Source organism: Haliaeetus leucocephalus, unplaced genomic scaffold, assembly GCF_000737465.1.
Source record: "Haliaeetus leucocephalus isolate CR32 unplaced genomic scaffold, Haliaeetus_leucocephalus-4.0 Scaffold473, whole genome shotgun sequence".
NCBI classification, from domain to species: domain Eukaryota; kingdom Metazoa; phylum Chordata; class Aves; order Accipitriformes; family Accipitridae; genus Haliaeetus; species Haliaeetus leucocephalus.
This window is the reverse complement of record NW_010972909.1, coordinates 6,559,153-6,621,041: the sequence shown is the minus strand read 5'-3', so window position 1 is coordinate 6,621,041 and position 61,889 is coordinate 6,559,153. Positions and strand designations below refer to the sequence as shown.

The 61,889-nt window shown below is 47.5% G+C and overlaps 5 protein-coding genes across 13 annotated transcripts in view; 1 reads left to right on the top strand and 4 right to left on the bottom strand.

Moving 5' to 3' along the window:
* Nucleotides 1–2,223: 2,223 nt before the first annotated feature.
* LOC104836682 (C-type lectin domain family 4 member E-like) lies at nucleotides 2,224–10,011 on the bottom strand. Of its 2 annotated transcripts, XM_010575389.1 has the most exons (7): nucleotides 9,958–10,011; nucleotides 6,978–7,085; nucleotides 5,977–6,072; nucleotides 5,080–5,172; nucleotides 3,846–3,997; nucleotides 3,500–3,630; nucleotides 2,224–3,221 (listed from the first exon to the last, which is right to left on the bottom strand). In XM_010575389.1, exons 2-7 carry the CDS (start codon nucleotides 7,012–7,014, stop codon nucleotides 3,062–3,064), a joined length of 669 nt encoding a protein of 222 aa, XP_010573691.1. In that variant the 5' UTR covers nucleotides 7,015–7,085; nucleotides 9,958–10,011; the 3' UTR covers nucleotides 2,224–3,061. The 2 variants fall into 2 exon arrangements, with proteins under 2 accessions (XP_010573691.1, XP_010573690.1); XM_010575388.1 differs by lacking the exons at nucleotides 6,978–7,085; nucleotides 9,958–10,011 and having other exon boundaries at nucleotides 5,977–6,944.
* A 2,899-nt stretch (nucleotides 10,012–12,910) lies between these two features.
* On the bottom strand, nucleotides 12,911–37,739 carry LOC104836683 (C-type lectin domain family 4 member E-like). Of its 6 annotated transcripts, none has more exons than XM_010575394.1 (7): nucleotides 37,575–37,635; nucleotides 25,099–25,232; nucleotides 21,447–21,563; nucleotides 18,569–18,661; nucleotides 17,799–17,950; nucleotides 17,455–17,576; nucleotides 12,911–12,986 (listed from the first exon to the last, which is right to left on the bottom strand). In XM_010575394.1, exons 2-7 carry the CDS (start codon nucleotides 25,163–25,165, stop codon nucleotides 12,959–12,961), a joined length of 579 nt encoding a protein of 192 aa, XP_010573696.1. In that variant the 5' UTR covers nucleotides 25,166–25,232; nucleotides 37,575–37,635; the 3' UTR covers nucleotides 12,911–12,958. The 6 variants fall into 6 exon arrangements, 5 of the variants coding, with proteins under 5 accessions (XP_010573696.1, XP_010573697.1, XP_010573694.1 ...); XM_010575395.1 differs by lacking the exon at nucleotides 12,911–12,986 and adding an exon at nucleotides 13,003–13,152; XM_010575392.1 differs by lacking the exons at nucleotides 12,911–12,986; nucleotides 37,575–37,635 and adding exons at nucleotides 15,935–16,733; nucleotides 37,656–37,739.
* NECAP1 (NECAP endocytosis associated 1) lies at nucleotides 25,174–43,790 on the bottom strand. 2 transcript variants are annotated; one of them, XM_010575397.1, is made up of 9 exons: nucleotides 43,411–43,790; nucleotides 42,041–42,141; nucleotides 41,786–41,890; nucleotides 41,295–41,376; nucleotides 40,775–40,883; nucleotides 40,507–40,693; nucleotides 38,099–38,192; nucleotides 37,596–37,618; nucleotides 25,174–25,428 (listed from the first exon to the last, which is right to left on the bottom strand). In XM_010575397.1, exons 1-8 carry the CDS (start codon nucleotides 43,506–43,508, stop codon nucleotides 37,615–37,617), a joined length of 780 nt encoding a protein of 259 aa, XP_010573699.1. In that variant the 5' UTR covers nucleotides 43,509–43,790; the 3' UTR covers nucleotides 25,174–25,428; nucleotides 37,596–37,614. The 2 variants fall into 2 exon arrangements, with proteins under 2 accessions (XP_010573699.1, XP_010573698.1); XM_010575396.1 differs by lacking the exon at nucleotides 25,174–25,428 and having other exon boundaries at nucleotides 35,393–37,978; nucleotides 43,411–43,785.
* An 8,285-nt stretch (nucleotides 43,791–52,075) lies between these two features.
* On the top strand, nucleotides 52,076–53,194 carry C3AR1 (complement component 3a receptor 1). Its single transcript, XM_010575456.1, has one exon. The coding sequence runs from the start codon at nucleotides 52,076–52,078 to the stop codon at nucleotides 53,192–53,194; it is 1,119 nt and encodes a 372-aa protein (XP_010573758.1).
* A 1,429-nt stretch (nucleotides 53,195–54,623) lies between these two features.
* FOXJ2 (forkhead box J2) overlaps nucleotides 54,624–61,889 on the bottom strand; it is a 27,632-nt gene continuing 20,366 nt past the window's right edge. For both annotated transcript variants that reach the window (XM_010575386.1, XM_010575387.1), the window contains exons 7-11: nucleotides 59,757–60,083; nucleotides 59,277–59,378; nucleotides 58,629–58,829; nucleotides 57,781–57,879; nucleotides 54,624–57,208 (exon numbers count right to left, since the gene is read on the bottom strand). In XM_010575386.1, the coding sequence (XP_010573688.1) occupies nucleotides 57,120–57,208; nucleotides 57,781–57,879; nucleotides 58,629–58,829; nucleotides 59,277–59,378; nucleotides 59,757–60,083 (818 nt within the window). In that variant the 3' untranslated portion in view covers nucleotides 54,624–57,119. The remainder of the gene's footprint in view (nucleotides 57,209–57,780; nucleotides 57,880–58,628; nucleotides 58,830–59,276; nucleotides 59,379–59,756; nucleotides 60,084–61,889) is intronic.

The following is a 61,889-nucleotide window of genomic DNA, read 5'->3' as shown; positions in this document are numbered from 1 at the left end:
TTTAGTAAAGCCTTTGACACCATTTCTCACAGCATTCTCCTGGAGAAACCGGCTGCTCATGGCTTGGACAGGGGTACTCTTCGCTGGGTAAAAAACTGGCTGGATGGCCGGGCCCGAAGAGTTGTGGTGAATGGAGTTAAATTCAGTTGGCGGCCGGTCACAAGTGGTCTTCCCCAGGGCTCAGTATTGGGGCCAGTTCTGTTTGATATCTTTATCAACGATCTGGATGGGGGAATCGAGTGCACCCTCAGTAAGTTTGCAGATGACACCAAGTTGGGCAGGAGGGTTGATCTGCTTGAGGGCAGGAAGGCTCTACAGAGGGATCTGGACAGGCTGGGTTGATGGGCCCAGGCCAAGTGTATAAGGTTCAACAAGGCTCAGTGTCAGGTCCTGCACTTGGGTCACAACAAGCCTGTAGCATTGCATGGGGTTGGGGAAGAGTGGCTGGAAAGCTGCCTGGCAGAAAAGGACCTGGGGGTGTTGGTCGACAGATGGCTGAATATGAGCCAGCAGTGTGCCCAGGTGGCCAAGGCCACCAGCATCCTGGCTTGTATCAGCAATAGTGTGGCCAGCAGGAGCAGGGAAGTAATCGTTCGCCTGTACTCGGCACTGGTCAGGCTGCACCTCGAGTCCTGTGTTCAGTTTTGGGCCCCTCACTACAAGAAAGACACTGAGGTGTTGGAGTGTGTCCAGAGAAGAGCAACAAAGATGGTGAAGGGTCTGGGGCACAAGTTTTATGAGGAGCATCTGAGGCAACTGGGGTTGTTTAGCCTGGAGAAAAGGAGGCTGAGGGGAGACCTGATCGCTCTCTACAACTACCTGAAAGGGGGTTGTAGCAAGGTGGGGGTCAGTCTCTCCTCCCAAGTAAGAAGCAATGGGACAAGAGGAAATGGCCTCAAGTTGCACCGGGGAGGTTTAGGTTGGATATTGGGAAAAATTTCTTCACCGAAAGGGTTGTCAAGCATTGGAACAGGCTGTCCAGGGAAGGGGTTGAGTCACCATGCCTGGAGGTGTTTAAAAGACGTGTAGATGTGGCGCTTAGGGACATGTTTTAGCGGTGGACTTGGCAATGTTAGGTTAACGGTTGGACTCGATGATCTTAAAGGTCTTTTCCAACCTAAATGATTCTGTGATTATTCTACACCTCTATAAGCACCTACTGTGTACAGAGTCCATCTCTGCCTAAACTCTGAGTGCTACTATTGGGGTGGACTAGTCAAGGGCACTGGCTTTACTCAGAAACGTGGCTGAAACTCTTGCTTAGAGTTTCACTACTTATCCTTCAACAATGGCTTTACAAAGCAGGGACAGGGACCGATTCCTCTGTCTACCTTCATCTGCTGTACTGTACAACTAATATAAAAGGAGTTTGTACTTGTGTATGCATGTATATGTGTATGTTTGCAGGGAGATGGGATCAGGAACTTCCCTTCATCGATTCTGCAGGCAAACCCAGTATCATCTCCCAAGATCCCACTTTTGTCAGGACATCTCAAGAAAATTTGGGGCATGGAGACTGTTTCTAGCAAGTTACATTTTCTTGCAAACCAGTCTTCTGGTGTGAGTTTTGCTCTGCCTCATACCACCTCACAGGAGCCAGAACTGCAGCTGCCTCTAAAATCTCATGTAAAACATTGGTCACTCTCTGTGTGTCTTATTTGCTCCTTTTTCTTCCTCAAAACCCTGCTGCTGTGGTTTCCAGAACTGAGTTGGGGGAAATCAAAAAGAGAAGTCCATTGCAATGACTTTGTTTGCTGTCATGTTGGACAGGGCAACAAAGTTTTCTCTGTTGTGAAAAGATCCCAGCAACTTTAGAAAATAGGAGGCCAAGACCTTGCAACAGCCACGCTTTTGGTCCAATGGCTAAAACAGAAACATTGCTTCAGGAGGAAATGACACAAATTTGTGCTCAGATTTTTGATGAATTAAAAAAAAAAATCATCCAGAACTGATTTTTCAGGATGTATTCTTAGTCGCAAACTGGAAACTCCCAGCTCTTCAAGGAGTATGGGTATCATTGATGAAAAGGGAGGCATATACAGACAGAGGTTTGGGCAATTTGAGGGAAGCAGAGCACTTGCTCAAGACTTCTGTGTCTCTGATTTGCAGCGATGCCTCTGATAGGGCTCTTCTACCCTTTTCTCACATTAGAAATCCCTCCTGGGGAGACTCTGGCCTTTTTCCTTCACGTGATATTTGTTTGCTTTCTCTTCCCTTCATTGCCATGCTTAATTCTGCCACATGTCTCAGCAGGATTTCCAAAATCCATCTCCTTTCTGCTACATCTTGGGCAAACAGTTGTTGGCATTGACTACTACACAGCCTGCGCTGTTGCTTCCCTCGCACGTGATTCTCCAAAAGTGTTTACAGCCTTTCTTACATGCTCTGCAGACTAACACTAGGTCGTTCTTGCTCCTGGCCAGTCCAGCACACTCACAGTAATATTATCACCTGCAGATGCCAAACACACTGAAAAGTTAACACCTCCATGCAGGGAGGCTGGGTTGGCGGGGGGCTGGGACTTGTCACTCAGAAGACAGCCTCATCCAAAAAGCAGAATTAACATTTATTGATATGGTTGTTTTAACTTATCAACAGAGAATATGCTGAAGGAAAAAGGAAACGTTAAAGATAAGCCATAAATAATTGTTCCCGTCAGGGACTGGCCAAGCACACTCCACTGAATGCTCTTCTTTCAAATTCTACTCCCGTGATTTGTAGGACCAGTATCCTTTTATGAAACAGAGAGGGCCTTTCCTGCATCACTGAGATATCAACTGGACAAGGAGTCAAGGAACATACTGGAGGATCAGGGCACCCATCTGTGAAGGAGGAGAGTGAAAAGTGGCTCAGTAGGTGCTTTACTGCAGCCTTAGCAATTTCATCCAGGACTGATCTCCATCTTGGAAAGAGATGCAGGGATGCAGGCTGGGAACTCATCCTACATTGCAAGATAAAGCATTTGTGTGAGCTCAGGCCAGCTTTTCATCAGCTCTTTCATGAGCAGCCCTTTCTCAAGGATACTTCTTCAGGTCCTTCATCCAAAATGGAGTTTCCTTCCTTAGACAAATTTGACTGCCAGTTCACAAATTCGATAGCAACTTGTGAAGCAAAGGATGTTATTCCAGTTACTGTAAGTGCTGGAGTCTCTGTTTCCCTTGACGTGAATTGCAGCACATTTTTCTGCAAAGAGTAAATTGGGTTCCCCAGGTTTCCAGAACCTGTAAAAGAAAGTTCCTCTACTGGAAATGCATTGGCATGCATGACAGTGGGGGTGAAGTCACCTAAAACAGTTGTGGAAGGGAAAGGGGAATGTTACTGTGACAGAGATCAGGAGTCATAGTTTTGACTAGAAAACTAGTCAAGTTTTCTGACTTATAGGGCAGTTGGAGACAGGAATCCCCCTCTAACACATACCTGCCATACGCAGTGTATTGGTCGCTTGGACCGAGGGGTGGGAATTACAGGACCTTCCTTGCTCCCCCCCGGGAATACTCACGTGGCTGCCTTCTTATATGGAGTCTGATCCACCCACTGCCATTGCCCATTTTTGTAAGCAGTTAAGCCTATGTAGTATTTCGTTTCATAGGCTTTAGTAAATACTCCTTTCGCCAAGTTGAAGAGGAACTCCTGGAAAAAACACAATGTCCATGAGGTGCAGACTGAGCAGAGCAGGCGGCAGGAGTCCCCATGGGCTGGGGCTGGTGCCAGAGGGGAGCCAGCGCTGAAGGGACCCAGAAAGGACATCCCCCCTCCCCTGCAGGACACGGAGGGGCTCTCAGTCCCTGCCAGGGCCTGGCACCGTGTCTCTGGCTGCTGTGCCCCTCTCTCAGCCCTGCACATACCTGCTCTTCTTCACTGTTGATCACCACCAGGTGGGAGCCCATCCCAGTGCAGTTCTGCTCACTCGCAAGCCAGGACATCCTATCAGTGGACAGATAATAGCACTTTTCTTGAAAGTGTTTCCAGCCCTTCGGGCAGCACATCCAGCCCTCCTCTGTGGGGGAAAAAAATCCTGCTTTTGAACAAGATGTGCTGTCCTTCATCTCTGTGAGCTCAGTGTAGGGTCCCAGGTGCTAGGGGAGGGGTCTGGAGCCATACTTTTAATCTGAACAGAGGTAAAAACTCACTTCCATATTCCACAAGTAAAGCTGTCAAGAGCCTGACAGGCTCTTGTCATGAGGCCCCTGCCTGAAGTGCCTTTCCCATTCTCTATCTGTTCTGCCATGCAACCTCTGTTTGGTGAAAGACACAGTTTCTGTCTTACCCTTCCTGAGGAAGCAGGATGGGAAGTAGTTGGCTTGCACTCTTCTGGGAACACTTCCATCAGAGAAGTGTTGTCCAAGTGTTTAGCTTTCAACTCATGCAGACTGACAGACACATAGAGTAAACTGCTCTGACAGCCTTGCTGCCACCACAGGCAGTTCCTTACACTAGCCAGGTTTTCCTAGAGATCTGCCTTATAGCCATAAAGTCACATGACAGATTAAAAAAACACAGATGTATTCTCTCAGAGCATGAGGCTACATGAGAACAGATCTCTGAACTGAGTTTGAGAATTTGCACTGCAGGAATTCTAGCACTTGCCATCGCCATCACTTCATGTGTGATTGCAGCTCAGCTCTCCAGCTACTCCAGACTGCATAACAACATCCTCCTGTCACTCCTACCTCTGTGCCTCGCACTGACCACGATGCTTCTGTGAACAGGCAGCACAGGGAGTGGAGCTGGATTGAACCAGCCCTTCCAAAAGGATGAAGCATTGTCAGTGAGATTAGTGAACTGGACTAGCAGTCGAGGGGTTGTGCGAAAGCCAGGGAAAGAGGAAGAGTAGGAAGGGCGGTCAAAGGTAGGTCTGGAACAACCCACCCTCTTCCACTGGCCCAGAACATGTTTTCATAGCATCCTAAGTAAAATTGTGCAATACAGCATTTTCTTTCCTCAATTCTCCAGCTTCCTTCATTAAAACAATCCAGCTCTGGCTGACAATCACATTCCCAACCTCAAAGGTTGACTGACACCAGAGTAAATTTTGGTGAGGTTCTTAGTGCTGCTTACGAGGCTCCTAGCATCACTCGCCTTTGCCTGCAGATACGCTGGGGACGCAGTGCCACTCTGTAGCATTCTGGAGCAGAGTCTTGTACTGGCCGTAGCTTCCATGAAGGAAAAGAACTGGGAAGAGAGGAAAGAGAAGGAAAGTGCTACTGTCATTCTTTTCTCCTCATTCATGAGAAACCTGTTCTATCCTCCACCTTCCGGCTTAGAGCTCCTACAGAGACTCTGTTACATTAACAAGCTCTGAAATCTGTATTGAACAAGGAGATGAAAACAGCAGGCCGTTTCTCCCACCACTGGTCACTCCCTCCTTTGAACAGGCATTAATCAGATGAGCTCCTCTCACCTCTGCTGGCTGAGAGACTCATTTTCCCAGCCGACAAAACCAGCTTAAACATCCTGTGAGGATGGGGTCAGGAAAGGGTCAAAAAAGTCATGGGATAAGCTTGATAAAGGTGGAATATTAATATACATTCCCTCCTAATCTTCCTGGGCACTGCAGCTTTAGAGCACCACTTTCACCCTTATCGAGAAGGCATAGAACTGTTGAGTGTTGAGCCTCGCCCAAGGGAGTTAAGAAGAAGGACAGAGAAGTCATCACAGCACTATGATACTCCAGTGCCCTCTGACACTAAAGACACTTCTCAGCTCTTGGTGGGAGGAGAGAAATGGACTGGTTTCATCCAGGACTGGCTTTGTTCAGGTAGGTGGGAAAGAGGAGCAGTGGGAAGGCCCTGCCAGGGAATGATCCTTAACTGTGGAAGGGACCCCACTCCCTTACTAAGAGGGCAGCAGAACCGACTGTTTTGGTGAAGGGCATATGCCTGCTGGCAGAGAGACTAGGATGTTGCTTTTCCATCTGGCAAAAGGCAGTCAGCTGCTCCCTTCATCCCCAGGGAATTAAGAGACCCTGGAACCCACCGAGGCAGGCCGTTAAAAAGGCAGTTTTGATGACAAGGACAGAAGCAAGGAACACCCAGGGGTTCAGCCAGGAGCAGCTTCTCTCTTCTTCTGGGCCTGAAAAACACAAGGCAAGAGTGGGAAGCCCCCAGCCCAGAGTTGGGGGCAGGATAACCCACGTGGCTCCATACCCCAACAACTCGCTGATACCCTTGTTCCACGGACTGGGTAACCAGGTCCTGCTGCCCAACATTAGCAGTGGGTCAGACCCATAGAGTACAGCGACACAGGGGCTGCCCTGAAGCTGCTCTTTTATATCACTTTTTATCACAAGCCCTGCCTGTACTCTTCCCATATTGCACTCCTTTCTTTGTCCTGTCACACCTCCTTTCTTCTCAACACATCTTCCTTGTTGCCCTCCATTACCCCTGTCTTTCACTGAACGCTCTTTCCATACCTCCCTCCTCTTTATCTTTCTTTAGAGCTTCTTCCTTTCAGCTACCTTTATTTTGTCTCTATCCCCCAAATCCTTTTATGCAATAGCATATAGTCAAAGGAGTGACTGGCCAGCTCAGTGTTTGCAGAGGCAGGCACAAGAAGAGATTGTTTCCACTGGGAGAATAGGCACCACGAAGCTCTTGGGAAGGCCCTTGCTTGGTTCTCCCTAGAGATACCAGAGATGGGAGCAGTGGCTTGTGCTTAGCTTGATGCAGGTAGTTTTACTTGGATAATGATAGTAGAATAGCATTCTTCAGTCCTATTGTTTACAGAAAAAGCACTGAAGGGAATGGCAGACCACAGTCTGCCTGGACTTTTATTCCCCTTGGCTCTGGAAAAATGAGCCATTCTCCCAGCCCAGGCACTCCCCAGTTCCCTCATCTGTTGCTTTGCTCTTGTCCTAAGCCCCTTCTCCCGGTATGAGGCCAGCCACTGTACCATGCCCATGATCTATCCCAGCCCTGTATTTTCCCCCACCACCTTCTTCTTCTACAGGAGGACAGAAAAGAAGGCTTTGTGGTTACCTGCGGTTCCAGGACTGACTCTCCCTCGCTGATTCATTATCTCTACCACGGTATCATTCTTCTCCAAGAGTCCACATTACCAATATGGCCACGAATACAGCCTTCCTCCTGCACAGAAGACCGCACTAGGACAGCTCCCACACTGGTGAGGAGCCTTCACAGTCTTTAATCTGGTGTGCAGAAAAAGCCGTCTCCTGGGTGTTCCCCACAGCACGTCGAGATGGGGGAATTTTTATAATTCCTCTGCCAGAACATTTCACAACATGCTCATTGCAACACAGAATGTCACAGAGGCAAATGAAAACAGATGAGGAGTAGTATCATTCCAGCTCAAACAACCTCCTTTTGCATGTATTCAAGCAGTTTCACAGGCAATACTACTGGCCTTACTTTTGTGCTTGTTCTTTCCTGGTGAGTGAGTATGTGTGTGAAAATACCTACAGTGTTAGTATTTGCTAGCAAAGGGCTAAACCCACTCACAACATCCTGCAAAAAGGAGTCAAAAAATGGCAGGAAAGCGTATCGGTGACTCACTCGGTCTGGGCAAGTCCCCGTGTGAAGCCTGAGCCCAGTAACCCAGAGCACAGCAAGGAAGTTGGCAACACTTTTTAATCAGTTGCTCAGGAAAAGAGGAGGGAGCTTTGAGTGGAGGGATTGCATATAACCTGTCATTACGGAGCTGGAGGTTAGAAGGGATCACTAGACTGTGCCAGAATCCCTGTGCATTACAGGTCATGAGAATCCCTGTGCATTACAGGTCATGAAGTTTTACTCGGTCACGACAAAAGGCACAGCATATGCGGTAGTTCTAGCACTGCTCAAGGCAACTTGATTCAAAACCCTGCAGGATAAAGTGTCCCTAAGATACTCCTAAGGATGAAGAATCCCTGCTGGCTCTCATGGTACTCTGAATGGACTGGGGTGGGTATGCAGCCTTTGCTCTTCCATGTTCCATCAGCTAGTTTCTCCCCGTGAAGAGGCGTGCACGGATGCACTAAGGAAGGAATGGGATAGCTAATGCAATAGCACAAGCACATCAGTTGAAGTCTCAAAAGAGCAGGGCACAAAACTGGTTACAAATGAAGATAAACCTAAATCGTATGTAAAGAATGTCCTATGAGTATGTTTTTTCTTGCACAACAGGCTGCAGGCAGGGTTGAACCATCCAACAGCTCTGTTGCATTGGAAAGATGGTCCATATATGTACTTGCTGGTATTGTCATAGAAGGTATGAACTACTAGAAGGCACTAGCTACTGGATTCACAGCACAATGAGAGATTCTCAAGTGACATTTTAAAAAGTTCCCAGCCATCATGCTGGAGAACAGAACTGAATTACACCACAGATTCCCCAAAATGAGAATACATTGTATTTGTTATTGCTCTAAAATATACTTGCTTTTGCGCATATGGGCGGGGAGCTGACTTTGGCTGATCAGTATGAAGAATTCAGAGGGTGCAAAACTGTCAGAAGGAAAATGTGCTTGGTTCATGTGGTTTAAATTTAGTCAGGATGGATCTAAGCAGTTTACTGATTTATTCGTGACATGTAATTAACTGACAAACCATGACCTGTGTATTCAGGATCAGTATCAGCAATCCAACAGATAAAGCACAATACCAGACACAAAATATTAATAAAAACCTACAAATTTCTCAACATCTGTACGTAACTAATCCCCACATTCACATGTTTACTTGTGCAATCTCCCATCTCCCACCCCTGCCCCAGGAAGCGCAGACTACAAGAACACATCCCTTTTCTGGGGTTCCCCTATTCTCACACACTTCCCTCTGGAGATGCAGGGGTCCTGTGTATTCACGCCACTTCCTACAACCCGCTAACCCACAGGCCAGTGAGAAAGCACAAGGTCACATAGGCACACTCAAGTTGTGGGTAGGTACATACTGCATCCCTTACTGCCAGGAGCGCAGGCTACCCACGGCATCCAACAGGGAGGATGCTCTGTTACAGACAGAGGTTGCAAAGTTGCAGGACAACTGTCAAACCAGGTCTTGACTGCCCCTTCCTTCCCACTTCTCTCTCTTCTCTTTGTTAAAAATATTCTTGCTTCTTCTAAGCTTTGTTTTCACACTGGCTCTTCTCTGTCTCAAAAGCCTTTCACTAATTCCCTGGTTACTGTTAAGCAGGTAGTCGTGTTCTTCTTTAACAAAAGTGGGCTTGGGGCAAATGCACTGTCAGATAGTTTCAGGTATTCAACTCACACATCTGTCTACAGTCACATTCCTATTTTATCAGTTGTTGCTATCCAGGCCATTTGACCAAGATGAAGGTCTGTGCAGGCACCCTCATGCGAATTCACTTCAGTGTGTGCACAGGGTCTAAAGCAGAAAGACAGCAAACAACTTCTTTTCAACATCACAAATCAAGCTACTGTCCCAGCAAATAAACAGCTGACCTCACAACACTCAGGTGACTAACAAACAGCTCTGTCCCACTCCAGGGTAAGAAGTCTCAAAGTGGCAAACTCTGCACTGGCCTGCACAGAAACTCCTTAGTAGCCCTGGTGCCAGGCAGCTGGGACCAGTGATGGGAGAGGTTACCTCCTCAGTGGAAGGCTCTGGAACCATTGCAAATATCTTATGTTTCCAAAATGGCAGGAACTTATTTCTCTTTCCTGCTCCATGAACACCAGCAGCATGCTTGGGGATGGCATGTATCAATGACCTGAGTCTTCCTGTACATCTTTACACAGTTCTGCAAGTAAAAATTCTCAGCTGTTTTCTACCTGCTCCAGCCATGAAGAGCTTCATAAGTGACCCTTAGTTATTTCACTTCACAAATATGTGTCAGATCAGTGTGCTGGGACAATAGGGTGGCACCTGGCAGTGCAGAATTGCCAGGGACTCCTGCCCTTCAACCACTGAAGATAGTGGTTATATGAAGTGGCACAGGCAGGATGGAGGGACAACCACAATACCACAGATGAAATGCAAAGACTAAATTTATTTTCATTACCTCACCAACCGGGGGATGTCCAAAGCAGCACCCGGGCAGAGGCACACAAGTGGGGACACAAGCACTGCGGAGCTCGCTCCGTGCTGGAAGATCACCAAGCCTGCCGTTTTTGCCTGGTTATCAGGGATACACACAGGCGTAGTTTACCACCGTGCTTTGACCTTTCCCACAGCAGGGCAGGAATTTCAAGCATGTTTGATAGGGTGCCTCTGAGCACACAAGACTAAACAACGATTAGTATGATACGTATGTTTTTCTGCATCCCAGCTGCAAGTCACTTGAGTGTGTTTACAATCCTCCTCACCATTCTTCCATTGTTTTCCCACAGTGGTACTTGGTTATAATAGGTGCACTTGTAGAAGAGGCACTGGAAAACCTTGAATCTACTTTCACAGACCCTTGCAGTACAGACAAGAGTCAACAAGCACAGCATGGTTGCAGACAAGATCAATGGGACATGAACTAAGGAAAATATTGCAGTTACAAGGTGTCTTGCAGGACTCAAGGTTGCAGGAGAAGACATAGAACGCAACTTCCCTCAGAGGTACTCAGGATCTGAGAAGCTGAAAGCCAGAAGCTGGAAGATAAAACTTCATCAGCTTTTCTGCAAAATTATACCACACAAGAAATTAGTTGCACCTCCTATTTAAGAGGTGGAAACACAGTGAACCCCGTGTTGGGAGCACCGAAAATGCCTGATTTTAGAAGCCACCAACCACCTGAAGCAGGTTGGAGAATGTATGAGAGGTTCCAAACATCAAGAACAGCAAGTGTGCTCATGTTCAGAAATGAACTTGTTGGATCTAGTTATCTTTTACTCAGGGTTGATGGCAGTTTCTCCATCAATCTGAATCCCCTGGGGAATCCTGCTTTCCAGTTTTCTTGAATTCAGAACGATCTGAAGGGAAAGACTTCTCTGCACCAGTCAAATAAAGGCAAGCAGTCTAGAAGGAAATACTAACAAAGTGAAAGGCAGAAAACACAGAGGAAGTGCTACCAGCTGTGACAATAGAGGAAGTGAGAATTAATCCTGCAGGAAATTGTTCCCAGTGTGCCTGGTGCTTTGCACTCTCGCGGACTGAACACCAGCTCCACAGTCCTGAGCCCCAGCAGTAGGTATGAGAGTGCAGCTAACAGAGGCAGCCAGCACGCTTAGCAGTTTGTGCAGCAGTTTCCAAGCTTTGTTTTCAGCAGCAAAGTACAAGCAATCCAGGAGGTTTCTGGAGTGCCTTGATGATAACTTCCTGACACAGGTTATGGAGGACCTGATGAGGAGACGTGCTCTGCTGGATCTCACACTTACAAACGAGGAAGAGCTGGTTTGGGATGTAAAGACTGGGGGCAGGCTTGGCTGCAGTGACTATGAGATGTTGGAGTTCAGGATCTCATGAGGGGGCAGCAGGGCAAAACCCAGGATCACAGCCAGGGAATTCAGGAGAGCAGACACTGGCCAATTTGAGGAGAAGACTCCCATGGGAAGACTCCCACCTACCTGATTTGCTTCTGTATCGATCACCACCATGTGGGAGCCCAACCCTGTGCTGGTGTCCTTGCTTTCATTCCAGGACATCTGTTCAGCCAATATGTAGTAGCAGCATTTCTGAAAGCATCTCCAGCCCATCGTGCAGCACATCCAGCCTTGCACTGGGTAGTGATAGCAGGCCACAGAGTGAATGCTACCAAGAAGACAGAGGGAATATGGCCTGTGTTCTGGAGAGTCACCAAAGGCATGAGGACAATGCTGGATCGTTCTCTGCAGGTTGTTACCCAGGCAGCTGGCCATACCACTAACCATGAGTCCAAATGAGCTACAGGAAAAAGCCAATCTCATTGCAAAGCCAGCGTCTTTGACAGGCTGCAGTAATTGAGAGAAGTGCCTTTCCTACACCTTGAAAAGGTAAATGGAGCATCTTCTGGAGCATCGTTCATATGAGGAGAGGATGAGAGAGTTAGAACTGTTCAGCCTTGAGAAGGTTGATGCTCACCAACTGCCTGACTGTCTCTTCCACTCAATATTCCCACTCAGCAGAGTGAAGATGCAGGCTCCAGCATTCACATCCATTCCAAAAATCCTGTGTTCTTGTCAGGTCACTGCTGGTCTCTCACTTTTACTCAGGATGAGGTTTCCTCCATCAGACAGTTGATGCTGCAGTTTCAGAAATTTGAAGACAATGTCTCTTATTCATGTGGAAGATTGATCCAGCTCTGGTGTACTTCTGCCTTCCGGTGGATTACAATACATGCTTCATCGTTCATGTCAGTTAGTTCCCGAGGCTCCAGAACTGGAGACATGTTACCCTCCAGCATGGCCTTGTCAAGCATTGCAGGGAAAGGTCAGGTCTAGGACCTGGGGGTCCAGGGCTCAGAGGGACATGGAGATGGACTCTTCCAGATGCTGATTCATCCAGAAACCCCTGGACGAATCACCCTGCCCTCCTCCTCCACTAATCTCACTAGCATCAGTCCTACATGGAAACCTGCTTTCTTCCTACAGCCAAGAGAAGAGGGCCATGTTCGGACCTGGCAGGCAGTGCTGCGCACCACAGCTCACCCTGGGCAAGGGAACTGCCGGTCCGTTCTGTCGTTCAAGGGCTGCACACCTTCAGCTAGCTTTACCACTGCAGGCTTAACCTTCCCTCTGTTGGTTCCGCTCTTCTCTGGAGGAGGGAAGAAAGGAAATCTGCTCCTTATTCTCGCATGCTAAGGATTATCACAGAGTGAGGGCTAAAGGGGAGTCCTGCATGGCAAAAGTCAGAAACTAGTGGGACCATCGCTAAAGACCCCAGACAAGGAGGTCCCCTCCAGGCAGACCCGAGGCCAGGACCCCAGGATGGGTTTGGGAGGAGCTGTGCCACTACAGAGGATGCTTTCTAGCTTGCAGATGAAGAGGCCCTCACTTGCAGGGCCAGGAGGAGGTACTGTCACACATCACCCTTCTTGAAATGACAGCGCATAAGGCCAGGCAGGACCTGGGTCTGTGAGAGCTCATCTTCTGCATGTTTCAGGAAGAAAGCCTCACCCCAGGGCTCCTGTGAAGGAAGGAGAAAAGCCATTCTGTGAAGTGACAGGATGCAGTCCGATCACCAAGGTGGACCACCACTGCGTTTCTTTTGCTCCCTACCTAGTTTTTCAGAGTCTGTTCAAAAGGAGGCAAAGCATGGGCTATTTCATTCCACTAAAGCAAAAACAAAAGCCCTGTGATGCGGCAAAGACAATACCCAGTCAAAGAACAGGAATAGCCATGAAAACTTGAGAAGGGACAAGCCAAGAGGCCAAGAAACATGCTGGGAGGACAAGTGATCTGGAAACCAGAGAAATTAACTAAAACCAGAGAAAGTAAAATCCTTGGAAGGCAGACAGACAATTACACCATGAAGGAGGAATCCAACATGGTAATAAACCCTGGGAGAAGTAACTAAAATGCTCCTTTGCATGAGTGATCTTGGCCCTCATAAAACTACCTAAATGGAGGAGGAAATTCCTTGTCCAGCAGCAGCTCTCCAGGGGACACATCTTAACTCTGGGGCTAGAGGTACAACATGGTGGGGGGAAGAGGTAAATTGTGCTGTTCTGCTCACAGCTAGAGCATTGGGATCAGCTAGAGCCTGAGGGGAATGGGAGGAGGCAAAGTCAGAGAAATAGTGAAAAGAAGTCTCTTAAGTAGGACCTGTGAGGAAAGACGAGGCTTGGCACTGGGAAAAAGCAGTTGGAAGAGGCAAGAAGCATCTTAGCCACAAAAAGGCTGTGAAGAGCACAGTGGTCGTGTTCCCACCAGAGCTCACTGGAGGACATTAACTCAAGTGACAGCAGAGAGGGATTTTGTTCTACGTAAGATACACCTCTGCACTGTGAAGCTGGAGGGGACTGGAACACCAGGAAGGGGAAGGGAGGCTATTTCCAGCACTGCACTTCTCCAGTTCCCTGATACCACCACAAGTCTCTGCTGACCACCGCTTTCTGACAGCTGTCTGTGACACTGCTTCGTGTTGGCTTGTGTTATTGATGGTAGCCTGTGGAATTAAGTCAAGTCCCTGCAAGTGTCAATACTACACCTGTGGACGTACCCCCGTCAACCAGTGGGGGCAGCTGGTTTCCAGAAAAGGACTCCAGACTCTTCCCACCTGTCAGATTACGTGGTTGAATGACATCAGACGGTTATGAGCCCCAGGAACCCCATCACTGAAAATGGAGCAGGGGCCCAGGTATCCAAGCCAACTCCCAGGCAAACCAGGGTTTCTGAGAGGCACCTACTAGGAAGACCAGAAGTCTTGACCAGCTACTGGAGAGACCTTTTCTCTTTGTGTCTGTCATGAGACCAAGTATAGGGAAGACCAGAGGATGCAGGGGCCAGCTATGGATAGACTGAATGACTAAGCCTTACTGCTGAACAGGTCCATATTGTGTATGTGTAAACATTAATTTTTTCTGCTAGCAGGCTTTCACCCTGCTAGCAGCCAGGGAGGGGAACAAGATCAAGCTGCTCGTGCTGTTTGTGTCAGTGCTTTCTGTCTGTGTTGACCTGTGTGGTTGCTTATATGTATACATCCTTTTTCTTCCATGTGTATCTATATATGTACATATTGTACATACATGCTCAGTCTCACTAGCATCTGGAGCTGGGGATATGGAGCTGCAGCAGCCTTGCCTCTGCTGGGCTGTGGGATTCAGCAGCTCCTGCCACCACCCACTGCCGTTCACAGAACTACTCCTGTTGATTGGCTTATGAAGCCAAACCTCCTGGTCACCTTGTCTCCAGTACAAATTCTCCCCTCTCTTTGGGATACAGAGAGAGGATTCACTTTCATAGGTAGGACAGAGTCACACAGCCAGGAGATGCACACCAATGCCCTGTGGGAAGCTGTCACTGTTTGGTCAGGAAAGCTTAGGCCGATGATGTTTCCTGAGACAAACAGAAGTGGGGGCACAGGGGTCAGGAAGTTGGAATGGGTGGAGAAAAAGCGGGATCCATGGTGGCAGATGGTCTGCAGCAGGACATGAAGGCAGTTCAATAGGCAATGCACTTCTGGAAGGGACCTCATGTGCAGCAGCAGCCCTGCCCCCTCCTGCCTCTTCTGCAGCATGGTCTGGCCTGGGCAGGTATGCCCTTACAGGGACCGCTGAGGTGTTGGCCCCCCGGGAAGGCTGCTGCATCAGGTGAGTCTGGGATCAGATCTTAGTTGGGAAGAGGACTTCTGCCTCGAGGTGACACTGAAGGACCCAGTCATTTTGCCACTGGGGACAGCTCCTCATACTTGGTCAAGCATGGCCGTACCTTGGTCAGACTCCTCACACAAGCTCCTGTTACTCTCTGGGGCAAAACTTTCAGCCATGGAAACAAATACTCATAATACCCCTAGAACTGGTTTCCTGTGCCCAGTCCCCTGCAGAACTTTGGCTGTCTGCAATGGAACTGTGTAGCCAGGTTGTCTCTGAGCCATTTACTCTTACTGGGTGGATGCATCTTCTACTGCAGTAGTTGCATAAGGCTGTATCCTGGCACAGCAACATCTTTTATCCTGGTCCTGCCCAAACAAAACCCCTACATACTGTGGGAGGAGATAAAGGCCCCTGTAGTGCATACAGGGAAGTGGCTGGGGAAGGCAATGTGGATTCCTCCTCCCATGGGAGCGAGTCCAAAGGAGGGCCATGAAGATGATCAGAGGACTGAAACACCTCTCCTATGAAGACAGGCTGAGAGAGTTGGGGTTTTTCAGCCTGGAGAAGAGAAGGCTCCAGGGGGACCTTATAGCAGCCTGCCAGTACCTAAAGGGGGCCTACAGGAAAGCTGGAGAGGAGCTTTTTACAAGGGCATGTAGTGATAGGACAAGGGGTAATGGCTTTAAACTGAAAGAGGGTAGATTTAGGTTAGATATTAGGAAGAAATATTTTACTGTGAGGGTGGTAAGGCCCTGGAACAGGTTGTCCAGAAAAGTTGTGGCTACCCCATCCCTGGAAGTGTTCAAGGCCGGGTTGGATGGGGCTTTGAGCAGCCTGGTCTAGTGGAAGGTGTCTCTGCCCATGGCAGGGGGGGTTGGTCTAGATGATCCTTAAGATCTCTTCCAACCCAAACCATTCTATGATTCTGTGATCCTATGATTCTATGATTCTACAAAACACAGCTTAGAGAGGGAAAAACAGAGAGAGCTACACACAGAGCACAGAGCCTTCTTCATTGGTCTAATATTGTATTTTCTCTTGTATAAGAATTCAGCTTTTGTTCAGCAAAACCAGTGCAACTAGAGGACATTCTCTTTGTGACTCAACAAAAAGCAGACACCTCTGCTCAAGTAGACAAAGAAGACTGCAGCTCTGAATATCTGTCTTCCATTCTTGTGTCTTATTCCTGGAGAACTCAACCTCTTTTCAGCCAATGGCTGCTGGACCCAGTCAGAGAGAAGAGAACACAAGAGCCCAGGACCTCCTTGGATGACCCTGAGCCTTCATGTGTTCCCTGAGCCATTATGTGGACTGGGGATGCTGGACTTGGGGTACTATCACTTCTACTGACATCGTCCCACCCAGCACAGTGAAGATGCAGGCTTCAGGGTCCCCCCCCCCTCCCAGCACAGCCCTGCACTGTTCCCAGATCACTGATCATCTCTCAGTTTTACTCAGGATGAGGGTATCTCCATCACATAGTTACTGCTGCAGCTTCACAAATTCGATATTGATTCTCGCATTTGACATCATTCCAGTTGTTTTGTGGTTTTGAATCCCTATGGATTACAACACACTTCTGATCATCCGTATTACTTGGTTCATTTGTCCGCCAGAACCTGAGATAGAGACAGACATGTTACTCCCCAGTGTACCCTGTAGAGTACTGCTGGAAAAGGCCACAGCAGGATGCAAGGCTTGGAGGGGAGAGAGAAAAATTCCAGATACTGGTTCATGGACAGAAGCAGTACCCTTCCTCCTACTCTGATATCCCACTGGCACCAATCTTATGTGGAAACCTGCCTTCTTCCTACAGCCAACACTACAGTCCTGGTGGGGGGAGCTGCTCACCATTGCTCACCCCATGCACTTCACACCCAGCAGAGGCATGTGTCTGCCTCCAGGGCAAGTTTGTCCTGCAGAAGAAGACACAGCAAGGACAGCCCTGGTGATCTCTCCCTGTGCCCCATCTCTTCCACAGCATCACAGCGCTGGCCATGCCCATGAACATATGTACACATAGGCATGGTGGGGGCACTAAGGAGGTCAGGCAAGGCTGGTCATCTCTGAAGGGTTCTTCCTGCTGGCGAGATGCAGCTTCTTCTGTGCCTGCAGCATTGATGGCCATGTCACAGGTAGTTAATTTATAACCAATAACCAGCATGGATAAGGCCATGTGAACATGGTGTCCTGCACAGCCCTCTCCTGCTCCATCATTGACCTCTCATCTTGGGTTGTGTCTCACCTACCTTTCATGCACCAACAGACACCCTCACATCTCCCCTACTTTCATGCACTACCAGGAGCCACACCAAACTCTCTCCCTCCGGGGATACTCACGCTGCTGTCGCAATAAATGGAGTATTGTCCACCCAGTGCCACTGGCCCACTTCCTGTGCACTCAGACCGATGTAGTAATTCTCTCCTCTAAAAGGTAGTTGAACCTCCTTAGAGAGGAAAGCCTGGAAGTCAGGGAGAGCACAATGTCCATGAGGTGCAGACTGAGCAGAGCAGGCGGCAGGAGTCCCCATGGGCTGGGGCTGGTGCCAGAGGGGAGCCAGCGCTGAAGGGACCCAGAAAGGACATCCCCCCTCCCCTGCAGGACACGGAGGGGCTCTCAGTCCCTGCCAGGGCCTGGCACCATGTCTCTGGCTGCTGTGCCCCTCTCTCAGCCCTGCACATACCTGCTCTTCTTCACTGTTGATCACCACCAGGTGGGAGCCCATCCCAGTGCAGTTCTGCTCACTCGCAATGCCGTGCATTGTATCATTTGAGAAAAAATAGCAGCTTTTTTGAAAGCGTTTCCAGTCCTTCGGGCAGCATGTCCAGCCTTGCTCTGTGCAGGGAGAGACCACAGAGATGAATGCTAATAACAAGAAAGATGGTGATTGCAAGGATCCCTGCTCTCCAGGGACAATGCTCATGTTCTACTTAGATCACATTTCCTGACAGAAAGTGCTTGAAAAAACAAGGATAGTACATATATTTCTTCCCATTGCTTTGGGGTATGACCAGTAAGCTTTGCGTACACAAATCCATGGTAATCCATGTAACATGATCTCAGGTCTTGACAAAGTTATTTTGGTGATCTGGTTTGACTTTTCCTTGTACAGTCTCCTTTAGGCCTTTAGCTCTAGGGAACAGGGAATATCACTTCTTTGCCTGACTAGAGCTGTACTTTTATTATTGCTCCATTGTTAACCTTCCCTGTGCTGCTGTATGCTGTCCCTTCTGTTTTGTCAGCGTTCGCAGCCACCCTGCCCTCCAGGACATCATTAACATGGCCCTCTCCTCCCCCTAAACTGTTAGCAGGAAATCCTTCTTCTCCCCACCTCTCTCCTCTGGAGCCTGCCTCTCCGGAGTTGGCTCCCGCTGCCACTTGCTGACAAAGCAGACCTCAGCATTCATTGTCCCCAACCCAAAGACCTCCTGCACCCCTGCCAGCACCACTGACCTTTGCCTTGAGGCAATGCCGAGATGCACTGCCACTCCATGAAATTCTGCTGCAGGGCTGTGGGCTGGCCACCGCTATGGGAGAAGGGAGCGACTGGAAAGGGAGAGGAAAAGCAGCAGGATTACCCCTTCCTCACACACCATCTCTGGGCTTCACTCCTGTTTCCCCAGTTCCCCACCAAGCACTGTCCCAGCATCACCTCTCCTCGGGCTGTCTCTTTCCATTTCACAAGTGGTAACTGCCATCCTCTCAGTGAAGGCAACAGGCATTTCTGCTCCCAGCGTCCCATAGCTGCCCCCAAGGATTCCCCCACCCACCAACTAGCAAGATCTAGCCAGGATGACCTGGCCAACAGTGCTAGAGAAGCCTGCGTCCCACCTGGGCAGTGTCTGGTGGCCATAGCCAGCCTGTGGTTTGTCAACAGAGTCTGTCCCAGGACCAAGCAGTTGACACCAGACCCCTTCGAGTGCTGTGAAGTTGAAGGTGGGGGGGGGTTAGTGGATCCCTGGTCCATGGCTCTGAGAAAACTGGCCCGAACAAGTGGTATGGCCGCCTTCCCAGCCAGAAGGAGACAATCTTCCGTGTCAGAGAGCAGAAGGACCATTGGAAGGACATCACACTGAGGACACACCAGACAGGATGGGGTCGATTCCACCCAACCACAGGCATTTACCATGTGGATACCTACAGCCAAGCTGCCTGTCTAAATCTCTTTACAATCGATGGCACAGTTTGGCTCTTCCTAAGCTACAAATCAACAGTAGTTTGGATGAGTAACACATCAGATGGGCCTGTTTCATCAGCAACAAAGACAGTCCAGGTGAAGGTAATCACATACAGCTAGAGCTGCTGAAACCAGGGTGGGAGGTAAACTCCTAGGACTTACTAGCCAGTTTATGGGGAATAATACAGTGTTAGTGACAGCAGGCTACATCTACAACCCAAAGGACTCATGACTAGCTCAAACACTCAGGGATATTGATTGGAAGCCAATCAGGGTGTGCTAAGTAATACAGATTTCTAATTTTATCAACCATTTCATTTAGAAATATTGTTACTAGTGAGGAGGGCAGAGTAATCATAGCGGCCTCTATGCCTGATTAGCGAATTCCTGTAATGGAAGAAGGCTCAGAGGAGATGGGCAAGGGCAATGCGTGACTGACCACAGCTGTTGCAAAGAAAGGTGACCTTATCTCAACACAAATGGGACCAGATGATGGACTTTGTTCTAGTTCAGCTGAGTAAAGCAACCAATTGTATCAGCTGAGTGAATTGACCAGCTGTGTTCATCCCTCTAAAGGTCAAAAAGAGGGCAATGTCTTCCTCAGTTAGCCAGACCAGCATGGGGTGAGTATGTAAGTGGCTTAGCACAAAATAGTGTAAAAAACTGAATGACTAACAAAAACATTTCTGAAGAAAGCAATGGGCCTGAGCTGGTTTTAACCTACATATTCCTTCTTGGTCACAGGGGACACCCAGTGTCTTGATGTTGAGCATATTGCAGAGACTGGTAATGAGAATCACATTTGTATTGTGACTCAACTATGCATTGCAATTGCTACCTCTGTTAAGTGCAGTTTGTACTTATGTTTTCATTTAAATACATTACTGTATCACTCTGCTAAATCAAAATCCTATATAACATCAATTAACTTGGATAAATAAATTTGCCATTAAAGATTAAATCTTGCATGTGTGGAATATCTAAAAATACTGACCAGGCAATATCAGACTCTAACAGCCCACCCTAAACCTCCCCAGCCATTTAACAGAGTACTGTCAAAAGTTACACATTTGGGAACAAAGCAATACAAACTTCTGGGACTCGGGAACTAATGACAGCAAAAGGAAGGGCAGCAATTTATCCTGACAACATGCCTCTTCCAGAATCCATCATCTTTATTGACAATTTGTGCAAACATGCCATGAATTATCTTTAGCAGAGAATGAGAATGAAACAGTGATTGCAATGTCCACAAACTGCATGTGCAAGAATAACTTTTTATGAATTATTCTAGTATACTGCAATTAACACTAAAAAGGTGTGAGAGCTTGCACCAGTTAATCCTGGAGATGCCAGAACTGTGAAAAGTCATTTTTTCCACTAGGACACTTAGTGTGTCCAAGCAACTTAGAGAGCTCAAGTGCAGATCTAGCTGTCTGTATAGACACTTGTGCTCCCATCTCCAGGTTTTTCCCCCCTCTGCTGAATGTAATTAAGTTCTTTTTGTGTGGTATGAAGGTAGAAAATTGTTCCACAGTTCCGAAGAGGCTGTGCAAGATGGGGATGTGCAATCTGGGAACACGGAAAAGGCCTCAGGGTAAACAGTGGAAGATTTGTGGGATGTATGCAGATATATACAAAGTCAGGGCAGAAAAGCCCGAGACCCTACAGAAAGCCTAAACAACCCTGAAATTCTGAAGATAGCCATGCTTCAAGTAGGGCATCAGACTAGAGACGTCCTGAAGCCCCTTCCTACCTAACTCTTTCCGTCATTCTAAGAAAGAGGATGGGTATAACAGAACCACCTGGCATAATGCTGTGGTAGTCCTAGCTCCCACATACCAGTTGGCCAAAACATCTGGTTTGGCTGGCCTGCAAGAGAGAAGTTTGTGTCATGCCACAACAGTACCCTTAAATCCCCAGTGTTTAAGTGATCAGGAAAAATTTTGCTCCTAAACATACCTTTCAAATATTCAACATTTGGGTTTTCTGAGCCCAAATGTTGGTCCTAGCATCCTTTCCCATAACAAAACTGTTCCTGAGTAAAAGCTCCCTCCTGGTTGCAAGATATTGCCCTCTGCACTCTGATTTCTCCGCTTTCCTCCAAGCGCTTCCCCCAGACCTCTCTCCTGTAACCAGGCTGCACATACTCACCAAGGAGAGCAGTAACAAGGGCAATGCACACCAAGAGGAGCAGCAGTGAGATCAGCCACGGGAGCCATAGAGGGTATTTCTGGGGATGGTGCTGACGCTTCTTCTTCTCAGGAGGTACTAAAAGTGAAGAAACATACCAAACATAACACCAGTCAACTATGCTTCAGTTAGTCCACATATCAAGGATGTAGAACTCAAGGGAGAGCTGCTCCAAAAAAATGCAATTTCAGCTCTGATGTGGCAGTTCCGCAGTTCGGGAGAGGGGCAGGCTGGGACAGAGCAGGGGACCTCTGTGGTTTCTGGAGAAGATCAGGTTCAGCCACAGGGTTCACAGCCCCAGCCCAGCTGGTGAGCCAGCAATGCTAATTGCTGGTATTTGGGGGTGGCCTTCACATGGCCTCAAAATCTGCAGTGAAACCATGTCTTTCTAGACTGAGCCCAAAGCTGCCAAATGCAAGTTGTTCTACCCATGATACCTGAGACATTCTTATGAAGATTTCATGTTAACTTCTCCCCAGAAAACTTTTTATGCCTGCTTCAGTTCCTTCTTAGCTTTTTGGACTTTCTGTGGAGAAGGTTGGTGTAAGCTGAATGAGGATAGGAGACAAAAAAACATGCAAAGCTATGATGGCACAGAATCATCAGAAGATTAAAAAAAAAAAAAATCCCTTCCATCTCTGCTTTCCAAGCCAAGGTTTAGAGATTTGCTGGAGTAAAACTAGGTTGTGCTAGGCTGGATGCCTGGGAAGAACAGAGGGTTGTGTCCAGCAGCCTGAGTAAAGTATTCTACTCAGCTTCAGACTTGTTGGGGACTGACTTTTGTCTAGGGGGATACTGCCAGTACTGAGGAGGTTTGGGAGCAGGCAGGAGAATGGGTCACAGGGAAGGAGAAGCAAACACTTGTTAGGAGACACTTCTAGGTTGTAGCGGGTGCACAAGCCAGGGCAAACAGGAGGGTAAAGAGACAGCAGCACTCATTGCAGGACAGGAGTAAAGAAGTTTCAGAAGAGACTGATATTAATTACAAGCTTTAGAGAGACCCCATTCATTGTTCAGCATGAACCTCCCAAGTCTGCCAGCAGCCACGTGTGCCTGCCAGCCCTGTCTAGTAAGCAAGATTTCCAGAAAACTGCTGTCTGGGGAAGCCCGCTGACTACTTCCCAAAGGCTTGGGTGAGGCTGTTACAGCAGGGCAAAAAGCGTCATCTTTCATTATCAGAAGAGAGAACATTCATAGACAGACAAGACCCAGATTTTCCTGGCCAAATCGTGTTTTTCTAGCCAGAGCTTTTTGTTTGTAGTGAAAACAAGGACCCAGACCATGATCTGGAGTCCAGCCACCTACTTCAGACAACAGATCTGACCAGTCCAAATGATTTTTTGATGTGCTGCATGTCCACAGATTGACTGTTCAACCTGTGCCCAGTCAGACCTGTGCATGCCACACTCACACCCATGTGGCACAGAGAGGACTACCAGTATGCATGCACCTCACCAACACAACTAAAGAGCAGTAGATCTTGTGCATATTCAGTGGGTTAATCTCCCTGCAAAATGCTTCCTACAGTTAGTCTGCATGCTTGCAACGTGTCCAGCATGATCACAACACAACTGACTTGATGAGCATATGCTGGTTATTCAGCATGTAAATCCAACATCTCCTAGGCACATGCAACAAGTGTGGTGCAGCACAGATGCCTATGTTTCCACCTGGGAAATCCGGGCTGGAAATGCAGGAACCTAACTGCATTGTGGTGTGAAACCCACCGCAGTAGTCTCTGCCATCTCCTGCCACAGGTTATATGTTGTTTGATTAGCTGCTGTCTTGTCCTCTCTATCTTCCAATGACTGCCAACTTTGGTATCTCTAGAACCCAACTGGAAGAGGCTACAAAATGGGAAAACCCAGGTGTGCTTGGCCACTGCCAACATGGAGTCTGCATGGCTAGAGTAACCACTCAGAAGGACAACAGAGCAGCAAGACTCCCTCAACCTTTCAATAATTTTCAATCATAACTCTCATCCTATGAGCATACCATGAGGCTGTGAGAGACATTAGCACTGTGTGCAATGGTTCTACTGGACACTTCTCTGAATTCAAAGTCTAAGCTACAACCAGTGTGTGATCACTTGGACAGGCGCACCCAAAGGCAGACCCTGAGCACACACCCAAACCTATAGCATGAGCCTGGCATCAGCAGCTCAAGCAAATGTGGCTGGATCAGGTGTCTTTGGAATAGGTCATTGGGAACACAATGGGGAACTTCCACCACCCCCACCTCACCATGATGGAAATGCTAGCTGTAACCAGAACCAGCTAATCTTGGTGCATCAAAACCAGTGAGCTTTCAAGTCAGTCAGGAGTATGTACACTCTTTATTTCCATGGCTCATGCCTCAGAGCAAGCAAGGAATAACCTGGAGCTGATGCCTGCTCTATTTGGGATTGTAAAACTGAGGTAAAGCTGTAAATAGGCAAGTTAATATCCTTAGCAGCAATAATAATTCATTTATTTATTCATTCATTCATTTACGCACACATACTTTCACGCCTCTGGAACCTGCTGTTGTGTAGGGTCCTGTATCTAAGGGTGGAAGCAATGAGCCATACACGGAACATCTCTATGTGTTCCTACTTGTGGCATAATGACTACAGAATACTTACTGATCAGAACACGCCTTAAATTTGCACAAAGCCTAGTAAAGGCACCATTTTATAACTGTGATTTTTAATAGCAATAAAAATTTGTTTGGTGTGTTAATTATTTTTCAGCAGTGGTAGACATCAATCACAGAATTGGATCTTCCTCCAGATCTTAGATAATTCTTTCTCTGTGTGTTTTAGGGTGTTTTGTTCAAGCCCATTCTTCCTTTTAACTTTTGGGTCTCTCTTCTCCAAGGACCATTTCTCAATCAACCAAAGACAAAGGGGCTGTAAGTTTCTGCAGCCGGTGCCACCTCTCACAAAGCTGCAGAGGGCACCTGACTGCTCTGCTGTAAGGAGGAATGCTGGTTCTCTACTCCTGCTCTCTCCATAAGCAGGTATCTGTAGCCTCACTCTCTCAGAGGCAAGAGCAGTAGCAGCCAGGGCTTGGGCTTTTTGCTGCCATTTGCTGCCCTGGGAGCCCCTCCACCTTTGTGACAGATCAGATTGTTTGTAATAAACCATAGTGTCTATTGTTGTTATTCTGTATCTGTCCAAAAATGACTGTCTCATCCAAGACTACATAACATGTAAGGAGGCAGCTACTACCTGCATTGTACCAGGGCTAAGCACTATTACTGTACAGCACCCGTCCTGGACCCTCTACCATTCGCCACTGATGGTGTGGCAACCAAAGGACTAAGGGATCTCAAATACGTTCCTCACTGAATGCTCACTTGAAACCTACAGTTTGTGCTCCCAGTAGTCATCCTTGTTCATGTTGAAACTCCAGCCACCTAAAGATTCCCACCTATCCTCTTGTTGATGTTCCTTGACCCTCTTCAAAACTCTTCCAGTCTTCTGCTCATGTAGTGGTAGACAACTCCTTTTTCTCACCAATTTGTCAAGACCAGGTAGGAACCAGCCACAGAAGGAAAAGTCTCTCTTCCCTGTTCTTCAGCCCCTCTCCCTCCAGGTCCCCTTCCCCTGAACAACCCATCCATTCCTTACCTTTGACCACTGCAGCCGGTGATGCATTCTTGAACTTCACCTCAGCATAGGTGATTTCTGATGCCATTTATCATAGGGTGATCACTGACCCTTGTCCTTAGTTTTGCCACATAAAAGGTGGGGCTTTGAGGTCCCTGGTTCCAGAAGGAGACAACAATAATATTACCGAGACTTTCCCATCTGCTCTTTCACCCTCTGTCTGTCACAGAAGGCTGTGCTGAACGCTGGAAACACTGGTGATAAACTGAGGGTTCCTGGGAGCTCAGAAATGCTCTGAACAGATCTTTGGGTTCTTAGCCCAGGAAATCAGTCCCAGCACTATGGAAACTTCTGAGAAAAGAAAAATGAGAACCAAACAACTGAAAAGGAAGTTGCACTCCTCCTTCCCCATATCAGACTCTCAGCTGATATGTTTCCTTTGTAAGATCTCTTGTTTGGTGGGGGGTTTTTTTATACTTTATTTTTAACTCGCTCTTCTTCCCTTATCTTCATGCCTTTCTTTGTCTGTTAGTAATTCTACCATTGCTCTTAGGTTTGCAGCTATCATGGGTTTTATCCCAGTTTAACCTGCAGCACAGCCCAATACAAAATGCATTCTGCCCTCATTTGTCTCTTGTGGTTAATCTGCATGTGCTACATCAAATATTGCATGCTATGTCTCATCCTGGGAAGTCAGCCCCAGATGGCAGCTAGCACTAGAACAACTTTCAAATGAGGAACTGTTCCTGTAGAAGTTAGACTGGGGAGTTGCAGCCTTAGGCAAAGGAATAGAAATAATCAGAATTTTGATATATCCAAGGAAAAACAGAGAAGGATGAGGCCAGAGTCAGGGAAGAGAACAAGCAAAGTGGAATAAAAAAACAATTGTGTTGATGGTTTGAGAGGTTATTGGGAAGAGCACATACAGAGACCTTTCTATCACAATCTGATTTACAGCCTGTGGAAATTCAGAGCAGTGCTTGCTTCCAGGGAGTGAGGCTGAAAAGGGCTGGTTTATATTTTTTTGCTCCAACACTGTCGTTTATCTCCCTTTTCTGCTTTCTGGTAAGGGCCTCTGATATTACCTTGTGGAAAATGTCAGACTACTCTTTAGTCTGATTTCAAGCTGGGGCAGATGTTGAAAGGAGACAGTTAAGGGAAATGGCTGCTGAGATACCTGCTGGATCAGACAGACTTCTGAGAAGAAATGCCAATGAGTCAGGGTACCCTGGAGAAAAAGGGTGCATCCACAACTTCTCTGGGCAACCTGTTCCAGTGTCTTACCACCCTCATCATAAATAATTTCCTCCTTATATCTAATCTAGATCTAGCTTCTTTCAGTTAAAAACCTGTGCCCCTTGTCCTGTCACTACAGGTGCTGGTAAAACATCTCTCTCCATCTTTCTTATAAGCCCCCTCTAAGCATTGAAAAGCCACAATAAGGTCTCCAAAACAACCAGAAGAAAGAAGGAGAAGCTTTGCTTGGTTAGTTTGGCTAGCTGGAATTTCCTCAAGGCAGACCAGAATGAGACACTCGCAGGACATCCAGGGAGCTGGTACGGAGGGTACACAGGGCAGACAGGACAGTGCAAGGAAGAACATGTCAGACAACAGAGGAGAAAAATGTGGCAGAAGGTAAAGGGCAAGTGAGGGATGTAGTGGACATCTGAACACAGATTATGGAGAACTACCCCTAAACACAGTGGGGCATATGTAGCTGGATTTCTTTACCAAGGAGCCTCCTCACGTCTCATGTGCACTGAGCTGGCTTCACTTTTTGTATTGTGTGCAAAAAGGGTGACTTTTACACAAGAAGAAGAGTGGCTGCAGGACAGAAGCCTGGACCCTTGAGAAGATGCATGCTGCCTGCTTTTCTTTCCAACATCCTTCCAGCACTTTCCTTTGTCTTCAGGCTTGGCCCTCTCAGTAGAATTAAGCCTCCCTAAGTGTTTGCTGAAACCTAGTTATGCCCTCAAATTTCATGCTGAGATTTCAGTCAGAGTAATCCTCTGTGTGCTTCCCCCCTGTCCTTGGCCAACCAAGCCAGAACATACTCATGGTCTCATGGGGAAAAGGCTTACTTCCTGGCAGGGTTTCAAACTTTCCACTGTGAAGAAATAGGAAATACAATCGGCACACAGAGAAGGAAGTCACAGTGTAGCTTCATGAGCTTTTTGCCACTGAAACACCTCTCCAAACACAGCTGAGGCATTTCAAATACAAATTCATGATCTAGCTGCTGATTTTATTAGAATACACTAGATTGCGCTCAAACATCAGACGACAGCTCAATTCTTCCTTCTCAGCCATCAGAGTTGTTGCTTGCTGTCAAAATTCAACCCTGAATCATACTTCCATAGGATACAATGCTGGGCTTTTGTGCAACAACTGTGAGGTGATATTCCTGAGGGTAAAATTTGTGCTTTGAATTTCATATGCACTGACAGCATGTAAATGTGTGGGAGATGGGGAGAACTGAACCCAGCAGTTAGTTGTGGGGCTGAAAATAGAAAAAAAAAGATGACCTTGCTTTAAAAAAAACCCAGACTTGCACTATGTTTCCTTGCATTCCCACTGCCGTTTTTCAGTTCCTCCCTTCCCCCTCAACCTGTGTGCTGCCCACCCCATGCAGTACACCCTCATCATCCCACAATACCTGTGTTTCCCCACAGACATCTTTCATCTCAACCCCACTCAGCACTGCCAGGTACCTCCCATGCTCCTAACCCCCACATACCTCACAAGCCCCAGCTCCTTTCTAGGACTCATGTGTTTGCTCAGCACAACACTCCTGCTCTCCTTCCTTACTCGTGCTCTAGCTGCTGCCTTTAGGTGGTTGCTCTGCAAGCTGTGTGGGCACGGGCAGAGGGAAGGCAGTTTGCTGCATTCTGGAAAGCAAAGCAGAGAGCAAGAAAGGCAGAAATGGGGGAGAGGGGGGATTTCTCTAGCCAAATTGTATTCTCTTCATTGACTGTCATTCATGTGGTTTTGTTCAGTTTCTTGAATGGAGCACTGATAGCACAAGATCTTATTCAAGCACAGCCCACACCCAGTCCTTTCATAAAACTCTTTGCTCTGATCTTACTGGGACCCTAGCTGCCCGCTGATAGCACAGTCCTGCCATCACCTGCTCTTATGGCACCTCTAACTAGCACAGTCCTCCAGGTCACACAAATAAAGACAGCCTAAACCCAATCCTGGCTTTTTGTCCCTGCATCGGGGTGAGAAGAGCATCAGAAGTGAATGCATGCCACCCTCTTGGTCTTCCCTCTCCACACCATCTTGCTCCTCCCCTAGGGATTAAGGCCACGGAGGTAATAAAGGGAGAGCAGAGCCCTTGCAACCAAGGGAAGAGCATAAAAAGGCACTGAAGCACTGAGAATGAGGCCCCAAGGCCCAACATTGAGCAGTTCATAAGGGATGGCAGATACCTAATCAAAGGGATTCAGGCAGTGAGAGCTCCTAGAGAGCCCCTGAGGGATTTGGCTGGTTAGAGGGGATCTAGCAATAAGTAATCCCACTGTGTACCCAGCTTGCAAGGAACTGGTTAGGGCAGGGAGGGACAGGATGCTGCAGTTCTCACTGCAGGACCTGAGCTCCCCCAGCTCCAGTGGACAGTGTGGGAGCACTGCAGCCTGCTGGGACCTGAGAGAAAGGCACCCTGCGCCCTTCTGCGTGGCTGACCACACTGGCCAGAGCTGCAGGGAGATGGGAGCTCTTCTGGGAGGCTGATGACAGAAAGTGAACCAGGGTGCCATGCAGATACACTAGGAGACCTAGGAAGAAATGTGTTATATGGACTTGTGAAAGCTCAGAGAAAAGGACATTGGAGCATCCAGGCGTGAAGAGGAAACAGGGAAGGACTGAACCGGGAGTGAGAAAGGGAGGCAAGAGCAGCGAGTGGGATGGATAAAACAGAAGGTAGCACTGCAAAGCCACACTAATTTGTCAGGTAGCAGCACTGCACCACAGGCAGGCCTGAGTCAGCAGCAACACTTTGTGTCCTGAGCAAAACCACCTGGAGTGACACTCTAGCACTTTGACAGAGACCAGCAGCTCCCCAAAATGCTACGGTTACAGTACCAGGCAGAATGTGGTGGAAGGAAAGAAAAGTAGGAGAGATGAGGGAGAAAAGTTCCTCCCCAAAAGGGTTTGTACATTCCTCCCCTACCCACATCTCTGCCAAGTTTTAGCAAGAGCTGAGGGTTTCAAGCAGAACAAACCATGTCCAAAAGCGGCGCTGTGGGAGCTCAAACTCAGCTTTGGAAAGGGAAAGCTGCGTGCTCACCTGTGATGATAGGCTCCCAAAATCCCTCAGGTACAAGGGAAGGAATAAGAGAAGGAAGAATGGCATCCAGGGAACCTTCAAACAGACAAGAAGCCCCAACCCGACTCTTTACATATACCATTAACCCAGGATTGTTTCTTCAGAAGAGAAAAGATAAGTTTCATTTATTTCCCCTAATTAACAAATTATCCAACCAAAGCCAACAGAGGACACATTCAGATGCATTATCTCACAGCTTTGTTTTATGCCATTGCTGGGAACAGTGAACCCTCACTCCCTTCCTCTTTTGGATCTGAGCCGCAAGTCTCAAGGCCAGAAATTGTTGGAGATCAGATCCGGATGCTGCGGTTGCTTGTCAGAGCTGCACATCTGACTCCAAACCTGGGCCAGATCCAAGTCCTGGTCAGACGCAGTGGCCTGTTTCAGAGGCAGGGCTGTGAAGTTTAGCTTCTTAGAGCGGGCACATGGGATTTGCATGAACAAGCTGTGGCCACGTAACACCTCCCCACAGAAGCAATCCTTCACGCTTCACTGTCAGTTCTGCCCAAGGGTGGCACAGATCTCATTGGCCTTGAATTTGTTTTGGCTACATCTCTGCCCAGTGAGGCAAACACACCTCATCTCCCTCTTTTGAAGGGGGAGTGGAAAGAAAAGCACAAAAATGGAAAACAACCATGGTGACCAAGCAGGCATGGGGGGCTATCAGGTAAGGTCACCCAGACCCGTGCCGTAACCTCAGGGCCAGTCCTATCTGATCGCAACCCGTTTCCCTCCGCATCCCCACGTCCTCCCCACGGGGATGCACACGAGGGGAATGCAGCAGGGCGGTTTTGGGGAGGGCTGCGCCGGGTGGGCTGTCCCACCAGAGGGCACTGGAACAGCAGCACAAACCGCCCAGGGCCTCCGGAGCTCGCCTCAGCGCGGGCACGGCGTGGCTCCCTCACGCTGCTCCCCTCCTCAAGGGCAGGTTTATCAGGAAGATTGCAAGCGGCCTGCCCTGACCCTCACCCTGCCGAGAAGGCCCTGCGCGCCATTTGGAGCCTCCGCGCCCATCGCTCGCCAGCAGCGGGGCGAGGGACGGCACCTGCCTCCAGAGCAGCACGGCTGTCCTCCGCGTCCAGTCAGGATGGGACGAGGCGAAAGCCAACTGGAAACAACCGCGGAAAGCTGAGGTAAACCCAGGGAGCAGAGTCAGCTCCGCCGGACGCTCCCTGGCACCTCGTCACTGAAATACGCTGGGGAAGTTTTAATGCCGGGCAGCGAAGGCTCTAGCTTTGGGACTCAGCCGCAGGCAGGAGCCTTCTCACGACACGGACGTCAACGCGGTCAGATGGGGAAGGGCACTTTTTGTTTTTGAAGGGCACAGTCTCCAGGTGCCCGCGTCACCCACTTTCACCTACGCGCCAGGACACCGAAGTCAGCGTCAGCACAGTAAAGCGAAGGGCGGGCAAGCGGCCCTCCCGGGTGCCAGCCTCCAGCACGGAGCCGGCACTGACTCCGAGGGCGAAGGGCCCCCGCGGCTGGGACTGACGCAGAGGGCAAAGTGCTCCTTGGTGACTCACGCCAGCCTGCAGCACCGCGGCCACATCTCTTAGTCTCTGCCTCCAGTTCACAGTTATTTGCGTATTTAGCATTTTAAGACTGGGCAGAGCACAGCACGCCACGCTGGTCCTTGCACAGCCTCTGCCCTTCCTGAGCTGACCGTCAGACCTCAGCGTTCCCCACCACCTACCAACCCGCCATGTCAGACCTCTCACCCGACGCTGCTGCTGGCCCACAGCGGCACCCATCTCACCATAGCCTAGCACAAAAGTTGTGCTAGGAAACAGTTCAGGCTGGCAGTATCTCATTCAAACCTTGCTCAAAGCGGGGCTACTTCTGAAGCTAGACCAGGCTACCCAGGGCAGGTTGTCTGCTTACAGTAACCCTATTTTTGTCTGGAATACGTTGCTTAAGGACTTTTCCTGTTCTTCTACCCCAAAAGTATGCAGTGGTCATTTCCAAGCATGCTTCTACACTTACCCATGGTATTGACTTCAGCTTTAGGTATTAGCAACAGCAGCCCCTAACTCTGGGCCAAACATGCAGCCTATGCTGCTGTATCTATAGCCCCTGAGCACATATTCTCCAAAGAAAATGCTCTCCTACCCCTCTCCTCTTGGCACTGCTGCTCACCGGAATCCAGTTCTTTGTCCCTGCCAGCTAACCAAAGCAATGGTTTGCATAGCACTACTAACGTAGCATCGCCACACATCTTTGAACGGTTTGCTTAATGCCATAATCGGTGCTTATGGAGGAGTGCTTAGACTTCACTTCAGAAAAGTCCTGGAGGAGTTCAGTTCCTATGGGCCAAACTTTAAAGACAACAGATGTACATACGCATATGCATACAGGCAGACTGCAAGAAGAGATATGTGCCTGCCCTGGGACATCTCGACTCCAAGCCCTACACTATGCTGTCCACGCAGGGGGACACTGAAGCACAGAGGGCACTAGGATAGCAGAACATGGCTACATTTGGAAGCACCAGTTCCATTTATGCCAAACTGTCAAGAGAGATGAAGAAAAGAAAATAGAAGTCTTTAAACGGTTCTTCTGTAAACTTGACCAGGGGTCAGTATTAAGTCATTCGGGAAAGCTTTTGAGTGACAAGTTATGATACTGGTGGACATAAAGGCAAAGCTGCTATTGGACTGAGGGAAGCATTCAATAAAAGCCAATACAAACTCTGCTGTCACCTAAAGCTTTTCTAGTCTGTTTTAAACCAGATGCACCAAAGTTCTTGTTCTGGCATCTTATGGTTGCCTACCTCCTTTGTGCCTCCTGTGTGCTAAAGTCAAGACACCCTTTCCTTTCCCCTCTGTCTCAGATGCTCCCAGGGACACCTCCAGATGCTGCAGTTCTGCTTTGTGGCTTGTTCCATACCCAGGTCCAGCCTTTGCCCACATCCCTCCCAGGCCCAGCTCTCCCCTGACCAGCAGAGGTCACTGCAGGTAGCCAACCCAGCAGTCAGCACGCTCTTGCTGACAGATGCCAGCTGCGATTTCTTTTCAGGGAGCACTTCACCACTGCTAGCCAGGTCCCAGGTGATGTTTGCCTGCATCCTTCCCTCCCAACTGCTGGGGGCCAAGCCGGTCCCTGGAAATGGTGGCTGAGCTCAGGGATTGCCAGAGGCCCTGCAACAAGGGGATTCAGCAGCAGATGACAGCACATAGTCACGGGTGAGATGGAACTTGCAAGCCCTGGTCACAGGTGTCACCAACCCAGCCAGGCTTGCAGACCAGGCTAGGAGGGCAGGGGAGCGCCACACCTCTTTACATCCCTAAAACACAAGACTCAACACAAAGGCTGCAAGTTACAGGCAGCTCCCTCCTTCAGGGAATGTCTCTTCAGACTGCTTCAAGGATTAATAAGCTGGTCGCCTAAGCAAGCCAGCAGCCTCTGCCCCAACATGCAGGAGTTGCCATCCTACAATGCCTGGGAAAGAAAAGGGAAAGCAGGCCATTGCAAGTTACCTGGCTGGCCTGCCCCAAACACAAGCAATGCAAGAAACTCACCACAGGCTCCCAGCAGCGACAACTGGCAAAACAGGGCTCGGGTCGGGAGCCACTACATGCACCAGCTGGTGCTGACTGATGCCCATGGCAGCGTCAAGGAATGTCTGTAAGAACCCCAACTCTGGATGAGGACGCACAGCTATAGCTAATGGCATCTGGCAAAATTAAGCTATCAAACTAGAAGGGCACTACATCCTGCAATGTGCTTTTCCTGACTACTAGCATGGACAAAGCTATTAACTTGGAAAAGAGACCTAAAATGGTCTCTAGACTGAGAATCTATTGTTCACATAATGTAATGAGCACTCAATGGATTGCTTAGACCTTGAGGCATTACAACGTTTGTTAACTACAGAGCACTGGGGCCTATGTTTTATATGCATTAAGAGCCCAGTTGTGCTCCCTCCTAGAGCTTTGTAGGTTTATGCTGATTTAACAGGATGAGTTCAGGTTCAGATCCTGTTCTCTCATCACCAAAGCCCAGGAACACTTTGCAGTTTTTGGTTTCTTGCTTGGTTTTTGTTTGATTTCCTCCAATGGACATCTCTTCCTCTCCATTTCTTCAGGAGTCCACACACAGCACCAAGGCTTTGTTAAAGCTAGCAAGTTTGTGCCTGTAATCCATATGGTGTGGCTGTAGTAAGAATAGTTACTGCACGGCTGCAAGACAGGAGTTTTAAGTCACAACATAGAACAGAATTAATGGGGGAAGTGGGAGGAAATGCTCACATCCCACCTCAACTACAGCTCTTGCAAAAAAAATTACAACCAATAACCAGACAAAACTGGGATCTTCCCATTGACACTTGTTTCATGACTCTACGTGCCACAGTCTGTCTCCCATTTGGCATGAACTCTTCTCCCCCTTTGACCATTGTCCCCCTCAAACTGAGGGCAGCTCTTCCCAGCTGCCTAAGGAAACCAGTTGATCTATGATGTGGAATGCAATAAATGTTCAGGAGATATTGCTCAGTTTGATCTATTGATCCACATTAAAGGCCTGGCCTTAATCCTTTACCTAGAGAACACTACTATCTGCAGCATCAGAGACTGTAGGTCTCAAGCAGCCTGCATACTGGCTTCTGCTACATTAGAAGAAACCACTGGCAGCAGAAAGTGCAGGAAGAGGTGGGAGGATTCAGCCAGTCCAGTCACAGACCAAGTCGTTTCACCAGTAACTTACCATCACAGTCAACTTCTCCCACTGAGGACGGAAAGATTGTTCCCGATGGTCACCAAGGAGAAGGGGGGGAGGATTTACACAAGACACAAGCTGTTGCGTTCTAGCAGGCCCCACCGTGAGGAAAGACACGGGGACCAGGAAGATCTCCAGAGAGGACTAAGCTCTCCCTCACTGAATGTTTCCTAGTCCTCTGTGCACACACAGGAGTATATCCCAGCACCACCCTTCAGTACACCTCACCCCTCACCTGAAAATCCTCCTGCTCTGGAGATATAACCCTCTTCGGCTATTCAACTGCTTTTGCTGCAAGTATGTACTGGAAAGTCAGAGAAGCTTCACCATGGCTGATGGACAAGACCCTTCACCTTCTGCCTGGCCAGGACCTATGCAATATATCCACCCTATTCACCAAAACAGGGTAACAGCTTTGCTCCTAGATCTGAAGAAATCTAGAGATTTTTTTTTTTTGGCCACCACAGATGGTAGAATATTTGACAATGACACCAGCGCTTACTGGTGTCATTCAAACAGCTGACTTAAAAGGTTAAGACTTCTCATCTTTACCCAAGCCACAAGACTTCTGTTGTACTTAACCATATGTAGAGCTTTGCTGTCTGGCAGAGGAACACCAAGCAAGCGTGGCTGTGCAAGAAAAGATGGCTGTGAGCAGGCTTGATAGGAGAACATCAGGGCCCTGAGCATATTCTCCATCTTCTGGGGGATTGGCTGCCTGCACTCAGGTCCAGCTTAAATACAGGCATCTGGCTTTGAGAAACCTCAACAAAGTTTGCCTGCGAGCTTATCTCAGCTAAAGGTTCTCTCCCTTGAGCCCTGCCTGAGCTAGTGCAGCCATGCCCATGCCTAGCCATGTACCCTGCTGACCTAAATCCTCAGCCTGACCTGCTCCGATCTTCTTGCTAAGGTATTGTGGGACCGTTCCTCTGTTGGCGAGGCCACTGCCCCGCCTGCCTTGCTGTGACTCAGCTTCCAGCTTGCTCTCCCTTTCAGAGCAGCCTGCCTTTGCGGCTCCCTGACAAAGGGCCCACTCAGCTCACCTCGCACATCTCTGCAGTCAGCAGAGACTGCTTCCCATTAACAAGCATGGCAAGAATCAACTCTGGAAACATCTGTAGGGTGTAGAAGCCTCTAATGTCTGAAATGCGAAATGGCAGGGCAACTAAGTTTTCTCACTTGCTATTTTTATCTACATTCTTATCAAGCATCACACACACCCCTACAGTCAGGCCCATTTCTGTGTTCCATGTTGTTGGGGGCTTGGGGGGTTTCTTTACCCCATTTGTAACAGCCATAGTTCATTTTTGTGTCCTTCTTCCATGCTCCTACTTCTTCACCCAGACAGAGCCTGAACCTGTTCACTCCTAAAGTTGTTCTTGTCCAGTCTACAGGCCATAATGCACTTGCAGAAGGGTAAGTAGGCTACTAGGATCTTGCTGGAGACATAAAGACCTTCGGTCTGCAGGGCTTTCAAAGGAACAACAGTTTGACAACTTAGAAGACTCGTAACATTCTTTTCCCCAATATTACTTGTTTAATTACCATTTGCACCAGTACATCTTATGCTTTATATACATATATCTTTAATTTTTGCTTCTTCAGCTTTTCAAATACATAATATATTATCTCCAGAATACTAACTAAGACAATACAGAAGAGGCTCCTAGTTAGTTGTTAATTGGTGCCATGAACTTCCTTGGTTTGGGGAACTGATACATAGTTGAAATGACAGGACCGCACAATGATTTAAGAAAAGAAAAACAAAAAGCCAACCAGCAGAGTCCATGACTTTGCTAGCAGATTATAGCCACCCACAAATTCAGAGGAGGCAGGGAGTTTAAGTACAATGAGACTGCAGGAGTGACTATGAAGGTGGGGCAAGGGCGGCAGGGGGAACACCAAGAGAGCCAGGGGATCAGGATTAAATGACTACTTAAAATACATCCAACAGCAGTCTGGTCCCCACTTCCACAAGTGGAACTGCAGCAGCTTTAGAGCTATTTTCAAGAATTTTGTTTCCCAGAGGGATGGTCTAAGCAAAACTTTGTCTCCAAAATGCCCTCAGTGTAGTAAGAAGACAAAAACAACAAGAGACCTTTGCAAGTACGAGGTGCATATAGCTAACTACTCTCTTTTAAAAGCCTCACCAGGAAATCTTTGCCAAAGGAAAAAATTTACTTGCACAGGTGTGCTAGCAGAGCATATCCCAGTTACAAAAGCGTTGCTGCTGGTTGAGTGTTCAAAACAGGAAGAAGCCTTCCAGTGAAGTACCAAAATCCTAGTGTTCTAGTAACTGGGTACAGCTGTAGAAGAGTCACTGACACCACCGTCCCAGCTCATGTTTTGGCTTATCAGCTAGCACAGAGGGCAGCTAGCATTGTGGGGTTTCCAGCCTGCCCACGGGCCTTGCCCAGAGTAATCAGCAGACGTACAACCCAGATCACATCTATAGCTGCTGAAGATGGAATAGTGTCCAGATCAAAGGGCCTTAGGAAACTCTCCCAAAGAGAGCAGCAGAGAGTAAGGGCCTTTTACCTCTTTCTAACCCCCTAAACCACAATACAGTGGGTTTGGGGCACATTAAAAATAAAATAAAAAAAAAAAATCCAAGTTACAATAACCAGCTCACATCCCTAGAAAGTTAGCCTCAGAAGAAAAGCCACAAGGAACACAGGTGGGAGAATTTCACTGCCACAGTTCAAGGTTTGGCCTACTATACATTTCCTGCCCAAATGATAAGTGCAGGCTGAAAAGGGGAAAGAGTCTGTCCCTTCAGCAGAGAATAATCCACTGTCCCACCATAGTTCTTACTGTGGCATGGATATGCAATACTTGTAACACAGTGCCAAGTCACAACACAAGGCTCAGGATTGTGACGCAGGAACATGAAATGCTGAGTGGTGGGATTACCTGGTTGTCATCTAGTGCAAATAACTACCAAATTATAAAAACAGGCTTTTTTTTTTTTTAAAGCCATTTCCAGTTAAAATAGCTTAATGACAATGAGGCCGTTGCATGGGGTGGGAGGGAGAAAAGACTCAAAATGAGAGAAGTTCCTTCAGTGAACCTGCAAGCCAAACAAGGAGCCTCAAGATGGGGTGCCCACCTGGAGCTACAGCACAATGGCAGCAGGTCTGCTCAAGGACATGCATGACTCCTCCCGCAAGAGCACAGGAACATCCAGCACTATCAAGAATTGCACCAAAGAGAGGAAGAGTAGTGTGTGCATGGGGAGGTGCACTCCTCACCACAGATGTAATTAATTAAAAGAGGGTTTTGTGTTGAGACAAGACCTATCTCCTTACAGCTTCCATTTACAAGCTGCAGCCAAATGCAGCTGTCCTCAGCACTGCAGGCCAAGCTGCAGAGACTTGAGTCACTACTGAAAGCAGCTGCAAAAAGCAACAGTCTAACCAGAGAAAATTTAAAGGACAAGGAACCCAGAGGCACCTACCCAGCCTCCTCCTGTACCCACCTTCTTCAGAATTCTTGCTTTACCTGTATGGAAAGAGAGGGAAAAAGAGCTAGGATGTACCATGTAACAGCCAAGTGGGTGGAAGAAATGAGGCTACCTCTCTCCTCCTTGCCCATCTTGTGAGGAATCAGTATGTTCTCTTTAGGTTCAGTGGTTTCACTGTGGGACCAAAACCAGTAAGTTTTGACTGAAGTGAAGATCCAGTTTAAAAGGGAAGGATTGTCCTGATTTGTTTTTGATTGAAGACTAGAGAGGTTTGTGCCCCCTCTGATCCCATTTGGTGCCTCTAGAGCCTCTTGGTCATCAGTTTGTCACATTCCACTGCTTTGACCATTCAGAACTGGACCCAGTTGGACTGCTGAGGAGCCTGATTGGGAACAGCACTGAAATGAAGAGAGGAGAATCAAAGAAGCAGATCTAATATGACTTCTTAACTTATGGCTCTTCCAGTGCCCATCAGGACACTACCCTTATTGTGCGCAGTTTCATTCACCACAGTTTACCTGGATGCAGTGCTGAAGTCTCCCCAGAGGTCTGTGGTAGCTGATGCTGGTGCCTTGGCTGCAGATACAGGAGCATCTAAGTCTAATAGAATATCTAAGTTGGAAGGAGGAAAAAAAAAAAAAAAAAAAAAAAAAAAAAAAATCAAGCTAATCAACAAGAAAACCCCACAGGCATTTAAACTGTCACCTTACACAAACTGCTAGATGCAGGGGCAGAGAATCTTTGAAGCGACTCCTGCTCTCCTTCCAGAAGGAGGAAGTTAGACTTTTTTAAGGATTTTTTTTTTTTTTTTTTTTTTTTTTTTTTTTTTTTTTGGTAATAGCAGCTCCTTTTGCTGAATGTGCATGGAGACTCCAGCTCATGCTGCAGGGGTACATCACCTTCAAGAACTATTCAGTCTCCACCTAGCATACCAACTGGCAGATTTGTGACATATTACCTCTCCCAGTAGACATAAGGCTCAGACTCAGCCCAAGCTCAGCAATCATAACAGCTGCCAAACAGCCATCACCTTAACAGTACAAACCATGCACTGGAGCCCAGCCCTATTCAGAAGCTTGTGGTTTCTTCTCACTCCGATCTGTGTACAGCACTGCTAAAATCTCTGCCTTCACAAGAGTATCATCAGCTCTGCAGACACCTCTGTATGGTCAGACTTTTAGTACAGAATCCAGTAGACTGCAGCAACCTCTTTGTTACAGAATCACAGAATGGTATGCGTTGGAAGGGACCTTTAAAGATCAACTAGTCCACCCCCCTCCCATGGGCAGGGACACCTTCGACTAGACCTTGTTGCTCAAAGCCCCATCCAACCTGGCCTTGAACACTTCTAGTGATGGGGCATCCACAACTTCTCTGGGCAACCTGTTCCAGTGTCTTACCACCCTCATCATAAATAATTTCCTCCTTATATCTAATCTAGATCTAGCTTCTTTCAGTTAAAAACCTGTGCCCCTTGTCCTGTCACTACAGGTGCTGGTAAAACATCTCTCTCCATCTTTCTTATAAGCCCCCTCTAAGCATTGAAAAGCCACAATAAGGTCTCCAAAACAACCAGAAGAAAGAAGGAGAAGCTTTGCTTGGTTAGTTTGGCTAGCTGGAATTTCCTCAAGGCAGACCAGAATGAGACACTCGCAGGACATCCAGGGAGCTAGTATGGAGAGTACACAGGGCAGAGTTGGAGGCGGGTCTCACCACCCTCATCGTAAAGACTTTATTCCTTATATCCAATGTAAATCTACCCTCTTTCAGTTTAAACGTTTGCCCCTTGTCCTTCACTAAAGGCCCTGGTAAAAAGTCTCTCTCCATCTTTCTTACAAGCTCCCTTTATATGTCAAAAGGCTGCAATAAGGTCTCCCCAGAGCCTTCCCTTATCCAGGCTGAACAACCCCAAGTCTCTCAGCCTTTGTTTACAGAAGAGATGTTCCATCCCTCTGATCATTTTCGTGGCCCTCCTCTGGACCCACTCCAACAGGTCCATGTCCTTCCTGTACTGGGGACCCTGGAGCTGGACACAGTACTCCAGGTGGGGCCTCAAGAGTGGAGTAGAGGGAGAGAATCACCTCCCTCAACCTGCTGGCCATGCTTCTTTTGGTGCAGCCCAGAAAGTTACTGGCTGCAAGTGCACATTGCTGGCCCATATCCAATTTTTCATCCACCAGTATCCCCAAGTCCTTGTCAGGGCTGCTCTCAATCCATGCATCCTCTAATGTGTATTGATACTGGTGATTACCCCACTGCAGGTGCAGGACCTTCAACTTGGCCTTGTTGAACCTCATGTGTATAAATATATATATGTGTGTGTATATGTGAAGTTCAACATATATATTTTATTATTATTTTTATATACAAATATATTTATATAAAATTATATACGTATTTTTAAAATAAACTGCTATACCCACAATACCACTATACTTTACACCTCTTTCTGCGGCTCATACTAAAGCTTCCTCTCTCCCTATTCAAAGCCACTCAAGAAGTGCTTTTCCTGCATCTTTCAACAACAACCACAACTGTATCTATATTATTCTGAAGAAAGCAAGTGACTGTGCAGTACTTTTCTGGACACCCTACACAGCTCTGCCAGTGTCCCTAAAGCACAAACAAATTCAGAAAAATGCAACTATTTTAATTTCATACCCAAACTCCCACAGATCATTTTGACCAAGTCACTTGTAGCTCCTGTCCTTGCAATAGGAGAAACCAAAACTATCCTTCTTGCAAGGAGAACAAGCAGGTATTATTAAACAAGCATGGAGATCCTCAGGTCAAAGAGAGCAAAGCCCTCATGTCTCACAGGGCACTGGTGGCACTAGATCGAGCACTGGTTCCCTGAAGCAGGCCTCAGTCCTCTCTATGCACCTACTAGTGTCTGACAGACCATTTGCTCTATGCTAATGTTTACCTGCACTGCTCACATTACTGGATTTCAGCACGGGTGGTGGCGTGACATGGTTGGCAATGGCTGCAGAGGAAGGGGGAGGTATAGGAGGGACTGCAATTTTGCCTCCTGGTGGGGGTGGCAGCAGGCTTAGGCCCCCTGATCCAGACACACGGGGCTTGGCTGCTCCTCCTTTCTTTGTCGTCATGTTCTGTATAAAAAGAAAGGACAAGTGAGGAAGAGTCTCCATTGGCATATCCAGAGAAAGAAGGAGGGTAAACTGGGCTCTTACCCCAATGTTCAGTTTGATGGTCTGCCCTTCCTTAAACCCTAAGTCTAATTTGGGACGTGTGTCAGCTTCCTGGGACTCCTTGGAGATCTCAGTCTCCTGCTTCACCCACCTAAAAAGAAGAGAGGAAGACATTAGACCTTGTGACAAAGGGGAACAGGGTTTCAGAAAAATGCATGGTTCCTCTCCCCATCCCGCCAAAAAACTACCTTGCCTTGTCAAACCAGCTACTTCCCTACTCCCAGTGTAGTACAGCAAAAAGGTGGGACCACTGCAAACCCAAGAGACTGCCTAACGCTGCACCTGTAGCATCACAGGACTTAAGCTTAAGACTTGCAGATCTGACCCTGCAGGACTCTCAGCTTGCATGACAGTTGGCAGCAGACACTCAAGTGTCCCTGATGGAGCCAGAGTAGGGCTTCGTGACCATCCCAAGGAAGGCTGCACTAAACGAACATGCACCACCACCCGCCGTGTTCTACAGGCCAGAGGAAAAACAGCATTCTAGAAAAGCACAACTCACTTGAAGTGATCCTGCAAAGAGACGTTGAAGTCAAAGGCATCACCACGATCCGTGAAGCCAATGCCTATAAAAGCACTTCGTCCTAGCAAGGAGACAGGAGGGGTCATTGGACGTGCCCTGCAAATGGGCTCTTGTGTTCATTCACTCCAAAATCTTTCTGCTTCTCCTAAACCACTCTGTGCTACCTCCCTCTGACAGACCTGCAGCTGGGCACCAGCAGCTCACAGCAGTTCATTGTTCCTAGCCTTCAGGATGCACCTTTCTTCCCACACAGCACTCTCAGAAACCAAATGTTCCTTCCCAGCCCCTGGACTCTGTGCAATGTAGAGAATCCTCCTCTGTTAACCTTGCCTTCCTACCCCTCCAGGCACACTACCCAGCCTTTTCAGCGCTCCCAACACCATTCCAATGCCCCTTGCATATACCCAGCTCCATCAGGCTAAGTCTCCTCCAGCTCTAGCACTTGGCACATACATGATCCCTCAACTCACCAGTCCCATCCTGAATTCGAATGACAAAATAGCGGCTGGAATCTGTCACAGTCTCTACTGCAATGCCAGGGTATTGATCTATAGGAGCCTGGGCAAAGAGTTCTCCTGCAGACAAAGAACTGGGTGTTAAGGAGAGCAGCCTCTTGCTAAAGCATGGCCAGGGCTTCCATGCACAGCTTTGACCGGGCTTAGAAACACAGGCTCATGAGCAGCAATCACAGTCACAGCCTTGCCAAACCACAGCCTTTCCCTTACCTGAAACCTTATCCTCCAGTTTTATGTATGCAGTTTTGCCTTTGGAGGTGACACGGAGCCGCCCTGTCCAGTCCGGATGGTCCAGTTTCCAGTCAGATGCCCTGAAAAGAAAAGCAACTGTTCACTGACCATACATCAACCCCTCCACTTCTGCCCAACCATCTCAGCAAATGCCTCTGCTCCCAAACCTTCAACGCCTGCAGCTGCCTTATTCCACTTCTCCCCCCAAGCGATATACAAGGTCTCAGCTCCTCTCCGTTGCTGCCAGTCAACACACACAGCTCTGACTGGCCTCTTTCCTCTAGGTAGAGGGAAATAGATACAGTCCAGAGAACATCACTCTGGCTTTACCTTTATAAGCTTACAGATGAGGGGAGACTGAAACCCAGGGACTGACTTGGAACAGTAAACCCAGAAGTGACTAATAAGTGACTTGTGAGCATCAGGAAGACCCCCAAAATTAATTAATAACATGCTGAAAAGCCACTCCATTATTCTACCCCATTGTAAAATAATATCAAGTACTTCCAAACCTAGAGGCAGCTAGCTTACACTAGGTAAAACATCATACACACAGCCATCTTGACTAGCCCATCAAACTTTTTGCTACAGACTGTTGTGGAGGGAAAAAAGCAAGGAAAAAAGAAAGAGAGAAAAACCTCAACCTACGGGATTTTAGAACTGGAAACAAACACCTGCAGACAGGCACAACATCCACAGTCGCAACAGCCTGCCAAGTTCAGCCAGTAGCACCAACACCCACCAGCGCTTCAGAGCGCAAACCCCTGTCTCCAGCAAGTCAGCTTACAAAGTCACGCTCCACTGGCTTCAGCTAAAGAGAGAGAAAGCATTTCAAACTCCCGGTCCTGCAATCTCTTCTTAAAAATCATACTGGAACCCCTCCTGGCTTCCTCCCTGCTACCGCGAGAGCTAACAAGCCAAAATTCAATGTGCCATTATACACCCGACTCGCATCCCAGCAAACCAGGCAAACTGGGAGCGGAGGTCAGCTCTGCCTGCCAAACCAAGTTACTCGGGCGCCTTCGCCTCCCGCACACGATTAACAGAGCAGCCCCGGCTCCTCCACAGCAGGGAGGGAAAAGGCTCCCGCTTTCGCCTCCGAGTCCCCCAAAACCGCAGCCGGTGGGGGCGAAGGCCTCAGGGAACAGGCCTGACCCGCTTGCGGCCACAGGCCACGGCTTTCCCAGGCCCCGCTCGGGGCGAGGACGCCCTTTCCCCGGCCCAGCCCCCGGCTGCCCCTGCCCGCCCTGCCCGCGGGGCTGCGGCCGCAGCCCCGCGGGCAGGGCGGGCAGGGGCAGCCGGGGGCTGGGCCGAGCCAGAGCGATGCCGGGCCCCTCGCGTCCCCTCACCTGTACCCGCGGTTGGAAGTGCGCGGCGGGATGCGGTAAACGTTGACATCGGGCTTCACGCAGAGGACGGACTCGTACTCCAGCTCGGCCGCCGCCATCTCGGCCGTCAACACCGACAAACCGCGGCGAAGAGCGAGGGAGAGGTGGGGAGCCTAATAAGCGGGGGCGCTTCCGACCGCCATCTTTGATGAGGGCAGACACAGCCTGGGGCGGCCGGGCGGGAAGCAGGGCACGTCGGTAAGGCGTGGGAGGAGAAGGCATCTTGGATCCTGGCAGGCAACGCGCGGGGGCGGGGAGGCGGCCATCTTGGGGCCGGTTCTGACACAGCAGCGCGGGCTGGCGCCATCTTGGAGCCTGGCAGTTCCCTCACAGGGCCTTGGCGCGGCCATGTTTGGTTCGGGCTGATGAAGTGATGCCGGGCGCCATCCGGACCCGGGCGCAGCCATGCTGGGAGCGGGCGGAGCCGGGCGGGCTAACACTCCCCTGGGAAGGCCGGGTCCCGGTCCCGGGGGCTGGGGAGGCCCTGAGCTGCCAGCAGCCCCCCTGGGGCACGGCGTCGGGCAGGAGGGGCGAGGGGTGTTGGGCTTGGGGATGCCCTGAGCTGCTGTCCTCCCGCCAGCCCGGTACGCGGGGGAAGCCACGGCTGGGCTGGGCCGGGCCGAAACGTGGGGCTGGGTTTTGTGCTGCCACACGAATATCTAGGGGGGTGAATCCCTGCGCACCCTCCGCAGTGGGCCTGGGCACTTCTCCCCAGCGTGGTTTTCTTTCCTGCAGCCTTGGGTCAAAGCTTGGGTTTTAAGTGAAAATGGATTTTCGTGTGGCCAGTGGTGCTGGGATCAAGAGGCCTTTGGTAAAAGGAGCAAACTGAAGAGAAAACACAGCACAAACCGTTACAAGTTTTGCAGCTAGAAGCGGTGAAGATGCCTGCCATGCAAAGGTTAATTTCAGGAGTGTGACTTCCCAGAAATGTGACCAAATAAGTGTATAGGTACTGTTCTATTTATCAATATGGTTAGACTAGTAGCATTTAAACTTCTTTTTTGTTTAATAGTGACCTCTCAGTGAAGACTGGTGTTGACATTTACTGCTATGCAGTAGCCTATGACTGAATCTCTAAACTACTAAATGCTTACTCTGAAAACTAGCAGAAAAGGCCTGAGAAAAGTTACAAAGTTACATACCCACAGGTTCCGTAGATCTAGTAAGTGAAGCTATTTTGAGGCCAAGGACAGGAATAGTCTTTGGTCATTAAGACTAAAAAAGTAGGATACTTGTAATTTAACTAGCATATCTAAATGTAACTGGCCTAGTTTTCCCCAGAAATGATCTCGACAGCTGTATGAGTAGATAAACAGGAAAGATGCATGACTGGTGTGAGCTAAGTACCTTAACAGATACAGAATGATGCATATGCGCAGGTTCCTTTTCCCCTTCCTCTCTGCCAGCTTTCTCTGCCTCCCTGCAGCGGGAAGGAGGGGCTAACACGTTCTGCTTTGTGGCAGATTTTGATGCCCCAGGGAGCAGAGGCCCACACCCTGCTGTGTGGGTGCCCTGCCAGGCTGCACACTGGCGTGGACAGACACCTGCCTGAGAAGAGAGATTTGAACCCGTTCATGCAGCCTGTGCAAGAACTAGTAGGAATACACGGCAGGGATACTCAATGCAGATATGTGCCACAGCGTAAAAGAAGGCTCTGCCTCCCTGCTTGCAATATGCCAGTGTTACATTGCTTACCAGACTGCCAGAATTAAGGCAAAGAAAGAGGTTAATGGGAGGTAAACCTTGGAGAAGAACAGAGCTGCTTAAAGAAAGCCTGTGAAACAGTACAGAGTTACACTTTCCTAGTATACTAGCCTACCAATCTGTAGTATAAGGGCTTTGTGGGCCAGGGGTTTAGTATGCATTTGTTAGCAGTATTTTAATAGACTTTCATTCTATGGATTCATCTTTGCTTTTTCATCATTGCTTTTTTAAACTTACACTTTTGGTTACCCGTATCATCCCTGGACCCATAAATCTAATGGTGCAATATGAAAAAGTGTAATTTTTTGTTTTCAAACTTCTACCTGATCATTTCATTTGATACCTCCTAGTTCTTGTGCTATAACAATTCATGTCACCTTCTCCATGTGTCTCTCATACTGCCACTTAGATGTCGCTTTCCCAAGGTGAAGCATTCTCGTCTATTTAGCTTGTCCACCAAAAGAAGCCATTCTGAGCCATGGCTGTTTAGTCATCATTTTCTGTATCATTTCTGATTCTATAATTGTTTTTAAGATCGAGGACCACTACAGCATTCAGTATTCAAGAAGCAACTGAATAATTCCTGTTATATTTACCTTTTGAATAGCATTGCATGTTGACATGATTTTTCATAGAACTTTCTGCGCTGACTGCTAAGTTTCTTCTTTGAACAGTAATAACTTATCTAGAGTACATCACTCTGTATGTATAGTTATGGTTGCTTTTCAAAATTCAATAATTCACAATTAGCAATATTAAATTTTGCCTGCCTCTTTATTGTGCTGTCATTCAGTGTGCCACAATTCTCCTACAGTTCTTCTAGAAGGAGAGCATCTAAGACACGAGAGTGGCAAAGGGCCAACTTCTATAAGGCATGTGAGGAAAGGTGCACAAGCAGCACCAGGACACCAGGAATACATCTCCCGTTCAATTCCATTGAGACTTAACCAGCAGAGAACATAACGTTCTTCTGTCTTTTTCAAACAAGCATCGCTGAATTAAGAAAATACAAAGCACTGCCAATAATAGCTAAAGTTTTTAATTTTTTTACTTTTTTTTAAAGGATTAAGCAGTGGGGTTGAAATCTTGAAGGAGAACATATTTAAAATCAGACTATGAAAGCAATGGAGGATCCGTATTCTTCCCACACAGAAATCTTCAATGAATGAAAACCAAGGAATAGCAGAAATCTTGGATGGAACTCCACAATGTTCAATCATATGCGGTGTGGAAATAAAAAGGCCTACACAAGTAGGGTGAAATGCAGGGTTCATGCCAATCTGTTGGTAGCCTCATAATAAACCATGCAGAAGAATCATTTTGGCTTTTGGTTTGCTTTTTGCTTTGCTTACATAAGAAAAAAAATAAGGCATTGTCCAGGAATGCCAAACATTTGGAATTTCCCTTCTCTGCACAGAAGGTACGGGGAAACCAGTCTCACAAAATGACTCATTAGATTAGATAACTTAAAGATTAATCCCAAGATGAGCATTTTTACTAAACAGTCCAAATATTATTTCAAATGGTGTTTCCTTCACTGAAAATGCCCTGGCAAAACATCTGACACAAATACTCAACCAGTTCTGAGAACCTGTTGTTGTGAAGAGCTACTTTTTAATTATGTATGTTCTACGTATGTACCAGTTTTGCCAAGCTTTCTTCCCAGCTTGGTGTCCAAAGTTTGCGCTTACCTGATCTTACTCAGCAATGTACAAAAATGCCTTGGGGTCATTCAGTAGATTTTCTGAATAGGAGAGTCTGAGGAATACTAGTGCAGGGCAACCCTGCAGATACTTGATGTTTCTGGAGAGTCCCTATAAAACTAAGTGCACTGTTGTAACGATGAAAACAAGCACATAGCAAACACTGGCCACCAGGCCACTGCAGTATGCTTTCTAGAGAAACAGTTGTGCTAGCTATGGCTAAGATTTATAGGGAGAGTTTTGGACAGGTTTTTTTAGGAAGATGGGTTTGCCATATACACAAGGAGCATTCAGGGTCTGTGAAAAATCATAGCTATCTAGTCACGCCACCTGCGGGGAAACAAATGGGAGATCTGAGGGGGGCTGCAAAGCTTGGTAGAACTACAGAAGAAGTAGTAGAAATATGAAATACAAACGGAATTCTCAGTTCTTGGCAAAGTGTTTCGGAGACAACCTGCATGCTCTTGCAGGAGGGAGGCTTTTGTAAATATATTGATCACATTTTTAGAACTGTATATGGGTATAACTATTTAGTAACTGATAGACTGGTGCAGTTTTGAAATAACAAACCTGAAACAGCAATATAAATGGTAACTTGCATCAAGGTTTTAGCCAACTTGTTGTGGTGGCCAGTTGAGTCTATACATCAAGATAAACTTCAGTATGAACGTCCTTATAGACAAGCTGATGGCCTATGGGCTAGATGAGTGGACAGTGAGGTGGACTGAATAGTAGCTGAACTGCTGGGCTCAGAGGGTGGTAATCAGAAGAACTAAGTCCAGCTGGAGACTGGTCACTAGTGGTGTCCAGCTGCAGTTGACACTGGTTCCAGTACTGTTTAACTCTTCATTAATGACCTGGATGATGAAGCAATGTGCACTTTCAACAAGTTTGCAGATGATACAAAACGGGTAGGAATGGCTGATGCACCAGGTGTCTGCTACCATTCAGAGGAACCTGGACATGCTGGACAACTGGGCAGACAGGAACCTCGTGAAGTTCAAGAAGAAGTGCAAAGTCCTGCACCTGGGGAGGAAGAACCCCATGCACTAAATACATGCTGGGGGCTGACCACCTGGAAAGCAGCTTTGCAGAGAATGATGATGTTGTGGTCCTGGTGGACAGAAAGCTGAACATAAGCCAGCAATGTACCCTCGCAGCAAAGAATGCCAATAGCTGCCTGGGCTAGATTAGGAGTGTCGCCAGCAAGGGAGGTGATCCTTCCCCTCTACTCAGCGCTGGTGAGGCCACAACTGGAGTGCTGGGTCCAGTTCTGGGCTCCACAGTACTAGGGAGATATGGACACAGTGGAGTGAAATTTGTGGAGAACAACTAAGGTAATTAAGGGACTGGTACACCTGTCATGCAAGGAGAGGCCGAGAGAGCTGGGACTGTTCAGCCTGGAGAAGAGAAGGCTCAGGGGGATATCATCTATCTGATGGGAGCGTTTAATGGAGATGGAGCCAGGGTCTTCTCGGTGGTGCTTGGTGACAGGACAAGAGGCAGTGGGCACACACTGACACACAGAAAGTTCCATCTGAACACAAGAAAACAGTTTTTTACGTGAGGGTGATTGAACACTGGAACAGGTTGCCTGGAGTCTGCTTCTGTGGAGATACTCAAACCTGACTGGACAGAGTCCTGGGCAACCTTCTCTAGCTGACCCTGCTTTGAGCAGTGGAGTTGGGCTAGACAGTCTCTAGACAGTCTTCCAACTTCAACTATTCCGTGATTCTGTGAATTAGAGCCTTTCTAAGCTAACTCGGTCTGTTTATCATGAGGGGAAGGGAGAGATCCAGAAGAGAAGAGTGCAGTGTGGTGATCTGGGATAACCATCAAAGTGGCAAGTCAAAGGCCTGGTCTGATCTAAGTAACCATTTTATGAAAGTAACAAAATGTCTTTTTTTTCCTCCTTGCTCCACCTCCTTTGAGTGTCTACATCATTAGGCCCTTTTTGCTGAGGTGCAAACCACTTCGCTAGTCAAACTGCTTAAAAGGTCCGTTGATCTGGAAACCTAGGCAGAGAGGTAACACATCGTCTCATCACTGTCCAGGGTGAGCTGACTGAAGATAAAGTGCTTGCTGTGTCAAGGTTGGCTGCAGGGGAGAGGTTTTAACTGGGGGATCAGAGCTGGCCAACTGGTGGAGAAGGACCTTCTTGCAAAGGAGAGTTTGACTAGAGCTAGCGAGTCACATGGTGGTGAAAAGGCTGCAGGTCCCTTGGCCAAGAGGAGCCCATAGCAGTACCTTCTGTCAACACTTTCTGTCTGGGTGTGAGGCATCCCCCAGGAAAGATGGCAGCTGAGAATAAGATGCAGCTAGAGGTGTTTTCCTGGCAGGCTGCTGACAGCCTGTCCATCCTTGGGGGTACAGCCCAGCCCTGGCCTGCCTTCCTGGTCCTGGTTTCATGGGGTTTGTGTTGGAGGCAGCATTTGTGTGTTGCACAGAGATGTGCCCAGGAGGAGAACTCTGCTCTGTCCTGGTTCATTTTCCAGACCAAAACCAAAATACCAAGGCTGATTCTCATATGTATGGGCTTTGTCTTTTCTGCTAGCCGTCTTGATTTCCCAAATTGGGAGGGGTGAAGGGGAACCCTGTTGTTGCACAGTTGAAATGCCTTGCCCTAGATGTCTTTTCTTTTTATAGTCTTGCGACATTTTGTGCTGTCAGCATTTCAGTTAACCACTTCTAACTTTTCATCGGTCAAGTTACTGCTTTAAAAAAAACCAAGACTTTAAATACCCTGAATGGTCAAAAATCAGATTAAAATCCCTTTGACATGACCAATTATGGTTTTCTGAGTACAATGTTCTGTATTTGGTGAACTAAGATGTCTCAGGCTGGGACAGAAGCTGATCTGGATTGATAAGAACCCCAGAAATGGGATTAGCTAGGTGAATGTGCTGATCTGATAAAACGTGGAAGTGGCTAAAGGACAACAGATCAGACACCTGATGGTGGCATGGCAGGGTTTAGAATTGTGAATTACATCAAGCAAAGGTCAGCGTTACATGAACAGGCAAGACATCTGATTCAGTTGTCTTACAGAAACTATAGTAAAGTCTGTGCCTGTGCCTCTCATTCCCTTGCTTTCTATTATTCTTTGACTCAGGGCACTGTCTTAGTTTGACAGGGTTGACAGAGCTTGTTTTGGTTCCACTGTTTATTTTATCAGCAGATCATATCTAAAACTTCAAACATGAGTCATTCTAAGCCTTTCCTGCAGAGTGGAAGAACATACTTAGCACACACAGGAAAAAAGCAGTTCCTATAATGTCACATGAGTTTCTTTTTTTCAGTCAGTCCAGAGACAGGACTGGTGGTACTTGCTCCCTGACACACCGAAAAATACCTGCTTCACTCTGGTAGGTATAATAAGCTGCAGAATTCTGCTTTCCTCTTCAACTTGCAATTTCTTGTTCTTCACTCCTGAAAACCTCTCTCTCCCCTCCAGTTCCCTCTTCCATTTTCATAACCACATAGCAGCCCTTTTAGCACTCTTGAAAGCATAGCATGGGCAGTATCTTCTTATTAATTCATCCCTCAGTTTGCTTTGTAGTCGGATTTGTATTACTATATTTACAGCATTCCTTGATGCCCTATCCCCTCCATACCATCTTCTGTAGCTATATGGGGAGGCAGCAAGATGCAGCTCTTGCAGCACTGTTCTCCAGTTGTCCCTGTAAAAGTCACTTCTGCGTGTTATCAGCAAGACCACAGGAAATGGAACAAACTTGTTAGAATGTTAAGTCAAGTCCCCAGCTGCCTTCCAGGGACTTCTTTCATAGCTTTCCTTGCAGGTCACCCTCACCTAAAGCCTCTTAGCAATTGTTACCAGAAAGTGGTAAATTACAATGTTTGTTACGACTGTTTATCTCATTTTCTTTGTGGTGAAGTGGTTCTAAAACTTAATGCATCACTCCACATTTAGACTATATGTTATGCAAGAGATCGATGCTTTGGAAATTTTTTTTTTTATATATAATATTGATATTTAGTCCTGCACACAAAAGTCCCTGACTGGCATTTAAGTACTGGCATAATAGAGGTTAAAATAAAATCAGTCTGGGTTTTCTTACTGATGTCTCATCAGTTGCTTCTGCAGGCTGTATTCAGCTCTGACCTATGCAGTTTCCTTGTGTTCTGGCAATGCTTTTAGGGACCTTTCAGCAACACAACTGTCTTCATTAGATTCAGCAAGGTTTTAGTTAACAGGGATTTTTATAAACAATTCTATTAATGCCTAAAGGATGAAGGTCAGGCTCTTTTTCTCAGCTTTATCTTGACTTTGCTAGATTTCCTTTACTTTCCTTTCTAAATTTACTAATATCTAAGTCCAAAAATAATTGAGCAATTAAAGTTTTTCCACTACTATTCTCATAGTTTTAAAACATCACTTAAGTATTCTGTGGCTCAGCTTCACTGGCTTGCAATGACACCTTTTCTTATGCCTAAAATGGCTCAAGAACATTACTGCTATTACTCTATATTTTAATTTTTCTTTCTACAACTAAACCTCTGTCTGTTCTTCTTAAACCATGCATTTCTTGCCTTTTGCCTCATCAAGACTAGCTTTCCAAGGAACCGGCAGAGACCTCAGAACAAAAGCAGGGAGAAGGAAGTGCTTACTGAGACTTCCCTAAAAATACCCCTTAGCAAACAGAGTTGCTGTCCTGTCTGTTCTATTTCTAATGTCCTGAAAGTGGAGCAGGGATATTTCATCAAGATAAGCATTGCTTTCTTAACCTAAACCTATTATTTCACTGGTTATGCCAGAAGAAATCACTCACTTTAAAGGGAAAAGGAACTAAAATGCTGACTTCTCTTTCTGAAGAAGTGTACACAAAGCTGGAAATGGATCAGGAAAGACACCTGGTGACAGTGTGGGCATGTGAATAGAGAGCTCCGCTTTAGAGTGGAGACTAAAAAGAACCAGACTGAAATCAAGGGGGATGACAGAGATAGGAGAACGTCAGCGCATACAACCCCCTGTTTGAATAGTGGGCCTTATGTAGCTTGACCACCATGAGAATGATGAAGGTGTACAATGGTCAGATTACTAAGCCTTTAGCACAAACTTGTATTGACCGATGCCTTTGTACCCTGACTGCTCTGTACTGTCACCTGACTCAGAGGTGCTTCAGTACAGATAAAGAGAAGAATTTGGGGACGAGGGTGTGCATTGCCTACTGATTTGCTTTCTGTTTTGTAGCTACAGAATGCCTCAACTCCTGGGTAACAGCAGTTCGCATGAACAGGCTGCTGCATATTATGCATCAGAATCCATTGTCTCCATTGCTATCTTCATCATCGTTATCATCATAGGTATCCCAGGCAACGGATTGGTGATCTGGGTAGCTGGTCTCAAAATGAAAAGGTCTGTGAACATTGTCTGGTTCCTAAACCTTGCTGTGGCTGACTTCATATGCTGTTTGTCCTTGCCATTTTCCGTTGTTCACCTGGCCCTCCATGAACACTGGCCATATGGTTGGTTCCTCTGCAAAGTCATTCCATCAGTCATAATCTTCACCATGTTTGCTAGCGTCTTCCTACTCATGACCATCAGCATTGACCGGTGCCTCCTTGTGATGAAACCTGTCTGGTGTCAAAATCATCGAACAGTGAAATTTATATCACTAATATGCAGTGGCATTTGGATCCTGGCCTTCATTTTCTGCTGTCCTGTCTTCCACTACCGTGATACTAGCACTCACGATGGCAAAACTGAGTGTGGGTACAATTTTGGAGATGATGAGGTGCTAGATTATATGAATGATTCTGTAAATGAGTCATGGGAAGAATATTCACTTTTAGTCTACAATGGTAATGACTCATGGGGAAATTTCTATGAAGGTGATTATTCTGTATCCATTGCCTTAGTGGTAATAAACATCACTAGGGCTGTCTTTGGCTTTGTACTCCCCTTTGGCACAATGGCAGTTTGCTATGCCCTTATTGCTTTCAGAACGCATGCAAATCAGTTTCACAAGCCACACAGCAGGATGCTGCGAACAATTGTGCTCATGGTGGCTGCATTCTTCATCTGCTGGGCTCCATACCATGTAGTTGGGATTCTGTCCCTTGTACCTACTCTTGGAACAGGACTGAGCGAGTCATTGATCCTCTGGGATCACCTCTCTACAGCACTTGCATACGCCAACAGCTGCATCAACCCCTTGCTCTATGTTTTTGTGGGACGGGACTTCAGGGCAAAGGCACGGCAGTCACTGCAAGGAATCTTGGAAGGTGCCTTTACTGAGGAGCCAACACGTTCGATCACTTACTCCCTTCACGGAAACAAGACTTCAACAGAGAAGGACGTTAGCAGCACAGTGTAATGCAGGAGTTCTGATCGCTGCTGTAGAAAGAGCGAGCTATGGCTCTGCACATCAGCCACTCTCTACTGTAACTTTTTTTTTGCTCCAACACATTTGATTAATCTTCAGATCCACACACAGGGCACTGAGATGGTTCAGATCAGAACAGCTACCCCGCTTTATATCCTACTCGAGAGATGGGAAGTTGGAAGTACCAAGAGTGATAACGAGGGAACACTGGTGAAGCAGGAGACACAGAGTACTTCAGCCTTTGAAGGACACAGGCTTGCAGAGTGATTTGCGGTGGGATCATGTAGTTCAACCTCTGAATTGCTAGATGAGAATGTCATTAGAGTTATTGTCATATGTCTATGTTCTACATCTGTCTCTGATAAAGCACAGGTGAAACTAACTTTGATGGCTCTCCTCGGAATCTGTCATCCCATCTTTCCTCTCCCTGGAACTAAACTTGGGGTCTGAGGGTTTTTTTTCCTGAAGATTTCCTTAGAGGGTAGTGCTACATTTTCTTACAGCAATGCATTAGAACAGCACTTGCCCCAGTCAGCTGCATTGAACTGACTCTCATGCCCTGGTAGATGCCCATGATATTTCTTTGTCCCAGCAAATACATCCCTGTACAGTAGTAACTGGTCCAATGCAGATGCTGTAGCTACGTTCGTTAGCATGCACTCACTGACTGTCTCCCCAACACTCCCTCCACCACCAGAGTCCCAAATCTTCCTTTTAGGAAATAGTCCGAGACTATCCAAATGTACATACGCATCTTAAGATGGCACACAAGCAGAATTTCAGTAACTGCAGTCATTGATGTATCAGATTAGGTGGCTGCTGGACTATCAGTCATTTGGTAAAACCTTGGAATTGAGAGGAGATAACCTCCATTCTGACCCCAAGAAGGCAGGGAACGAGCCTGTTGCGGCACAGCCATGTCCTGCTCTCTACAAGACAGATGAACTTCTCATGTCTTTCTGGTAGAGGAAGGTAAAAATTTCATTTAGTCAGGCTATTTGGGGGTGTTTCCCAAGCTTGAATGTTCCCTGCTGTGAAAAGCAGAGGTACGTTTACTACGTACTCTAAGGAAGTGGTTTAAAATCTGCTTTTTGTGTAGTCCTTCCTTCCTTAAAGGAGTAAGGTCAACAAATGGTATGACAAACAGCTACCAGGTGTTGGTATAGTTTTCACTTTGCCTTTCTGGCGAGTGCGAGTTGAAAGACTCACTGATCTCAGCGCCCTGAGAACAGCCAGCTGTGAGAACTCTCAATTCTTTCTCATGACATCCTAAAAAGCCTCAGTCATAAAGTACATATAGGTGTGGGCTGTTAATTTAGCCACGTCCACAACCGAATTCTGTTCCTAAGGCAAGTAGGCGGGAACCAAGCCCACCTGACGGGCGCCGCTGGAAAAAAATTCAATACTGGCACCGAAGGAGTTAAACCATAAACATTCACTTTTTCTTTTTATTAAGAAAGCATGCACAAAAATAAACTCGTGAGACCACGCCCCTCTCTCCCTGACCACTGACACAAAGCACGGGGGGCCACACCACGCCGGAGGGGCCCCCCAGGACCCCTCTGCGGGACAGGCCGGCATCCCTCCCTCCCTGCGGGCCGGTACCTGCGCACCCCGCAGACCTCCGCCCGATGCCTTCCCACGCACTAACAACGCACATTTATTTCAGGGGCAGAGGAACGAGGCTAATTTGCACACTGACCGGCATGTATTTACATATGCAAATGAGGCGCAACTTAATACGCAAATGAGGCAAATATGCAAACGAGGAGCACTTGGATACGCAGAAGGAGCCATCTTGGTTTGGTTTTCTTCCAGTGGTGTTTTCAGACTTCCACAGGGCCGGCTCTCAGTAACCTCCTCTGCAAAGCACTAACTGGCACCTACCAGAGGTTGTCCCTCATGGGCGTCTCTGGTGCCACTTTCCACAGAAACCCATCAAGCATGCTTCCAAGCTGTATCATTCCCATCCTGAGGCAGCAGAGATAACGGCTGACTCCATGTTGAAGTTGTCTGGGATTCCTCATTTCTCTTGGAAACACTCAATGACGAACTCTCCCCTCCCCCCCCCGAAAACCACACACTTTAAAAAGAAAAAAAAAAGAAAAAAAAAGAAACAAAAATGTCCCCCCCTCCCCAATACAATGAGACTCTGTCCACTTCCCTGACAAAGATCCAACTTGTTTATCCCTACAGCAAATTTAAAAAGCAATGCTAGTTCCCCACCTTCCTGCCGTCAAGAGTAGAGGTTATTACTCCCCTGCCCCAGGTCTGTCACGCAGCCATGATGTTTTATTTCATCTTGGTTCCCTTCACTGGTAAACGGGGAATAAGGGCCAGGGGGAGGCTTTACAAAATATTAAGAGGAAACAAGAGGTTTGACAGAACAGAGCCATACCAGAAAAAAGGGGAACACAGGACACAGCTTTGGGGAGGAGGCATCTCAACACTCACTCCTGCTCCTGCACTCTTTCCACCTTCCTGATTTGCAAGTGCTGACAAAACTCATCCTTTGGATTTACACTAGCTTCCATCACCTCCCCAGCTGAACTGCAAGGGGTCTGACCCACCCTCCTCCCTTTTACACTACACTCTTTGGCTGTTCGGTTTAAAAATCTGCGCCGCTTCACCTCTCCCTTCTAATGCACCTCTTACAAAAACCACTTGTGAGGGCCTCCCAGTTCCTTGACCAGAAGCCCCCCAGTTCACCTCCACTCTGAGCAGCAGCTTCCTCTTCCCACCGTTAGCCCATTCACAAACTGGGAACCACTGACTAAGACTTTGCACCTACGCAGCACGACTCCTGTTGCTGGCACTCTCAAACCACAGGCAAGGACAGTCTCCAAAGAAATAGGAGGGGCAGAGGGCCAAATAACAACTGAACAAATACCGATGGGAGAAAACTTCCAAATTTGCATATGCAAGTAAGAGCCTCACTACATATTTTAAAGAAGGGCTTGAAGGGGTGGGGGGTGAAATTAAAAGCTCTGGGGAATAGAATTTGTTGAATCACATGTGACACCCCTGACTGCTTCTTTTACCTGATGGGTATGTAGGCTTCACCTGGAGACTGCAAAAGGCAGTGTAGGAAACAGGTCTGGATTCCCTCAAAAAATCTCTCTCAGTCCTCACAGATGGCACTGCATTCTGAAACCCAACTTCTCTGCTGAAATACCATCTCTGCTACGTTCTCCTTTCTCCGAACTCAGGTCTACCCTCCCAGCCCAGCCCAGCTCAGCTCAGCTCTCCCTACTTCAGGGATTACCCTCTCTTTGTACTTGGGAACTCTGCTTCTTTTCTTGCTTTTCCTGCTGGTGTGAGAAAGTTCACAGAGCTAAGATCACCCCTCCAGTGTCCCTTTAGCCCCCTGACCTTTACAACATTTACGAAACAACATAACTACAGGCTCCCAGGGTCCACTAGGCTCTCTCACTCCAGTAGCCAATACGACAGATTCACCGGCCACCTTGAAGGGAAAGAGGGATTGTTAAACGCAAAATGATGGAGGCAGAGAAAGATGCACTCGAGGATTCAGCCTTCCGAGGTCTTTTCATGGCACCAAGGACCCATCTTTCTGCCCTCCACAGGGCGCCACGCAACACGAAAGAGCCGATCTGATGCGTCCGAGGCCACCAGAGGAGGGGGAGGGCTGTGCTCAATTATTGGTAATAATAATAATAATAATAATAACAATAATAATAATAAACAAAAGAAGAAAAAGAAGATAAAACAGGACGCAAGGAAGGATTATCTTCGGCAGCATCTTGCGGTGGCTTCTCTGGCGGAGATAGAGAATATATATCTATATACAGGCAAGGCAGGGAGGCTGGGGAGGGTGGTGCTGGCACCATTGACCCCATGTCCCCCTCCCCTCCCGCGTCCTTCACAAAGGACGGGCTATCAAGTCTGTAACTCGCTAGGTGATCAAGTCCCAGTCGAAATCATCGGGGATTTCCTCATTGGCGCCTGGAGGCGGCCCTGGAGGCCGAGGGACCAGATGGTGAGCTGAGCCAAAAACAAGAAAAAGGAAAGAGAACAGTTAGAATAAAAAATGTCGTGCTTTTTCACTGTGGTCTCTTGGGCAAAAGAAAGCGTAAGGGATTTGGGCCTTCTCCCTTCCAACAGTCTAGCAAGCAAGAACACTACTGGCATGAATTTCTCCATCAGAGAGCACCTACCAATGTCTGCAGGTGGCCTGCTGTGAAATTTTCCACAGCAGCTTCTACAGAGGTTAAGTTTCAGCCTCCTTAACCTTCCTTCCAGCTGACTGCTGATAGAGCACAAAGGACTTCATGAACAGAAGCTTCTCATGTAAAGTTGCCTTCAAGCAACCAACTGAGGGTGAGGCTGAGCTAGAAGACTATTTATGTGAAGTGAAAGAAATCAGGCCACTGAAATCCTAAACCTTGCCAGAGCTAAGGAAGAGCGCTAAATGGAGGGTCCCTTGCAGCCCAGGCTCCCTCTCTACCCTCATTGCTCCATTTGATTAGGAAGTGCTTTGGGAAAAATGCACAAAGGGCTTGGGAACCAGTTCTTTAATGTTCATTGGTATAATCTGCCTTAATGTCACCCCTTACCTGGGCGATTATATCCTGGAGAGTCCTGGGTGGAGATCTGGTACATAGGAGATGGCCCGGAGAAGAGATGGGGAGGCTGGGGCTGACCATAGGAGTTCACTGGGAAAGGAAAGGAATGAAAAAAGAAACCTGTTAACGTTCTGGTCAGCTGTCTTGGCCCTGACTGGGTGGCAGCTCAGCCACAGAGCAACTCACTCAGACCCACGGGATACTGAGGAGATGTTCAGCTGTTGGGTCCTAACTGCAAGCTATAGCTTGGTCAGGGATCTTGTTCTTGGAACCAGCAGGAGTTTCTCTATTATTGTAAAAGAAGAAAATTTTCATCCAGAAACGCCACAAGCTGGCTCAATATCATCCATTTAGTTCAGCACTAGATGACACACACCATCACAGTTCTGTCAAGACCATGATATCCTCTGTGCTTTCCACAGAGTGCATCCTCCTACTCCTTGTCCAGTCAGTATTTCCCCAACATGGGTGCAAGAGCTTTCTTCTTTACAGCTCCTGCCATCTGGAATAGCAGTCTCTCTACCTTGCCATTCCTTTCTGTTGGTCACCTACAAAAAACACCACCCCCTTCTTCTTTTATGGGTTTACCTTTTAAATGTATTTCTGCCTGGAGAGGTTGCCTGTCAGTGGTATGCATCACATAATAATGGTCTGTCTACACCACAGACATAGGACATCCTAATTCTTTAAAGCCAGAGGAAGCTGAGTGGCTACGAACAGCTCTGACAGCCTAGCCCTGTTGCTCAGTGCTAGATTGCCTGGCAAAGCTGCAAGTAGTTTGGGATATTCACAGAATTGAGCCTTCATTTACATGTCATTTTAGTCTCCCTCCTAATTACCTTGGTTCATGGATTGCTCCTGTTTGCCACTGTTCAGGGCACAAGAATCAGAGATTCGGGGGGGCTGCTGTGGACCAAGCAGATGAGGGAGCTGACCAGTCTGGGTAAGAAAGTGATTAAGGGAGTCACAGAGGTTGGCAATATGGTGTTGATCCAGCGTCCAGTTCTTCCGCTCAGCCTGGCGCAGACTCTCCATCAGCTCTGCAGGGGACAAAGGATGATGTCAAAAGACAGCACTCACACTGTGGTCTTCCCTGCAAAGAGTTTGTCTTCTACACATAAATCCTACCATCTCCCCACAAACCCAGCTTCATCGCTTCAAATCTGTCACCAAACTCCTGAAGAGCTCCATATCTAGGATACTGTCTCACTGACTCAGGTAGGGGAGGGAAGAGTAGGAGGGAAAAATCTCAAGTCAGCTATCTGACATACTTTTATGAATGAATTGCCCCTGCCCCAACCTCCTGCAGTGTTCAAGTGCTTCAGGGTCTTTAACAGAAGCCATGAAGTAGCACACCTCATTTTACAAGTAGAAGAGTTGAGTCACTGAGAAACCCATGGAATTGACACGATTACATTGAAAAAAAAGCTCTGGGCACAGCACTCACATATTGAGTCACCAGACCTAGTCACTAGGCCAACACTGACCTGAGAATTGGGAGTGCTCAATGCTAGACCAGTTCAGCCGGTTTACCATCTTGAAGCTTTCCTTCAAGGAATCAATGTTGGAGCACCAATCAGGGGGAAATGCTGGAATGAAATGCGGACAAGATTATTCCAATACAGACCACCCTTTCCCTCCACCCCTTAATATAAAATGATTCACTTCTCTTCACCAAGGAGCCTGATGCTACAGTAGCTAGAAATCCTTCCTCCCTTGGGAGAGTGGAGATTAGCCCCTGACTTTATCCTGCATCCCTAAACAGAATCCCAAACCCAGTGTGGATGTATCCTCCTTTCCTTCAGTAAGGAAACAATTTCTCTCTCAGATTTCAATCACAACTGGCTTTCACCCTTTTCCACACACAAAGTAGGCACTACTTGAGGAAAGCCCACTTGTGGAATTTCTTTTGGGGGCTCCTCATGCTCTCTTTTCCCCAGCTGCTCTTTCCATCACCCCTGACTCACCAAAGCCAGCATTGTTGATTGAAGCCTGTGACTGCTGCTGCTGCTGGTGCTGATGTGGCTGCTGCTGTGGGTGGGAGTGCGGGTGATGTTGTTGATGCTGGTGGTAGCCTCCATGCTGCATTGGGGGTGGGTGCATGGACATCACTGGTGGAGGGCCATAACCTTCACCACCCTGCTGCTTTCCCCCTTGGGATGGGCAACCCTCTGGGGTTGGAGTGTGGAGTGGGGGAGCAGCACCCACTGATGAGGGGCCTTGCTGCTGCTGCTGCTGGTACATGTAGTAGTTGTGGTTGGAGGGCTGCATGTCACCAAGGAGAGAAGAGAAACCTGCCGAGTAAAAGGAAGAGGAGGGAGCTTTAAGAGCTGCCTGGATCAGACCTCTGCTTAAATTATCCATCTCTCATTTCACACTGCTCATCCTGCTATTTATGAAGCTTTTGGAGTGCCCTCTACAGGCTGCCAACAACTATCACCTGCACAGTTATGCCCTCACTGTGCTCCCAAATTCTGTTCAAAACAAAAGGCTCTACAACAAAGCCCCAGCAGGATATAAACTTCTAGTACAGAGTTAGGCACTTAAATTCCCCCCCTGGATTTCTCCTGTATTTACCAAAATAACCCATGCTCTCCTGAAATGTCATGCATGTGTTGCTTTCCTAGAAATGACCATTAAACAAACTTAAAGAACAAAACATTTAGAAAATGGGTAACTTGATAAACCTGACTTGCTGTTTCCAAAAAGCTCCCTTCAGTTCCCATCTTACAGTAGCTTGGTTGGTAACCTTCCCAATTTTTCTCACACAGATCATTAGAGGTCACACATTCTACTGTTTTTATAGACAGAGCACATTGCACACATCAGGGCTCCTTTATTACTTTCATTCCTCCTGACTCATTGGGTGTGTCATTTCTATCCTCTCGTATTTCAGGCATCCCCTACATGCAAGAGCATCAGGTGTTCTCCATTCTTCCCCACATCAGGAACTTGGCATATCTCTTACATCTGCTTCCCTCGTTCATTCTCCCTTTATGTTGTGGAACCTCCAGGAAAAATCACAGTGAAGAGCATTACATGCCACTAACCTGAGCTACTCATTTCTTACTTTGAGCGCCCTTACTTGACCATCCGCAAGCAAGCCTCAGTTTTTCACTAGATCCAAACTCAACCCTTAGAGCACCCTACTACTGCAATGGGGCAAAAGGATGAATACTGCCATCCTGACTCAAAAGTTGCCCACAAAATTTCCTCAAAACCTGCAAGTTTTCCTAGACTACCTTACAGCTGAAGACCTGGGGGGGGGAAACCAAACCCAGTCCACTGCTAAGCTTTTACAGAGGCACACATTGAGTCAAGGTTCTTCTCTACATTTTTGTAGCTTGCTCATTCTACACCACCTCACACAACAGGCTCCTCACTAGGAATCTCAAGTGGCAGCATGATGAAAGCAATAAAAGTAGTAAGTTTTTATTTCACTGAAGCTGAAAGCTCAGGAGGCTCCTCCCAGAGTAGCAAACTTTGCCTGCACTGTACGACGGTTGACAGCAGAGGTGAGAGGCTCATCTAATAACATATTCCTTTTTACACCAGCCTAACATTTAGAAGTGTTTAAAGGCAAGAACAACAACAGTAGATTTTTCTGAAGTGTTTTCCGTGGACATCTCATCCCATCAGCGATTCTGCCCTCTGGTGGCTGCTTCCTCGGCCCCAGAACTGCAAGCCATGAATGCAGCTGCAGGCTCACGCTTCCACACTCTCAATTCCACAAAGCTCAATTCTCCAAGGCCTTGTACAATCCTAGTTTTAACAGATCTGAGCAATGACGACTTTCCACTCTCCTTTTGGAGAAACTCCACATGCAACAATCCCCTCCCTCTTACGGTTTCTAGCCTGACAGATTGTGAATACTTCTCTGACGTGCTCTGCTTCAGGACTTTATTTCTCTAAGCTTCTGCCATTTTAGTATTTGCTTTTGTATCAACACAAGGTATTTTTAAATCATTATCCTCTTTATTCTCAGAGAACTAAGGGGAGCAATAGATAAAGGACATGCAGATTTCTTATCTGCTCCTGGCAGAACTAATTACAGCATGCCAAAGAAGGAAAGTCTGTTTGCACAGGCTCCTAAACGAGGA

Excerpts from the sequence above, each read along its gene's own strand:
- LOC104836682 (XM_010575388.1), bottom strand. The coding sequence starts at position 6,310 with ATGGGAAGAGTACAGGCAGGGCTTGTGATAAAAAGTGATATAAAAGAG. Across the intron at positions 3,631-3,845 it reads TCAACAGTGAAGAAGAGCAG|GAGTTCCTCTTCAACTTGGC; the intron begins GTATGTGCAGGG and ends TGTTTTTTCCAG. Across the intron at positions 3,222-3,499 it reads CCATATAAGAAGGCAGCCAC|GTTCTGGAAACCTGGGGAAC; the intron begins GTGAGTATTCCC and ends TTTCTTTTACAG.
- NECAP1 (XM_010575396.1), bottom strand. The coding sequence starts at position 43,508 with ATGGCGGCGGCCGAGCTGGAGTACGAGTCCGTCCTCTGCGTGAAGCCC. Across the intron at positions 42,142-43,410 it reads ACTTCCAACCGCGGGTACAG|GGCATCTGACTGGAAACTGG; the intron begins GTGAGGGGACGC and ends TTTTCTTTTCAG. Across the intron at positions 37,979-38,098 it reads GACTTCAGCACTGCATCCAG|TGCTGTTCCCAATCAGGCTC; the intron begins GTAAACTGTGGT and ends TCTTCATTTCAG.
- C3AR1 (XM_010575456.1), top strand. The coding sequence starts at position 52,076 with ATGCCTCAACTCCTGGGTAACAGCAGTTCGCATGAACAGGCTGCTGCA.
- LOC104836683 (XM_010575392.1), bottom strand. The coding sequence starts at position 25,165 with ATGGCATCAGAAATCACCTATGCTGAGGTGAAGTTCAAGAATGCATCA. Across the intron at positions 17,951-18,568 it reads GGCATTGCCTCAAGGCAAAG|AGCAAGGCTGGACATGCTGC; the intron begins GTCAGTGGTGCT and ends CTCCCTGCACAG. Across the intron at positions 16,734-17,454 it reads CCATTTATTGCGACAGCAGC|GTTCTGGCGGACAAATGAAC; the intron begins GTGAGTATCCCC and ends TCTCTATCTCAG.